Source organism: Pogona vitticeps, chromosome 2 (assembly GCF_051106095.1).
Source record: "Pogona vitticeps strain Pit_001003342236 chromosome 2, PviZW2.1, whole genome shotgun sequence".
Classification (NCBI taxonomy): domain Eukaryota; kingdom Metazoa; phylum Chordata; class Lepidosauria; order Squamata; family Agamidae; genus Pogona; species Pogona vitticeps.
In genome coordinates, this window is record NC_135784.1 from 206,439,855 (window position 1) to 206,511,943 (window position 72,089).

Consider the following 72,089-nt stretch of genomic DNA (forward strand, 5'->3'; position numbering starts at 1 on the left):
CTCCAGTATCTTTGCCAAGAACGACCCTGATCAGAAACAAAAGGCTAAAAGATATGACGCTGGAAGATGGGCCCTTCAGGTCGAAAGGCATCCAACATGCTACTGAGGAAGAGCGGAGGATAAGTAGAAGTAGCTCCAGAGCTAATGAAGTGGTTGGGCCAAAGCTGAAAGGACGCTCAGCGGTGGACGCGCCTGGAAGTGAAAGGAAAGTCCAATGCTGCAAAGAAAAATACTGCATAGGAACCTGGAATGTAAGATCTATGAACCTTGGTAAGCTGGATGTGGTCAAGCAGGAGATGGCAAGAATAAACATCAACATCCTGGGCATCAGTGAACTAAAATGGACAAGAATGGGTGAATTCAACTCAGATGATACAGTATCTACTATTGTGGGCAAGAATCCCGAAGAAGGAATGGAGTAGCCCTCATAGTCAACAAAAGAGTTGGAAAAGCTGTAATGGGATATAATCTCAAAAATGATAGAATGATGTCAATGTGAATCCAAGGCAGACATTTCAACATCACAATAATCCAAGTTTATGCACCAACCACCATCGCTGAGGAGGCTGAAATTGACCAATTCTATGAAGATTTACAACACCTTCTAGAACTGACACCAAAGAAAGATGTTCTTCTCATTATAGGGGACTGGAATGCTAAAGTAGGGAGTCAAGAAATAAAAGGAATAACAGGGACGTTTGGCCTTGGAGTTCAGAACGAAGCAGGGCAAAGGCTAATAGAGTTTTGTCAAGAGAACAAGCTGGTCATCAAAAACACTCTCTTCCAACAACACAAGAGGCGACTCTATACATGGAAATCACCAGATGGGCAATATCGAAATTAGATTGATTATATTCTCTGCAGCCAAAGATGGAGAAGCTCTATACAGTCAGCAAAAACAAGACCTGGAGCTGACTGCGGCTCTGATCATCAGCTTCTCATAGCAAAATTCAAGCTTAAACTGAAGACAGTAGGAAAAACCACTGGGCTACTCGGGTATAATCTAAACCAAATCCCTTATGAATACACAGTGGAAGTGAAGAACAGATTTAAGGAACTCGATTTGGTGGACAGAGTGCCTGAAGAACTTTGGATAGAGGCTTGTAACATTGTACAGGAGGCAGCAACAAAAACCATCCCAAAGAAAAGGAAATGCAAGAAAGCAAAGTGGCTGTCCAACGAGGCCTTAGAAATAGCAGAGAGGAGAAGGGAAACAAAATGCAAGGGAGATAGGGAAAGTTACAGAAAATTGAATGCAGACTAAGGAGAGACAAGAGGGCCTTCTTAAATGAACAATGCAAAGAAATAGAGGAAAATAACAGAAAAGGAAAAACCAGAGATCTGTTCAGGAAAATTGGAGACATTAGAGGAACATTTTGTGCAAAGATGGACATGATAAAGGACAAAAATGGGAGGGACCTAACAGAAGCAGAAGACATCAAGAAGAGGTGGGAAGAATACACAGAGGAATTATATCAAAAAGATTTGGATATCCAGGACAACTCAGACAATGTAGTTGCTGACCTTGAGCCAGACATCCTGGAGAGTGAAGTCAAGTGGGCCTTAGAAAGCCTGGCTAACAACAAGGCCAGTGGAGGTGATGGCATTCCAGTTGAACTATTTAAAATCTTAAAAGATGATGCTGTTAATGAGCTACATTTAATACGCCAACAAGTTTGGAAAACTCAACAGTGGCCAGAGGACTGGAAAAGATCAGTCTACATCCCAATCCTAAAGAAGGGCAGTGCCAAAGAATGCTCCAACTACCGTACAATTGCACTCATTTCACACGCTAGCAAGGTTATGCTCAAAATCCTCCAAGGTAGGCTTCAGCAGTATGTGGACCGAGAACTCCCACAAGTACAAGCTGGATTCCGAAGGGGCAGAGGAACTAGAGACCAAATTGCTAACATGTGCTGGATTATGGAGAAAGCCAGAGAGTTCCAGAAAAATATCTACTTCTGCTTCATTGACTATGCAAAAGCCTTTGACTGTGTGGACCACAGCAAACTATGGCAAGTCCTTAAAGAAATGGGAGTGCCTGACCACCTTATCTATCTACTGAGAAACCTGTATGTGGGACAGGAAGCAACAGTTAGAACTGGATATGGAACAACTGATTGGTTCAAAATTGGGAAAGGAGTACGACAAGGCTGTATATTGTCTCCCTGCTTATTTAACTTATATGCAGAATACATCATGCGAAAGGCTGGACTGGGTGAATCCGAAGCCGGAATTAAGATTGCCGGAAGAAATATCAACAACCTCCGATATGCAGATGATACCACTCTGATGGCAGAAATGAGGAGGCGTTAAAGAACTTTGTAATGAGTGTGAAAGAGGAGAGCGCAAAAAATGGTCTGAAGCTCAACATAAAAAACCTAAGATCATGGCCACTGGTCCCATCACCTCCTGGGAAATAGAAGGGGAAGATATGGAGGCAATGACAGATTTCACTTTCTTGGGCTCTATGATCACTGCAGATGGAGACAGCAGCACCAAAATTAAAAGACGCCTGCTTCTTGGGAGGAAAGCAATGACAAACCTTGACAGCATCTTAAAAAGCAGAGACATCACCTTGCCAACAAAAGTCCGAATAGTCAAAGCTATGGTTTTTCCTGTAGTGATGTATGGAAGTGAGAGCTGGACCATAAAGAAAGCTGACCGCTGAAGAATTGATGCCTTTGAATTGTGGTGCTGGAGGAGGCTCTTGAGAGTCCCCTCGACTGCAAGGAGAAGAAACCTATCAATTCTAAAGGAAATCAAACCTGGGTGCTCACTGGAAGGACAGATCCTGAAGCTGAGGCTCCAGTACTTTGGCCATCTCATGAGAAGAGAAGACTCCTTGGAAAAGACCTTGATGTTGGGAAAGTGTGAAGGCAAGAGGAGAAGGGGATGACAGAGGATGAGATGATTGGACAGTGTCATCGAAGCAACCAAGATGAATTTGACACAACTCTGGGAGGCAGTGAAAGATAAGGAGGGCCTGGCGTGCTCTGGTCCATGGGGTCACGAAGAGTCAGACACGACTAAATGACTAGACAACGACGTACCCAGAAAACCCTGGAAAGGGTCACCATAAATTGGATTTGCCTTGACAGCACACAGTGATTAAGATGGATGTTGGCCATGGCAAGCCAGTGATAAAGCAGTGCTCAAACAAGGTCAGCCCCCTAAATGCAGTGGCTGAGGTGGAATTTGCACAGAAGGGCAGCACTGGAAGTAGAATATACTGTAATGTTGAGGATTTCCTTCACACTGTAGTGCCAGAATGTTCTTCATCCACATTGTGGTGGCAAGTGGTGAAACTGTTAAGGCTCCTCTCTGCATCTTATTTAAAAATGCTCACTCCTCCCCAAGTTTAAATTTGAGAAACATTCTGTCAAATTAAACAACAATGTTACTATGAGGGGTCCAGCTGTAGCTGAGAGTGGGTTACAGAAGCCATGCAAAGTAAACTGCTGCTATTATCATTTTGCTGTGAGAAAAGGGATGCGAATGACCATCCTGGACTGTAGCTGCATGCTATAATTCAGTCTCCAGATGTATTTTGTTTAAAAGGGAAATACTTTGCGTGCATATATGACTGTGAGCACATGTATCTATATCTATATGCAGATATAACTGACTCTAGGAAAAGTACAATTTATTAAAGGTTGAAGAGGACTTGTGATGCATGTATATGGGTATATAAGCATAGGAGAGGCTGCAAGTATTAGTTTCTCATTCCTCCTGGAGACCTCTCTTGGGTCTCTCCCTGTCTGTCACAATCTCTCTTTGATGCATGCCTTGGAGCCGAGACAGCATGCCATGCTTGGAAGTTAAGGTTTTTGTAGCAATAAAGAACCCTTTTGTGAAGGTACCTGAGTCTCTTGCCTGTTGCCTAGAGAGCACACCCTAGGGCTATACTGCAAGTTGAGCAGCTTAACTTCACCTACTCACAAATCAACTATGCACCAAGAGTTGCTACAAGGTGAAGGGACCTAAGCAAAGAACTGGCAGGTTTTTTAAACCATGTGTAGAATTATATTGTTTTATAGTCTACCCACTGAGAAACAATACTGGGTAGAACAGCTTGGACAGTGGCCAAGGATAAACACACTAACACAGAATCCTCCATTTGCAGAAGCAGTGTCAGTATGCAAGTGGAGATTTCCTTGAAAACAGCTATTTTATATGTGTACAGGGGGTTGCTGAAGATCACCTTACCAAGCAGTGAAAAACTCAAACCATTTGTTTGATATCCACTGCATGAATGGTCCCAACGAACAGCATCCTGGCCAAGACATAATCTATTAGAAATTACATTTTATTATAAGACAGTCACTCATTCAATGGTGCTTCTGGAATAGCTTTTGTTGACCTCTTGGACAGACACGACAGTGTTCATCATCAGGTACCTGTACTATTAATGTAAAAATTCTATAATTTAATCAAGGATTATAAACAACTAAAGTAACAGCAACCTTCTGCAAAATTTCAGGTTTTTAATTCATTTTCAGGGAGAGCACAGCAAATGGAAGACTCAAAATAATGGTCTAATTCAGGACAGCATACTGGCTTCTATTTTTTTTTTTTTTTTTACAGTTGCAAATATTGTATGCCAGCTGGAATATTACCTGTAGGCTAAGAACCTTCTATTTTAGAAACTACAATTTTTCACAACAGATGGTGTGCAGTTTGCTTAATAAAGTGTTAGGCATTTTTCATTGGTCTGGACTCTATAGCCATTATAACACATAGGCCAGTAGCCTACTAGTAATCTCAACCAGAGCAGATCTGTTGATTCAACGGAATTCAAATTAGTCTTGGCTTCCATTCAGCAATTGATTCAACGGGTCTGCTCTTTGTTGGGACTAGCAATATATCTGCCATGATGTAGAAATGTTGATGTTAATGGTTCACATTCATTATTAGACTCCTAAATATAAGCACACCCCTTCTCCAATCTTAATTATATCCATTACACAATTTTGATCCTTGAATTTACTCAGAAACACACATAAATACAGTAGCTTTCTTACATCACAGAGATTTCCTGCAGGGAAGTTCAGAAAGAATATGCCTAACTGAACACAGCCATACTAGCATGCACAATATACTGTGTGGTCTCTTTTACAGAATATGCAGTTGCTAGCAATTTCTAAATTGAGTGAGGATTTGAACCTGGGTCTCCTGAGCCTTAAACCACCACTCTATTCTACCAGAATGGTTCTCTCCGATTCACACATTTGAATAACAGAAAAAAAAAATCTGAACCTCTCAAATTTTGTCCATAAAATCAATTAGCCCAATTAGGACATCCTTTGTCCTGTTTGTATTTATAGAGGTTTACAACTGACCTTGTTCCTAGGAGATCCCTGTAACTCCTCTGCAATCATAATTGGTGACAACCATTATCACTGTATTTACACTTCTAAAATGGGAACAGGCAGTCTTACACTTCTTCCACGTAGCCCAGGGTGGCATACATTGATTTAACCCACTTCATCATTGCAACAGGCAGATGAGGCAGAGGAAACGGTGACTTAGCCAAGACAAATGAGGTTAATGACAGGGCAGTAATCTGAACAAAATTCCTCCTGGTCCATCACTCTAGCAACTATAATACAAGTTCAATTTTTTACACTGGCTTCTAAATTAAAGCTTAAAACAGATTGTCAATTATGTTATTTATAAACATCTGAGGAATACAGAATTCCTGTGACAGATCAATAATTTTGGGATTATTGACTAAGCAACTGCAATTTTGCTGGATTTGCTTAGTTATAAAGAGAATGACAACTAATATAAAAAAGCACAATGCAGATAAGACAAAGAACATCAGTTAATTCACAACTAACTGAATTTTTTATTTAAAAAATTAAGAAAATAGAAATAATTCTGAAATTTGTTCGTGGTTGGAGCTGCCACTGATCCTGCCATCCAGCACATACAGTGGTGCCTCGACTTAAGAACATCCCGACACATGACCATTTCGAGTTGCGACCAGCTCCAACTGCAAAATTTTGCTTTGACTTGCGGTGGGAGCTTCCAGTTGCAAACAAAAGAGGCAGGGGAAAAAGGCGGGGAATTCAAGTTAGAGGGCTAGCCATTGGTCGTCAAAGAGCTCCTTTGTAGCTCTTTTGCACCAACAGTTAGTGTGCACGCATTTGCAGAGAGGCTTCGGTGCTGCTTTCTACTTCTGGGTGAGTACATTTACAGGGTTTTGCAGGGTGGGTTTGGGGGTGGGGGTTATGTTTCTGTGCTGTGATTTTGTTTTTAGGTTTTTTGTTGTTGTTGTTTGGTGTGTGTTTTTCCTCAGCCCCATCGTGTTCCAATGGAGCTGGCTGGAAGGGGTGTGTTTGATTTTCCCCCCAGCCCCATTGCGTTCTGATGGAGCTGGCTGTGTGTGTGTGTGTGTGGGTGTTTTTAATATTTTTCCCTAGCCCATGGCATTTCAATGGGGCTTGGAGTTTTTTATTTTTTGGTGATTCTTTTTTTGTGTGTGTGTCTGGAATGGATTAATCACATTTCAGTGCATTCCTATGGGAAATGGTGCTTCGACTTATGACCATTTCAAGTTACGGATTATGGTTGTAAGTCAAGGCACCACTGTATATAAGTAAGGTACACTGAATTTTTGATTCAAATAAATAAACCACTTCCCTCAAATATATTGATCCCACAACAAATACCTTAAATATTGACCAGAAGGTACTAGCAGCCTTTAAAATAGGTACAGTGGTGCCTCGCATAGTGAGGTTAATCCGTTCCGGATTAACCTTCGCTATGCTGAAGCTAATGCATTCCAAATAGGCCAAATACTCACCGTTCAGCGAAGCTTCAGGATGGCCGGCAGCCATTTTCGCGCCCTCGCCTCGCTTAACGAGGGCGCGAAAACGCTGCGCGCGGCCATTTTAGGCCATTTCCCGGCTTCCGGTGGCCATTTTGGCCGCCGAACAGCTGATCGTCGGGGTTCGTTTTGCGAAGATCGGTAAGCGAAACACTTACCGGTCTTCGCAAAGCGAATTTTTCCCCATTTAAAAAACGTTGAGCGATCGCATTAGCGATCTGAAAAAACGGATCGCTATGCGATTTCATCGTTATACGGTGCGCTCGTTAAGCGAGGCACCACTGTATTATGTAGTGTCTATGCAGATTTCCTGCCACAAGATTAGCTGCTGCATATGGTGCTAGCTGCAGTGTATGTCATCTTGAAGGGCAGCTCCAAATAAAGCACATTACAAAAATATAGATGTCCTAAACGAGGCTGACTTTTAGCTACCCTAAGAAATGGAAAAATCTCAGTCATTCTTGTACATATTTTTTTCTGAAATGTACATTGGTTCTGCTTTGACTTCTTTTCCAAGTGAAGCTGCCAGGTTATCAATTTGACATGAAGATGCTTTGTCTAATACAGTATACTGTGAAAACACAGACAAGATAATAAAGTGTATTTAGAAATAATTCAGAAAGAAATTTGTTCGTGGTTGCAGCTGTCAATGATCCTGCCATCCAGTGCATAAGGTACACTGAATGCAAAGGCTAAAATCCAGTTGGAGAAAAAGTGTGCACAAAACAACAGTTGCACAGTGATTTCTCTCCTCCTTTGGACTGTCCTCAATGCAACCAGGTTCATGACCAATTTCGCAACCAGTGCAAGCTCAGCCACTTAAAGGAGAGCCTTCTTGGGGAGGGGCACTCATGTGTTTCATCTCCACACGATCACATAAGTAAACAGAATTCTGGCAAACCATCTTTTCTAACCAAGCAGTTTCAGGCTGCACCCGTCTGCAAGTAAGATTTAGACACGTTAGTAATTGCTGCAACAACCTTTTCTTAAGTCTCAGGAGATAGGTATAGGCATCCTTCAGTCTCGAGAGACTATGGTAACATGCTCTGAATCGAGGAGTGTCCTCTCCAGAGCATGAAGCCCGGGTAAGGTAATATGGAGGATAGGCTGTTACCCAAGCAGCAGATCCCCCCTCTCCACATTGCTGAAATGGTCCAATGGAAAGAAGAGCCAATACAACTGGTTCCAGCAACGTCGCAGGAGTTGGCAGAACGACACATGCTGCCTTCAGGACTCCAGCTCCGGATTTTGCCTCGAGGTTAACTCCTGAAGCCTTTTCAATGAGTGGATATAGCCACAAGGCAGTGGAGGTTTGAAATCGGCCTGCTCTTTAATAGTGCAAAAATATGATCTGATCCTTAAAACTTTCCTAACTCCCAGGCTTATGCAAATCTAATTGGCTTTCCTAGTTACCATATTAAGGCCAGAAATACAATTTGAGAATTGTATCTGGGACACGCTCTTTTAAAGCAGGAAGTCCCACCCCTAGGCCCCACCCCCAGGCCATGTGGTCAGGAGACAAAAAGAAAGCCCAGGAAAAAAACCTCAGCAAGGCATCCATGCAAACAGACCTGGCCTTCGCCCTCAGCCCAGCTTCCTAGGGAAAAAACAGGAGATACTCACATTTATTTAGAGTAAATCCAATTTAGTTCTCAGAGTCATATGTGCAATCCTACACATGCCTATTTAGAAGCAAATACAACTAAGTTCACTTGGAGTTACTACTAAATAAGTGTGCTTAGGACTACTTAAGGCAAAGGCTGTAAGCCTATATAGTCATGGCTGGACACGGAGTGTGCACACTCCACCTTTACAAGGGTCCCACACACCAGGGATGTACTTAGGCATGTCAGTGCCCTTCCCTGAGATAGGGAGCCACTCCAACAGTGCAAAATGTTTCTAGCTTGAATAGCTACATAACTTTGGGAAATGTTCGGTGAATCAACTAAGGCTATTCTAATTCATGTGAAACTAGCATAGGACTAACAAGCACATTCTTTGTGGCTTTTTTAAAAAACTGAAAAGGATGGTACAACATTACATCATTTTATATTTCTCTATCTATGAGTTTTACATTTCTTTAAATAAGCAGTAATTTGAACACAGTTCAGATCACACCTATATTAAAATAATATATTTAAGAACATTTAAGGGACATGGTGGTGCTGCGGGTTAAACCGCAGAAGCCTCTGTGCTGCAAGGTCGGAAGACCAGCAGTTGTAAGATCGAATCCATGCGATGGAGTGAGCTCCTGTTGCTTGTCCCAGCTCCTGCCAACCTAGCAGTTCGAAAGCATGCAAATGTGAGTAAATAGGTACCACCACAGTGGGAAGGTAATAGCGCTCTTTGTCTAGTCGTGCTGGCCACGTGACCACAGAAACTGTCTTCGGATAAACGCTGGCTCTACGGCTTGGGAACGGGGATGAGCACCACTCCCTAGTCAGACACGACTGGACTAAATGTCAAGGGAACCCTTTACCTTTTACCCTATTTAAGAACAATCTCTTTCCTGTTGTTTTTCAAGAATAATTTTCTTCTGTTTTATTAAAGCAAAAGCAAAGCATGCTGCTTATATACCGCCCCATAGTGCTTCAAGCACTCTCTGGGCGGTTTACAAGTTAATTATGCAGGCTACACATCCCCCCCCCCCACCAGCAAGCTGGGTACTCATTTTACCGACCTCGGAAGGATAGAAGGCTGAGTCAACCTTGAGCCAGCTACCTGGGATTGAACCCCAGATCGTGAGCACAGTTTTGGCTGCAGTATAGCAGCTTAACCACTGTGCCACAGAAGATGTTGTGGAGATGTAAATCAGGATGCACTACAGCATTAACTACAATGTTAAATAATAGCTGTACAACTCCACTTTCACCTAGTCATCAAATAGCAATGCAAAATGGCTAAAATATAACTAAAATTAATATACAAAATATATACACATACACATGTTCTTCATAATTCTTTTTTCTTACAAACAGAAAGGGCTCTCATTTCCCTTACTGCAAGCGGCAGTGCGGAAATACTTATGTTTCCCTGAAAATAAGACAGGGTCTTCTATTAATTTTTGCTCCAAAAATCCATTAGGGCTTATTTTCAGGGGATGTTTTATTTTTTTCATGTACAACAATCCACATTTCTTCAAATAGTTATGTCATCTTCTTCTGGTTGTTGCACAATGGTGGAGGACGGATTTTCACTTAACTGGGGCTTATTTTGGGGGTAGGGCTTATATTATGAGCATCCTGTAAAATCATAGTAGTAAGTGTTCTGTGTCTGGGCATCCAGTGACGGGGCTGGGGCTTCTCTTAAGATTTTCAAGTGGCACATCATGGCTATCCTTGACTCTAGGCAATAAGTTCTATTGACTGGATTTGCCCTTGATGTCATAATACTGGCAATTATGTTACATACAAGATTTTATTATGATTCGGACTAGATGATGATGATGATGATGCCACATTTCTCCCAACAAGGGACCCAAAGCGGCTCACAACATTAAAATTCACACAGTTACAAACACAATAAGTTAAATATTAAAAGACAAATCAAATAATACGTATATGATTTAAAATTAAATTAAAAGATTAAAACACAGAAAATATTAAAATTATTTGCTAAAATGGAGTTCAGGGATTTAGTTGTAATTGTTAAAAGCCTATTTATATATACACTATGCTGTTAGACATATTCTGTGGTACTTGAGACAATGTACTAAAAAGCATTTTTGCAAATAAGAAAACATGATTACAAATACCCTGTTAAATGGGTGTCTGGAGGGTCTCCAATTACAGTGGTGCCTCGCTTAACGAGCGCACCGTATAACGATGAAATCGCATAGCGATCCGTTTTTTCGGATCGCTAATGCGATCGCTCAACGTTTTTTAAATGGGGAAAAATTCGCTTTGCGAAGACCGGTAAGCGTTTCGCTTACTGATCTTCGCGAAACGAACCCCGACGATCAGCTGTTCGGCGGCCAAAATGGCCGCCGGAATCCGGGAAATGGCCTAAAATGGCCGCGCGCAGCGTTTTCGCGCCCTCGTTAAGCGAGGCGAGGGCGCGAAAATGGCTGCCGGCCATCCTGAAGCTTCGCTGAACGGTGAGTATTTGGCCTATTTGGAACGCATTAAACGATGTTTAATGCGTTCCAATGGAAATCGCTGCCCCGTTCAGCGATGCTTCAGCATAGCGAAGGTTAATCCGGAACGGATTAACCTCGCTATGCGAGGCACCACTGTATTATTTTATACATTCTTATGATGGCTCTCTTTTTGAATTAATCACCTGGAAAATTTGTTTTCTGATCATGAAGAGTGGAAACTGAGATAATGGTAAAGATTAAAGACTTAAGGTAATACTGTAATCATGTGCCATCAAGTCAGTCTTGACTTAAGAGTAACCCTTTCCTGGGTTTTCTAACTAGAGAATATTCTAAAGTGGTTTATCCTTCTCTTCTTTTGGGGCCATCCTGGGATTGCCCAAGGACACACCGACTAGCTTTACTCAACCTAAACCACTGAGCTATCCAACTAGGTATTGTGTTAAAAGAGCCGATTAATCTGAACAGGTCTTTCTTCCGAGTAGATGTGTGTACTGTACAGGACTCTACCAGACATTTATTTACTCACTGAATTTATTTTTCGTCTTTTACCCCGCCTATCTAGATACAACGAATCTACTCTGGGCGGCTACATTCGTTTCAAACTGGGCCAGATCCATCGCAATTGAATAAACTGCCTTGGATTACTCTGCAGGGAGAAAGGCGAGGAAGAAATACAACAGAAGCCAATGCACTTTGCAATTTATTGTCGTTTTAGTCTGTTTGATTTTAATAATTTGCAAGTCCCCTTGGGTTCCTGAATCGGGAGAAGAGACATATACATATAGATTTTTTTTTTAAAAGGCACACACTGTAGCTACGAGGTATGTGAACTGAGGGGCATGCCCTCTCCACGGAGAGACCGTCCTCGAAGACGAGGGTGAGAAACGCTGGGGGCTAAACCTGAAGAAAGCAAAATCCAAGGAAACACTGTCCAACGGGGCGAATTTCTCTCTCAGTGCCCAGGTACGTAGGTTTCCGCTTTATTTTTGTTTCACTTCCTCTCCTCAAAGTCAACTTCCTTCCTCAAATATATATATATATTTTGAAGAGAGTTGAACGACAAGCCAAGAAAACCAACCGTCTTGTGGACCCTTGAAGCCTCCACCCGCTTCACTTGGAGCCCCGCCCGTATGATGATTTGTCAAGCCCCGAAAGCGCGTGCGAGACAGAATTCGTTAGCGCTTGAAGTGTCACGAGGCGGCGGGGGGCTGGCTTGCCTCCTCCAGACCCTTTCCTCGTCCTCCCATCTCCTCTGTTGTCCCTTTTTTTCCCCGCCTCCAGCGAGTCTCCTCTCCAGCCGAAACAAAGTTGGCACATGCGTAGTTCTTCTACCAGTTTTTCAAAATAACAGCTCCGCCCCGCCTCCTTTCCCGCTCGCGCACGTGACGCGCTTGAAACCTTTCCTTTCCTTTTACTTGGAAGCTGGGGAAAGGACGGACGGTCGGTCCCGAGGAACCGTCGTCATTTGCGTCATCATCATGGCGGCCGCCACTGCTTTTGGGCCCTGAGCCCAGCGCGAGGCTCCTGTTCACGCCTCTTTTCCTCACTCGCGCGCGAACCCGCGAGCGTACGTTAGCTTCCCTTTAGCCCCGCCTCCAGCTCCTCCCTCGCCCCTCCCCCACTTTTCTCCCACCAGAGCCCTGTGAGCCAGCCTAGGCCGCGGCAGTGAGTTGGGGGGAAGCCCGAGCGAAGCTACCGCTGTTGCCCGTCGCCCTCCCGGAGGCAGCCTGCGGCGTAGGCTTGGCCGGGGCCTTAAAGCCGAGCAGCCACCATGCAGGTCACGCTGAAGACGCTGCAGCAGCAGACCTTCAAGATAGACATCGACCCGGAGGAGACGGTGCGGCCTGAGGAAGAAGGCGGCGGGGGGGGGGGAGAGGCCCGGGAGTAGGGAGAATGGTTTGGGCTTCAGCCTGGAATTGGCCGTGAAGGGGGGGGGGGGGACGGACGACGGAGGGTGAGGAAGGGAAAAGGCTGGCGAGGCCCAGGTTTGAGAGGCCTGTTCCAGCAGTTCAGGTCTTAAGTTTTGGTGGGAAAAAAAAGTTGAGAGGCTTATTTCGGGAAGAGGAGAAGCTGAGGGAACCGGAGCGTGGGGGGGGGGGGAGAGAGAAGGAATGGTGGGGCTGGGGGTTGGGGACTGGGAAGGAAGAGTGAAAGGCAGTGTGGAAGCTGTGGGGGGAACTTGTGGGGAGAAAGGCAAAAGGCGGGGATGCCAAGGCCGCTTTCTGGGTGAGAGTCCGAGCGGGAAATAAAGCGGAGAGGCTTCCTTCCGGGGCGCCAGGCCTTGTCGGCAGAAGGCTTCCCGTCCTGGGGGCGAGGCGAGGATGTGCCCCTCTCGCCTTCTCCTCCGCCTCGACTCCCACCCCACCCCCTCTTGCTTCGTTTTAAAAGGATTAAAGGGAGGTATCTTTCGTCTGTTCCTCCAAGGGATTTGTGAAGGGAGAGGGAAGTTGGCCCGGAGGAGAGTTCGGGGTGGGTGGGTGGCCTTTCTGCAGTGGCCTCGAATGGGGCTTTGCCATGACGGTGCATTATTTCGCCTTGCCTGAGGAAGGGGTGTATTCTCGCCGTCTCCGTGGACGCGCACGAAGGCTCGCTCCCGGGGCACAGAGCGAGGAAAGGAGGCCGGGCGGGCCGGGTCCGTCCCAAGGCCGGACTCTGCTTCTGCCTTGAAAGGTTAGGGGGGTGGCTTGTCGAGCGGGTCGTGCTTCTCTGGTTCTGATTGGAAACTTCAGGCATTTTAAATATGATTGAGAACGATACAGTATTCTGTTCTTTTTTTTTCTTTATTGTGTTATCCTGAATTGGAGTGCGAGCATTGGGAGGAAACAAAGAATATAGTACTTTACCCAAGCTGCTCCAAAAGCCTTTCCGAAGCTAAATCTTCTTTGCTTGTTAAAAAGAGAACATTTTCCCCATCATATCACGCCCGAGAGAACATATGGTCTTTTTTCCCCTTTCCATATGGCACGAAGTGTTTTAGGTTTTTTTCGAAGTTGGGACATTGCCCCTTTGTTGTTAGTAGTGATCTTACTTAGATTTGACAGGCTTAATTCAAAAGGTTTCTTTTAAAAATGAAGAGGTGTGTGTGTGTGTGTGTGTGTGTTTTAACTTTTAGTGTACTGACTGCTGAGATTTGCAGTAGAGCATGATATCGCTCAGTTTCTCTGTTCGCAGCAGGCTAGATATGAGAGGCTGGTGACCTCTCTGGACATAGCAAGGGGATAAAAGCTAACTCACTGGTATTTATCTCAGAAATCAGCTTCTCAGCTTCACTTCCCACTTCTTTACAGTAATTGTCCCTGACTGGGAAGTGATTTTTTGTGGAGGCAGCAGATGCTTCCAACTTAGAAGGAGATTCTTCTCAATTTGGAAAAAACTTACAGTCAGAAGTAGTTTTCCTTGCATATCAAGAACATATTATCTCTGTTGTTTTTAGTTCAGCCAGTTGTGTCTGCAATTCTAGAGATGTCAGCAACAAATTCTGCAAGTCATTCCCTCAGAATTGCAAAATGCTCACAGCTTGTTGGAAATGAATAATTATGGGGATTTTTTTATTTCTGTAGAATTTCAGCCTTTTCCTTAGATTTTTTAGCCCATTCCTAGACACATTTACTTAGAATTAACCACATCTTTGTTTAGTGGAACTTTTGTCCTAGAAAACATCTGTAGGATTACAGACTTGACATTCAGTTTCAACTGGGATGTTTTATTTCAAAGTGATGTGGAAATGGTTCTTTGTATCCTTCTGTAATTGATGTGCTTTAGATGTTTTGGACCGTAACTCCCATCAGCTCTAGCTAGTATCACCTTTGTTCTGTTATAGTGGGAATTGTAGTCCAAGATATGTGAAGGGCATTGAGGTGCAGGGAGGCTGCTCTATGTAATTCTAAGCTCTTTCACCTGTTTGTCAATATAACAACTGGTAGCTCCTTTTTTGTGCTACTTACCTTGAGCTGCACTTGAAAAGATGATAATTTGATGCCTCTCTTTTGTAACTTAAGGTGTGACTGGTTGGTAAGGATGATTCTGTTCAAATTTATCTTGATTCTCCCGTAAGGATTATGTGCGGCTTCAAATATATTGCCTCTTCTTTATTTGCTATATAATTACGTACATTTCTGTTTCATTACTTAGACATGCATTCATTGCTAGAGAAGGAGATAAGCTAGGTGAAGAATGTTGTATCATTCTGTGTAAAGCCTTTCCTTATTGGCAGCCTTGTCTATTGCAGTCCACTCTTAGTTTTGCACCTTAGTAAGGGCAGTAATAAGACTTCCCCCACCCCCAACACTTCTGTTTTTAACTTGGGAGATAGAAAACCCATCAGCATGGCCTTCGTGGAATGATGCGGGAGTATAGTGTTAATATTTAGAATGTAAACTGTTTTGACTGTCATGTCTTTTAATCGTAATATGGCAATAGTGAGGACCTGAGCTGGTATAGGACTGGGACCTCCAGGGGCTAGAAGTTCAGATCTTGATTTTGCCTCCTAAAACAAGGGCTAGACCAGATCGTCTGGAGAGTGTAGTTGATGGATTACATGCCATACAACAGGACTGAACCTTTAACACTTGAAATATTTTGGACAACTCCTACAGTCCTTTAACACTGGCAGTATAGGCTGGGAATTTTATGAGTTGTAGTCCAAAAATCTGGAGCGGTGACAGTTTACCACCCTTGCCCTGTAATCTGTCCAAACAAATGCAGGGTCTCAGAGCTTCTCCATGAAGAGGGACTGGAAACCACTTCAGAATATTCTATATCTAGGTAACTCTGGACAGCTCACTATAAGTCAGGATTGACTTGGTAGGTTGTTACTGTTGTTTTTATTAATTGTGACTCTCCAGATGTTGGTCAGAAAATTACATCAGCTATATCTAGTAAACCTACTGATGAGGCGTAGGTTTACTAGATAACGTCTGAAGTGGGCTAACATCTAAAAGGATCATGAGTTGTCCACATCAGCTGAATAATAGGAATAATGGATTCCATCTGGAGATTTAGAGCTTGTTATAATAATTGGCTGGTTTTGATTAGAATATCTCAGCTTGATAACCTGTGGGTATGCACAGCCTATAAGCTTTTCCTTTCATAGTGGGAACAAATCAATCAGGACATTTTCCATGGATAATCTGAGAAGCTATGATTTGAAGAAACCAGGATGTGAAATCATCTTGAAGCAGAGGTCCTCTGTCCTTGCCTTTTCTGAATCTTATCAACCTTTGATTCTCAATTTGAAAGAAATGGGAACCTTTTTGCTTTTTTTTACTCACTTATGTGAAGTAAGAAGCAAAGGGCTGAATGTTCCCACAAAATACTTTTTCATCTTTTGCCTTACTGTGATTGTCTAAATGTTGCCAGTGGATGGGTTTTGAGTTGTTACTATTTACAGTTTCTTTCTGATTAGTATAAAGAAGAGTTAGATGTATTAACTAACATATGTACGCCGTTGGATTGGCTGACTGCAAACACTTCTTGGAAGGGCTGATACCAGGGTAAATAAAAATCAATGATTTTTCAAAAATCAAATTGATTTAAATCACAATTCATTTTTAAATTAAATTTAAAATCCCAAATCCAATTTTTAAAATTTAAATTGTGATTTAAATCCACCCTGGCCCATGCACATGAAATTTACTTTTAACATCATAAAGGATGGGATTGGTATAGATTGGATACAGTGATATGCAGAATGAAGGTAGGCAGTTCTGCTGCTGATTTCACACTTTGTAATTTGTACTGGAAGGCTGGGAAACCCTGTACAGCAGATTTCGGTCAATATGGAGAGCTTTGGCTTCTGGGGGTGGGAAGTCTTGCTGCTGTTTTGCTAGTGCAGTGTTGGATTTAAGGCTGTAATAAGATGCTAGTCTGCTAGTGGGAGTTGTAGTCCAACAACATCTGGGTCCCAGTGCTACATTAGGCAGTTACCCAACCATGCTTTATGTTGGCAAGGAGTGTAATCTAAATCCACAAAGTATATGTGCCTGAAGTGAGCAGCTCCTGTTTTGTATTTCTGACTGTACACATTGAAGAAGACGAAGATCTTTTTCTTTGAAGACAGTATGGACAAATTTCCAGAACCAAGGATGGAAGACAATACCAATAAATGTATGTGTATTAATATTCTAACATCTAAAATTAGCATGGTGTTTTCCATATGTGTTAGTATGCTGTTTTAGGATTTTGGGAATTGTAGTTCAACATATTTGGGGAGTGCCAGGTCAAGAAAATATGATGTAAGTATTTATGGTTTATAAATTTAAAATAAATAACTTATTAGCCGAAATCTGTTGCTTAGAACAGCAAATTGCGTTAAAGTACGCCAGTTCATTCACTGGGTATTTGGTGAGTCAGCTCATCCATGTGTTCCATCGATTAAAATAATCTTACTCTAGTTGCAACTTCAGCATAGTAAGGTACAACAAAAGTAGGCACTTTTGAATCAGTAGTATTTACAGAGGAGTTAACAAGCCAGATCCCCACTGCTTTAATGGGCCTGATCTGATATGATTTACTTTGCTAAGCAGAATGGATTTCAGCTGTTGGGCACATTTAAACTGACTTTATTTGATTAACAATTCCCTATTATACATAGAAAAGCATTGGTTGACTCACTGTATTATATAGCTGATCCTCAACTATATAGGTCTGAGTAAATTTTGACATTAATACTATACACAGAACAGAGATTAGTTCAGCCTTTTTAGAAACATGGTTAACTTATCAAACCTTGTTTTTCTTAAAAAAAGAGCTTGACTTGAATTACTGATTTTTTTTATTATTTTTTTTTTGCTGCAATGTCTCCTGTTTGAAGCCACTTAAAGCCCCAAATAACTGTTCCTGGGATACAGATGGACTGAAACCATTGTACAGCATGACATATTCTGTTTCCAGGATTTTTACTGTATTGATGCTTATATCATTAATGCTAGAATTCTAAACTTGGAATATGGGATTTGTTTTGCCTATAGAAATATTTAGATGTAAATCCATTTGTTCCCACTAAAGTAAACCTGTTGAATCAGTGAATGTTATATAGGCATTGACTTAACATTCATCAGTTGAAGCCTAAATCCTAGGCTTCTGTCCTATAGTGTCCAAATATCTTTGTTTGTAGTTCACACACCCTATCATATTAAGCTGGGGGAATCTTTGAGGATGGAAGAATCTAGCCCAAGTAGTGTGCTATTTGATTACTTAGGTGTCAGTTAAATGTAAAAGAATGGTGGGGTAAATAGTTTTGACAACTTTTTTGGCAGGTTGCTTTGAGGAGCTTGGTTTTATCCCACACGCCTTCTTAAAGTGGTCATCTGCTAGGACTAGGTTACTGTTGAAAAGTTGTAGTCCAGAAAGTGGAGACTATACTATGTGGTACGAGTAGGAATCATTGTTGTTACCTCTCATCCATTTACTAATCTGTTACTGACCAGGATGGTAGGGGTGGAGGAAATCTTTGTGTGGACTTGGGATGGGGAAAGGGCACCAGGACTATTAAAGAATGAGAAGACATTGAGTACTCTAAAGTGATAAGATAGTTCTGCCTAAGCTTGGTTGTCCTTGTATTGTTTGCTTCTCAGGACTTGTGGTAGTTTCTTAGTACCCTGTTTTCTCAAAAATAAGACCTAACCTGAAAATAAGCCCTAGTATGATTTTTCACGATGCTCGTAATATAAGCCCTACCCCCAAAATAAGCCCAAGTTAAGTGAAACCCCACCCTGCACCATTGTGCAGCAACCAGAAGAAGTTGGCATGACTGTATTTGAAGAAATGTAGATTGTTGTACATAAAAAAAGAAAAAACATCCCCTGAAAATAAGCCCTAATGCTTTTTGGGAGCAAAAATTAATATAAGACCTTGCCTTATTTTGGGGGGAAAGCTGTATTTAATTGGAGTTGCAAGAATGCCAGATACGGCATTGAAGCTGAACAGTAATGTAAAGCTACAAAAAAAAAAAAAAGATGGAGTTATAGCGAATATTGGAGTGTTTTTCTGCTGTCAACTGAGGCAGTCTTCAACCCTTTATATTTAGAACAGAGGTGGGCAACTTGTGGTCTCCCCTGTGTTCTAGCATAGCACTTCCTTTCTTTGATAATTGGTTGTCCTGGCTAGACCAGATGTCAGCAGAATATTTGATGTCTTGAAATGTTGAAGCAGGTAGAGTAGCCTTTTCCCTTGGCTTCACTCCCAGGTAGCATTCCCTCTAAACTGCATGGCATTGGCCAGTATACCTGTAGCCAGTGTTGTGTCCCCACGTATAAGGTGATTTTTCCAACAGCAGAAACACTGCCCTGCGTGTGCAAAGTTCCAGCCGCTACCAGAACCAAATGGATGGCAACACTGGCTGCTCTTAGAGGTAACACTGCCCCCAAGGGAAAGGATTTGGAGTAAAATAACATATATACAATACTTGCTTTCAAATTTCTTTGTCTAAAGTGTAAAACAGTACTGCATGGCATATGTATGAAATAAAAAATATAAATGAATCAGATTTAAACTAAAAGTTACGTATGTATCTTGTACTAAAGCAAGAACTAATAATCTACAATCTATATTAGCTATGCTTTTCTATTTAGGAAGTAGGAAAAAATGAAAACAAGCTACAAATGTTGTGATAAACTATTTTCAAGGAGAAATTGTCTTATTGCTACTGCTACTGTACACCAATTTCTAACAGATAATCAGAACTCTGGCATCAGTCAACAAGTAATTAAGGTCCCATGTATATTCTTTTGTGAACACAGAAACACCTGTTGTGCAATAATTAATGCTACAACACAGATTTCTCCCTAACCTCAATCAATTTGATAGATAAGAATTTGCCTTCAGAAAAAAATTAAATAAAAATGTTAAGAGAAATTATTGTGAGTGAGATCCAGTTTTCTTAAGCATATTGTGTGCTTACGAGGCAGGTAAGAGATATGGCTGTAAAGCAGGGGTCTCCAAACTTTTCACATGGAGGGCCACATAATATATATTTAATATTTTCGATGGCCAAAGGCACTCCCACCCACATGCCTGCCCACACACGCGGGCCGGATAAAAAGGCCAGGTGGGCTGGATGTGGCTTGTGGACTGTAGTTTGGAGACCTCTGCTGTAGAGGAAAATGCAATGTGTAAAAAAAAGAGAAAGAAAGAGACAGCACCTTACAATATTTGTTTAACTTAAATAAGAAAAAATAACTGCAGTGGAAATGCAATATGCTGATAACAACATATTATAAGAAAAGAAGAAAAGGGAAGAAAAACAAGCGTATCTTGTTTCTATAAAGAGTTTTCAGATATCTAAACATATATCCATGAATTGTACGCCATACATCTATACAGTGGTGCCTCACATTACGATGTTAATTCGTTCCAGCGAAATCGCTTTAGAACGAAAACGTCATAATGCAGAAATAAAAAGCCCATTGAAACGCATTGAAACTCTAATGCGTTCCAGTGGGCTGGAAACTCACCGTTCAGCGAAGATCCTCCATAGGGCGGCCATTTTCGGTGCCTGTGCAGCGAGGAATCCGTCCCAGAAAACAGCGGGAAGCCATTTTATTTACCCGGTACCCGTTTTGAAACCACCGATCAGCTGTCCAAAAATCGTCATCTTGTGAAGAATCGGTTCCCAAAGCAGAGAACCGATCATCGTAAAGCGAAAAACCCCTATTCAGACCATCGTTTTGCGATCTAAAAACGTAATGTGGTTTCGTCGTAATGCGGGGCAATCGTAAAGCGGGGCATGACTGTATGTTGATAAAATTATACAGTCTTCTGTTCTCTGGGTTACTGGTGATGGGCATCTGTCATTCTACTCCTTTAAAATAAGTCTTGGCAAAAGTAAGAGCAGAGAGAGTCCATGTGTGTTGGCTGGTGGTTAATCAGCAGGAAGTAAATATATACTTACATGTATATTAAGAATCAGCAGAGATCAAGGAATGGTCAATATAAAGTTAATCAACCCATCAATCAAAACTTTTATTCACATATACAAAACACCCAGACAAAACTACATTTAGTAAAGCTTTATTGCAACTTGCTGGTACAATATCAAAGTTTGTTTAGATTCAGTGTAATTTAGCTATTTATGCCACAAAGCACGCTCTCCACCCTATCCTATATACTTAATAATAATAATAATAATAATTAAAACTTATATTGTCATAATTAACCCAATAATTACATCAGAAGATCTTTAAACCTGGCTCAAGGAGAGAGTGCTGGTTCAAACTGCTATTTTGGCATGTTGACTATGTGTGCTATGAAATATTAACATGATTAATAAGTTCCCTCTAAAAGCAACTTTTGATTGAACATGCCATAGCATATGATTGAGAGATGCATCAAAGGAATAACACCAGCCAATATTGTGTCTAATTGTCAGCCTTGCTGGGTGGGGCTCCACTTGTGTGTGTGACTCTGCCCGCTCATCAATCGCAACTTGAATCAAAGGGGTTGTTGGTGCGTGGAGGAGGAGTGCTGCACAGAGAGGTACGTAGTACTGCTTGCTCGTGCACTCACACACCTTAGAGGGAATCTTTGCACTAGCACTTGGACAATTTGCTGAGACACTTCCTAACAAGGTTTTGTAGTATTCAGTATATTTTAAACATGGTCTTTCATTGCATAGGCCATAATTTGAGATCTGTAGATACCTCAGGTGTACTGGTTAATGTTATCTTCTGTTGGTTAGGCTGAATAACATAATCCATTTCTCTATTCCATTCATCCCTAAGACCTTGTATATCATATTTGTTAGTTGACAGTAAATAGTTGTAAAGAAATAATGTATTTTTTCCTGCGTTGCTTCAATAAGCATTTTCAAGAATGCAAGAGACTCTCTGGCACTCTTATTATTTATTTATTTATTTATTTATTTATTTATTTATTTATTTATTTATTTATATCCCGCCCATCTGGTCGGGTCAGGACCACTCTAGGCGGCCAGAGTGCTTCTGAATCATAATGCAGATACTGCATTTGTGAATACTGCCATTCAGCTAACATTGCCAAGTTGTACCTAATCCTCAAGCAGGAAAATGGCAAAAACTCATTGTCATGTCCAGTTCATTAGTCTAAGGTAAAAATTCCTCTCTGTCCACACCCACCCTGTTTGGAAGGCCTGAGGAAGGTTCTGAACCCTGCAAAATATAAGTACTGAGCCAACATTTCTCCAATGGCATTTTCTTGTCTTTAATGATAGTAGTAATAATTATGTGCTATCAATTCAATTCTGACATATGGCAACCCTTTCCAGAATTCTCCAGGTATAGAGAACTCAAGAGAGTTTTACCAGTCTCCTCTTTGGCTAGGCAGGGTAGGTGGATAAGAGTGGTGCTCTGGGACCACGTAGTTTGTTCAAGACAACATAGTCTGGCACTTCTACAAGACACAGTGAGGAATCAAACATCTGACCATTGGTGCTTCAACTCAGTGAATGATCCAGCTAGTTTTTCTTAGTTTTGTAAAAATAGAAAGTCACTTTATAGAACTATTTTCAAAAATTGTCTCTTTTTTAATAACTGTGTTCTCACCAGTAGTGCAATGCCACAGAATGTCATTAGGAATAGGGCATTGTGGTTGCTAACACAGTTTCCCTTATCGCAATGTGCAGTGGCTGGGGTGAAATACTTTGACATCAAAAGAATAGAATGTCCATCAACTGCTCTCTACTAATAGTAAATCCTGCCTTGAAATGATGGGAAAGTTTCTGGAAAAATTGTCCCTCTTCTCCCCCTGCCAATTTTTTAAAATCAGCTGATCGGCGGTTCCAAAATGGCCACGCGCAGCGCTTTCGTGCCCTGCCCTCGCTTACCAAAGGCGCAAAAATGGTGGCCGGATAGGGAAACCTACAGTTCAATGCATTCCAATGGGGGAAAAATTCACCAAAAATTAACGAAGACTCAGAACAAAGCCAAATTAACTTTGCAAAGGTTTTACAGGGTGCACTAACGATTCCAAGCATTTTAAACAGTTTTTGAACATTTTAAGACACACTTAAAATAGCGAAAACGGACATTGCTAAGCGAAACGGGGACCTAAAGTGTCATCGCTAAGCGAAGCAAGGTCCCGAACATTGCTATGCGAAATTTCCCCATAGGAAACATTGCTAAACGGAGCGCAAGATCGCTCCAAAAACCTCATCGCTAAGCGAATACATCGTTAAACGAGGCAATCGCTAAGCGAGGCACCACTGTACTTTTATTATTCTGGCTTGAAGATTTGTTTTCTACTAGGTGGAGAGGTCTTTTCTCCATGAAATTGTTCAGAATAGATTTTAAAGGACCTAATGCTGATTTTGATGCTCTTGTCAAAAAACATTCTGCATTGTATATTTCCACTTTCTAGGTTCCTTAAATTTGAAGCAGTGTAATGGAGATAGTTTAGCTTTATATAATCACAGTGAGCAGGTCCTGGATCTATAAGAGAAGTAAGACAACTACCACTGATAAGATTTGACCTTTAAGGATTATAGTTAAGGCTATAACGGGCTCCTGCTTCCAGTACTTGTAACTGGCTTTTCAAGTTTCAACACTGGCTTGGACTGTTTGTTACTAATTTTAGTGGTGTGACTCCCCCCCCTTTTTCCTTTTGATCTACAGCTGTTATTTCTGTTAATGTAGTATTAATGGTACATTGCCACATACTCTAATTATATATAGAAGAAAATAAAATTGCCATTTTACCTTAAACTTTAGCCTTAAACTTATGTGCCATGAAGATCTAAACTCTTCCACCCTAGCTTAGTAGTGACAAGAAAAACATGAGGAGGGTAAGCCCATGGTGTGCTTCAGAACTACAGAATGTTGCCTAGGAAATTTGTCTTCAGTTATCATATATCTGTGATGTTGTAAACACTTACTTGACAACATTTTTGGCTTTTCTTCTTTTTTTGGTCTGACACATTTCATATTTCAGTCAGCGTCCAGTAGTTAGGATAATTGTGTAAGAGTTTGATTTTGGACAGAATGCAGGGGTGACAAAATAGAAAGTTAAAAGAATACAGTTAGCAATTCTTAAGAGCAGTATTTTTATTGCTGGAAAAATAATTTGAGTGATCATAGAGAGAACAGTTCTTATAGCCTTGTATAAAATTTATAACAGAGTTCTCTGTGCATCATAGTTAATATTTCTGTAGTCGTATTTTTGTCTTGATGTACACTTGTTTTTGTACTTCTTCTCTATATCAGTAGTCATTTCAAATCAGGTGCTGTTTTCTACCATTAATATGTAATTTGCATGTTGTAAATTACCATATTTGCTGGTGTACAAGATGACTGGGCGTATAAGACACCCCCCCCCAACATTTCCACTCAAAATATAGAGTGGATGGCTCTGCTCTGGTGCCGGCTTCCCGGGGCTCTTCCCTGGAAGTTCATGGCTGGCAAGGAGGAGGGGAAGCGGCCAGGTGGGCGGTGGCAGCGGAGGAGGAAGAGGGGAAGTTGGCGGTGAGTGGGCAGCTGTCTCAGTAAAAATCATTGTCGTAAAATAATGAGCCGCCCTTTGCCTTAAATTACTGCAATCCTAGACATCTCAATTGGGAATTCTAGTCTGTGCACCATTGTTCTATTTTCCATAGTTATTGACATCTTAGGTAGGATTTTGGTATACAAAATAGAAGATGGTAATAGCAATCTGCTTCTAAATATTCATATTCCAAGAACATTTTGATGAGCCAATCCATTTAAAAAAACATTGTGGCTGTAATAAAGTGAGCAGTCAGTTTCATCCTTTGTTGATAGTTTCAGTTTCAGTTCTGTAATCTGTTTCTGTTTGCATTTAGTGTATATCCAGAATAGGAAGTAAGGGTGTTTTTTTAAAAAAAACACCTCTTGATTGTTATACATCATCAGCTCTGGCTTAAGTATCAGTTCTGTGAATAATATAAAAAACTACAGTGGGGTCTTGACTTACGAACGACCCTACTTGTGAACAATTCAACTTACGAACCCGCCCTATAGGGGAAATAAGGACTCGACATGCGAACTTCTCTCGAGTTACGAACAGGAAAAAAAGTGCCTCCTCCCTCCCCTTAGAGGCTTCTGGAGGGGACAAAAGGGTCAGAAACTTTAAAATAAATAAAAGAAAGTCATTTACCAGGCCTTGCTAGCCCCCAAACAGCAGGAAAAAGAGCAGGAAACAGCTAAAAGCTGACACCCAGAAGGGAGCCTGGCAGCCATTTTGTGCTTTTCCCCACTCCTGCACCCTCCTCTCCCCGCCTATCAGCTGATCGGCTGGCTCTGAAGAGGCTTGGGGAGGCTTGCTCAGCACCTAAAAAGCCTGCCTGTGTGTCTTTGTGCTGAAAAAATCAGTACAACATGCTTTAAAACATGATTTAAAATTGGCTTCGTTGAAAAAAAAGATTTTTAAAGTGCTTTGCAAACTGTTCCCTGCCTTCCTCCTCGTTTCCTGAACCTAAGGGGAAAAAAAAGAAAAAATATCCCCTAGTGGCAGAAGGCGGAATAGCAGCTTCCTATTAGTTTCTATGGACGGAAAACAGCAGATACAGATTAAATGGTTTTCAATGCATTCCTATGGGAAATGCAGATTTGACCTACAAACTTTTCGACCTAAGAACCACCTTCCAATACGGATTAAGTTCGTAAGTCGAGACCCCACTGTATTTACCACAGAGAACACAGGAAGCGTCTCAAAGTTTAACCATTCCTGGTCTCATCTCCCATTTTCAGGAAGGGATGCCATATTTTGTTCTGTTGTGTTTGTATAAGGAGAAAGCAGTGGAATTTAAGTTTTTTTCCTGTTTGTTATTTGAATTGGTCAGTACAACTTTATTTAATTGTGAGATAATTCTACCAAGTTTAATTCTACCAGAAAGCATCTGGAATGGCTTTGAATTGTAAATCTAATTCTGACCACACTCACAGTAGTTTGTATTGAGCGCTACAGTTTTAGTGTTAAAAGCCTTTGCTGTGGTAGTTGCAGTCATTTGACATCTCATTTTAATTTAGCTGATTTTTAAGGCCTGCTTAGAAAAACATTTACAAGTATGATTTCTGTTTCAGTCCTTTTTAAAGAGGTGATGTAGTACTTGACCTTAGAATATTAAAATAGATGAAACTAGGTAGAGATGGAGAGCTGAATTTGCTAGACTTTTTCTTTTTCAATTTCAGACTGCCTCAAGATTTTTTGTTGCTCATTGATTATAAGATGAGGCTGCTTGTCAGAGGATAGAAAGCAGTAAAACCCGTTTTGATAAGTGATTTACAAGTCTTCTCTTCCTTATCCTTAGGGTTGGAAACATTCTGTCTGCCAAGGCATCTAAAAAACAGTCTGGATTTGATTTAAATCATTTTGATTTGTTTTTAAATCTTTGATTTTTATCCACCCTGTTAAGAAAGGCTCTCCCCAACATATTTGGTATGTGGCCTAAACGGAACAAAGTTTTGGAAGATAGGTAGACTTCCACAGCAGCCAGGAGTTGTTATAATGGTCTGTTTGCCTCAGACCATTATACAGTAGGGCCATGGTATCTGTGGGGGATCAGTACCAAGCTCCCCCCCCCATTGTTGTCTTTTTCATCAAGTACAAATTCTTATGGGCAAATGTTGAATTACTTTTCTTTTTAAAAACCTGACAATCTGAGTCTTGAAACTCAATTTTTATCTTGATGGGGTCTATATAAAAGCTAAGCTGAAGTCTTCTCTCCTTTACTAACCTGCTGAAGACTGAAGGCAACCTCCATCTCCCCCACCCCATTTTGAATGAAACTCCACCCATCCCCACACAGTCCCTGTGCAGTGGGACAGAACCGTAGAGGGAATGTCGCTGAGGAAGGAGCTGGCTAGAAGTTAGGAAGGGGTGAGAGGTGGAAAATGTCTCCCAGGAGGCAGTTTGGCTTAAGGCTTTCACTCCTCCAGCCTTGCCAGCCAAGCCAGCTCTGAGTTTTACAACACTGCTCTGAAAGGAAGCTTCCTCATCTATAGAACCTAGTGTCTCATTCCCTGTAGTGGCCAGTTGCGATTTTCTGGATCCATTTCAGTCAGGTTTCAGGCCGGATTTTGGTACAGAGACTGCCTTGGTCGCCCTGTATGATGACCTTTGCCGGGAGAGAGACAGTGGGAGTGTGACCCTGTTGATACTCCTGGACCTCTCAGCGGCTTTCGACACCATCGACCATGGTGTCCTTCTGGATAGGCTGGCTGGGTTGGGAGTTGGGGGCACTGTTTTACGGTGGTTCCACTCCTTCCTGGCTGACCGTGTCCAGAGGGTGGTGCTGGGGGACAGTTGCTCTGCCCCATGGCATTCATGTCATGGGGTTCCTCAGGGCTCAATACTGTCCCCCATGCTGTTTAACACCTACATGAAACCACTGGGAGAGGTCATCAGGAGGTTTGGGCTGAGGAGTCAGCAATATGCTGATGACACTCAGCTCTACCTCTCGTTTTCCACCAATCCAGGTGAGGCGGTTTCTGTGCTGAACTCGTGTTTGGACCTGATAATGGACTGGATGAGGGTCAATAAATTGAAACTCAATCCAGACAAGGCGGAAGTGCTGTTAGTGGGTGCTTCGCCAGACAGGTTGGAGGGCCATCTCCCTGCCCTGAATGGGGTTACACTCCCCCTAAGGGACAGGGTCCGCAGCTTGGGGGTGCTCCTGGACCCCAGTCTAACACTGGAAGCCCAGGTGGACTCGGTGGCCAGGGGCGCCTTCCTCCAGCTGTGGAAACTATACCAGCTATGGCCCTACCTGGACGAGCGGAGTCTCATGACAGTTACACATGCACTGGTAACATCCCGTATAGATTACTGCAATGCGCTTTATGTGGGGTTGCCTTTGAAGACGGTCCGGCGACTGCAACTGGTCCAGAATTGAGCGGCGCGGCTGGTGAGTGGTGTGGCCGCCAGGGAACATATCAAGCCGATTCTGTATAAGTTACATTGGCTACCAGTTGCTGCCCGGGCCCAATTCAAAGTGCTTTTTTTGATATATAAAGCCCTAAACGGCTTGGGCCCTGGATACCTGAAGGACCGCCTCCTTCCATATGAGCCTACCCGGCAGTTAAGATCTAGCCAGGGGGCCCTTTTGAAAGAGCCGTCCCTCAAGGAGGTAAGAGGGATGGCTTGTAGACAAAGGGCCTTTTCGGCAGCTGCCCCAGACTATGGAATGCCCTCCCGACAGATTCGTCTGGCGCCGACACTGATGACATTTCGGCGCCAGGTCAAAACCTTCCTGTTCCAGAAGGCTTTTAACTGAAATAATATTAGCTGTGGGTCCGATGGCAATTTTATATATATTTTAATTGTATTTTAATTGTTGCATATCTTTGTTGTATTTTGGATGCTGTAAGCCGCCCAGAGACCTTTGGGTAGTGTGGGCGGCATATAAATTAAATAAATAAATAAAATAAAATAAATAAACTACATTTGATTATCCATAAATCTAGATATTTTCATTTAAAATGTTTAATATTTTCAGACTGGTTAACTGAATCAGAGGATATTGATCTAGTGGATATGGGAATCCTACTGTGTTATCGGTGATCGTAATCTGTGACTCTGGTTGTACAGTCTTAATGGTTTTTTGCATTAAACTTACTTTGTCTTTAAAACAGTTGTTTAGGTGTAGCTTAAGAATTTGTTTAGCATTCTCCCATGAGTATAGAAGGAATGCTTGCTTGGAGAATAAGGTTTGTGAAAGAGAACTGGCAAGGAATTTTCCTGTCCTTAGTTAGGTCTGCTTTACAGTCTCATTTGATCCCTGGAAAATTTCTTCAGTAAGTTGCTCATCCTCCTGAACAAGGTAGAATGGAGCATAAATGTTTGATTGGAAAAGTGAGAAATGCCCCCAAATCAGGCAAATGGAGCTTGGGTGAAGAGGTCTGCATTTCTAGGAAAGGCCAACCCAGTTCCAAGACTTGGCTCATGATGAGAAGGAATCATCATCATCACATGCTGTCAAATCAATTTTGACTTATGGTGACCCTTTCCAGGGTTTTCCAGGTAGAGAACACTCAAAAGTAGTTTACCATTCCCTTCTTCTGGGGGCATCCTCGGACTGTGCAGCTTGCCCAAGGCTACACAGGCTGGCAGTATCCACAGGAGGCACAGTGAGGAATCAAACTCCCAACCTCTGGCTCCATAGCCAGATACAGTGGGGTCTTGACTTGAGAACTTAATCCGTATTGGAAGGCGGTTCTCAAGTCAAAATGTTCTCAAGTCGAATCTGCATTTCCCATAGGAATGCATTGAAAACCATTTAATCCGTATCTGCTCTTTTCCGTTCATAGAAACTAATGGGAAGCTGCTATTCTGCCTTCGACCACTAGAGGGGGATATTTTGTTTCTTTTTTTCTTAGGTCAAGAAAGGTTAAGGGAAGGCAGGGAAAATACAGTCCAGGCAGTACCAGGCAGTCTGAAGACTCCCAATCCACTCTCTAAACACTGGGAGGAGTGAGGAAGCAGACAGGCACCCTTTTCACTGGCCAACAGTTAACTGAAAGTTCACTTTTTGCACTTTCCCTGTCTCCCACGTGGGTTTTTTTCAGTTCTTAACTCAAATCTAAGTACTTAAGTCAAGTCAATATTTTCCTAAGAGAGCGGTTCTTAAGTCAAAATGTTCTTAACTCAAGCCGTTCTTAAGTCAAGACCCCACTGTACCTAACTCATTGAACTACCCAGCCAGGTCAGTGATGAGGAATATACCCTATTTTTTGCACCATAAGACGCACTTTTTTCCCACAAAACAGGGGGGGTGGAAAGTCGGTGTGTCTTATGGAGCGAAGAAAACAGATTATATTTTCCTGTTTTCTTTTCCTAAAAAATTAGTGCGTCTTATGGAAAGGTGCGTCTTATGGAGCAAAAAATACGGTAAGTGTCTTAACTGAAGCCCGGGTGTTCTTGGACTGTATCTACCAGAAAGCACAGCTGGTGGTGAAAGCTTCTTGGAATTTCAGTCTTAAGAATGCCTGGGTTACCCAAGGTTGGGAACCACTGTCTTAGAACACTATAAGTTGATTCTTAGTGTAGTCAACAACAAGTAAACTTTGTTTGAAATCCAAAGGATGTTGTAACTTTTGAGTAGGCTCGTTGAATCAATGGAATTTGCAGAGGAGTTGACTCATCAGATTCCCCACTCATTCAGTGAGCTTACTCTGGTTTGAGTTCTACCTTTATTTATTGTTTGGGCCATCTGGATTTGAATTGAAAGAAAACTGTTCTTAGCAATCCAGTATGGTATTTCAAATGTAGTATTTCCACTGTGATTTCAGAAGTACACATGTAAAAGATATGAAGCATTGTTCTTAGCACAGGAACAAAAACCTTTATTTTTATAAAAAATGTTCCCATCAAAGTCTTATTGATCTTTATGTATTGAAAATGATATTTATATAATGGAATATGAAGTATCTGACTTTCCCTGACTAGAACTGTTTGTTGTAGGTGAAGGCACTGAAAGAGAAGATTGAATCAGAAAAAGGGAAAGATGCATTTCCAGTAGCTGGCCAAAAATTAATATATGCAGGTAATGATGTACATGTGAAAACTATTGTTTACATATCTTGTATTTATAAATACTTGTGGAAAGCTTTGTTGAACACTTGGTTTAGAAGAATTATACATGGGCTTGTCCCTGCTCTGTTCTACTGTTAGTGTTACAGACTTGTAGGTTTGTGACTAGACAACTTGCACACAATTTGTCTAGTATGAAAAACAGGAATGGTTTGTGTTGTGTACTAAGTATGTCATGCAATACAGAAAACACGCCCAAGTTTTCAGTTTTTATATGTAGGCCTTATGTTTGCAATGAAAAGGTTGAAAATGAAGGGCAAACCTGCAGGCTTTTGGTAGCCTTGTTATTCAGTTACTTCTCAAAATGGCACACATGGACCATCTTGAAGACTTGTTTTGCATTTAAACATATTGCATCATTTTAAAAAACAGTGAACAGTATAAATAAAATATTTGCATCCCATCATAAAACAAAAATGAAAACACTAATTGGACCAGTGTTGTAGATGTTGTGGCTATTCAACCTCACTAGTGTTTTCTGAATGTAAATACTATGATAGGGGAATTTATTTCTAACTATATAATGGTTGTGTGACATACTGGGAAGCACCTGTATAGAAACACATGTGCTAGCTATACAAAATTATTTACTGAAGTAAATTCTGTTTTAGCACCAGAGTATGTGTAGTGCAGACAGCTGACATGTGTAATAAAATTAGCCAGCAAGTGCCATTTTGAAATCATATCTGTTTTCACAAAACTGGCTAAAATGCATGCTAATAATGCATGGTTCAGCCGATGGTTATGTTGGTTTTGTGTAATAGATCAGTTCAGTTAGGCAAGTCAATTAGAAATTGGGCTGCAAACCACCAGTGCACATGTTAGTGAAATACAGTAGGAGATGGAATTTAAGAATGGACAATTAGAGAGAAATCAATAATTAGTTGTAGTGTAAAATTGGATATCATACAGCATGTACCTTTGTAGTGTGCTCCTGTCTTTGCATGGGGATCCTAGTTGCTCCAGTAGCCCAGCAAATAGGAGTTTGTGTATAAGTACTTTTCTGGTGGTTGCAGGTAACTCTCCCATGCAAGCTTTCATGTGACTGTGATATGTTTTTTCATTTGCTACATTTAAACACTGCCGATCTAGTGGCAAGCCCCTTCTCTGGGCAATTTGCAACAGTTAAAACACCCCACCCACCCACCATAAATGAAGACAAACAAATAATAATAAGAGAAACCCCCAGAGGTGACAGTAGCATTTAGTATTTTCAACTCTGGTATCCTAGATCACAGGACATAATTATGGCTCTTTGGCAGATTTGAACCTGTAGATTTCTGGATAGAGTAAAAATATAATTTGCCATGTGTTTGTAATAACATTAAATGCTAAGGGAAGCTAACATAATATAAAATGCTTGTCTAATTTCCCAGGTAAAATTCTTAATGATGATACTGCTCTTAAAGAATACAAAATCGATGAAAAGAACTTTGTGGTGGTTATGGTGACAAAAGTAAGTTACTGTTCACAATATTTACCCTGAGGTGTTCAAACTATAGTAATTTTTCCTTGCAGCTCTACCACAGCATATAAAATATTGAAACATACGCTGTAAGAAAATTTGGAGAAATTACTCTCAAAGCAGTGTATGCATGGAGCAACGATGATCCTCTTTCACATATATGAAGAAATAATCCCCTAAATTTGATTTGAATGTTTGACCTTGTAATTCTTGGAACCTTTCTATCTATAAATCTTTTGAAATGTGTCATTTAGAAATCATATATATTTTCATGGAATTGATTAAAAATGCATGCTGATGCATTATTTTGCCATTGCTGTAACATTCATAATTATCTGAAAGTCTATTAAGCATGATTTCACATGTACATATAGATGTCTTCCATTTTTCAGATGGAAGTGGTATGGGTGGACAGTTGATATAACTGTAAATAGCCTTTTTTGGGGGAGCAGATTCAATACATGTTATAACTGGTTGCCTTATAAAATAGTATTCTGGTTTTTAAATTGTGGCACAGCATGTTGAAAAACTGCCATAAGGTCAAAAATAACGTGACAGAAATACAGCAGTTACTGCTCATACAGGTTCAATGTGCATAGATCTTGCTGTTTAATCAGCAACAAACCTTAATCATTCACCATCTAAGAAAGAAAATATCAAATAATTTTATAGATTGCAATGAGATAAACACTGGACTAGACTGTATTAACTCTTATCTGCCTGAACATCTGCATAATCGTCAGTTCAGCAAGTTAGGTAAATAAAGTTTTAATGAATTGGCTTTCAAACATCCTAATGTGAAAAGCCAAAAAACTTGGGGGGGATTATTATTAGGTTGCTCTTTGTCTATATAGAACTGTAGGCAAGATTTTCCTTTGCATCTTTTACATTTAGATGTATTAATCTCCACAAGTTTGTCCAGGAATAACTGTACAGTATTAAAGATTCTGAATCATGTGTAGAGATGGTCACATACCTCAATTCAGAGATTTGTGCTGGTTCCCTTCCCCTACCTCCCCAGCAGGAACCAACACATGCTCCTCTCCTCCTGTTCTTCATTTGTTTGACCAGTCTCCAGCAGGAGCATGGGCTTCCCTTCCCTCCCTCCTTGGCTGATTGTCTACTCAGACGAGACAGGACAGGGAAACCCATGCTCCTGCTGCAGCCTGGTAGAACAACCAAAGAGGAGGCAGAGAAGAGTGTGTTCTGACTGGTGAATGGGTCATTGGCTGGAGAGATGGGGAAAGGGAATGCATAGCATCTGTGGTGCCATGCATGCAAACCTCCGAATTGATTTCATGCCCATATCCATCTTCTTCACATGCACCCATTTAATACATGATCCCGGTTAGATCTCTTGACCCTGGCTATCTCTATGTATGGGGTTGGGAGTTTGCTGTGAAATGCATCCTGCATGCATTCAGCAGCATGATGTAGTGCAGGTTTGAGAGTGGTGGACAAGTTGCCTTTCAGGGAAGCTTATTTGCCACCATTGATTCTTCACATTGAGAACTTGATAAACATGCAGGAAGACAGAGAGGTTGTATTATCAACAGTCCTACTTTGATGTGGCTTATATTACTTTATTCTAGAATTAACTGTATGCAAGGGTGCTTTAAACATGTTGGAAGGAAGACTGTCAAACCTGTAGTGATAACAAGTATGTTCATGATAGGGTGAAACTTTTTTAGATATATTGTAGAAGTCATCTTCATGTTATAGTCACTAACTTTAAGTAATCTATAGGCTCAACTTCCTACAGGGGGAAATGACATACATGGAATGGGTTGTCCCTTCTATTCTCCTTGATAGATATGAGCTGATAAAGTGACTTATTTGAGCTGCTGGTTCCCTCTAGTGGTGAGGACAATCCAGGGCTCCAATTCATTTCTTATCTCCCTTTTGACAAGAAACTTGTTCCTTGTTCCTTCACTCACTTCTCTCCTTTGCCTATTGAAAGAAAAAAAAAACTTCAGCTTTTGTTCTTCTTTCCTTTTATCAGTTCATTCCTTCTGCATGGCTCCTGTATCCTGTCTGCTAGTACATCATACCAGGAAGATAGCCTGGTTTTTTCAGTGGATTCACTGACCACATGAGGCATTTAGCAGTTGAATCCAAGGTGGAGTTTTGGTCTGCTGCCAAGGGAGAATGGGAGCAGTTTCAAGGGGGAATGGGAGAAGTGGAGAAAGTATGCTGCCTCTAGAGCAGCCATTGTCAACAGGAACCTTATGGCCCCCTTGGGGGGGGGGCAGGCAAATTTGAAGGGTGTCACTGACAGGAAACAGTTCTTCACATACCTCCTTATACACATACTGCCTATATTTCTTTCACATTGTATTTATCACCCTCCCCCCCAGAAAGGCTGAGGATCGCTGCTCTAGAGCCTGCTCTCTTTAGGTCAGGAGGTTTTATGATCTGCCAGATCTGGTCTCTTAATCGATTGCAAGTACTGCTGGTGGATAACCCATCATAGCTCTGGTCTATTCTGCTTGCACTACAGATGGATCATATGCTCTACAAAAGTAGGATGGCAGAAAGGTTGATTTGGCCCTTTAAAAGTTTATTGAATCTCTTTCCACTGCCATTAAATCTTCCACAGGAGCTGGTGTCATGGTGAAGGCGGCATTCTTTCAATCTCAGCCTCAAAGTGAGGCTGAGATAGATCTTGAACAAGGATCTGAGTGTTTCTCAGGGATCTGATGCCAGCCTACATGCCATCCAGTTTAGTGCTAGATTACAGATGGCTGCTGTTCCAGTCTATAGATACATAAAGCTCAAACACTTGCAGGTGGATGCCAGGGTAGAGGATAAGCTTTGCTCCCTTTGGGGTTTCGAAACTGTCTGATGAATCTTACAGAGTCAGTTATGAAAGATAAACAGAGGGCATTTCTGTGCCTTCAAAGGCCCAAGACAAAAAGTGTGTTCCTTTTGTAGCTCAATACATCAATTTAAACTAAGGGACTTTAGAGGAGTTAAAGCCCAGTAAGTGAGCATGGACAGTCTAGGTGACTTGCTCAGGGTTGCCTAAAATCTCCAGTCACAGAACAGTCAAAACAGAAGTTAGGCTGATGCCAGGCCTCTACTTTCCAGAACCTGGATATAGTCCACCATAGACAAATGGGTGTTGAGCACAGTCATGGAGAGATGCAAAATATAGTTCACAAGGTAATCTCCTCCTCCTCCTCACTTTGTTCCCTACTCAATTGTTCAGTAACAAGGATTACTCAAAGCAAGTTGTCTCAATAATGTTAGCATCCTGTAGGGAATCCACCAATAAGATCTGTGTATGTCCTTGAGAGCCTTCCATCACTGTTACACTAGAAGGAGGTGACAGGCATGGAGAACCTTGGTTTCTGATATTTTGGATTTTCTGCAGAAAAGCATGGAAAAGGCTATCACTACCAGTATTTTAAAGAGTCATGTAGTATTGTCACTAGGGTGCTCTGTTGGAAATTTTACCATTGAGCAAGGCCTTGCCCTTGTGCATACAGAAGGCATCAACAGGTTTCTTTGAAAAGTTTTTCTAAGCTTTTCTCTGCCTGATGTAGGTTCTCTTTCTGAGACCTCCATACCATCTTCAAAGCTCTTACCGGGGTACTTTCTGAAACTCTTAAAACACTTGTCCTGGAAGGTACTTTTCAGGACTGCAGTTACATCTGCTAAAAAGTTTTACAAACTTGGTGCTGTTTGAGCCAGATCAGAGTTCTGTGTACTTCAGAGTCAGTGGTCCACATCTGGATCTCTTGTTTGTACCGAAAGTCATTTCCACCTTTCATCAGGCTCAGGAGGTTATCTTCCCTTCCTTTTCTTCCAAGCCCCTGTAAGGGAGTTGTTATCGGTGCCTCTGGCAAGGTATCTGCCTTAGTCCTACACCTCCCCTGAAAGATTGGGTGGAGAAGCTGCTCTGAGGACTGAAGGAGACAAGGAGGAGGGAAGTGCAGGTGTCTACAGGGAGGAAGGTGATGAGTGGCAAGAGGTGGGTGCATAAGGAGGATTAAAGGAGAGCAAAGAGGAAGGCTGGAGTCCTTCAGGATCTGGGACACCCGACAAGGTGTAGGCAGAAAAGGAAGAGACGTAGGGGTCAGAATCAGAGGAGCTGACCCCATCCTGTGTGCTGTGGCAGAGCTGACCTGGGAGACAAAGAACAATCTTTGGCAGGTGTCCTCAAGCAGTTTCGCAGTGTTCAGAGGTAGATGCTGGGGACAAGGGATTTTATCCACTCCAGTTTCAGAGCCCGGTGTGCCGGTGTTGAGAGTCAGGCATCAGGGAAGAGGGTTGGCACATACTAGCTGTGGGTCTGATGGCAATTTTTCTTTTGTATGTATTTTAATTGTTCTAAATTGTATTGTATTTTAATTGTTGTAAGCCGCCCAGAGACCATTGGGTAGTGTGGGCGGCATATAAATTAATTAAATAAATAAATATGCCAGCACCAGAGCAGACTTCTGCCTGCAGCTCCCTAGCACTCAGGTTGGCCAGATGGACCTGAGGCACTCACCCATATGAAGCTGAAGTGCTGGCAGCACAAGCAACACCAAGAGAGAAGGAATAAAAAAATTGAGAGGACAGCTGTCGCTTAAAGCCATCTGCCTCTACCGACCATCATTAAAAGGCTCCAAACCCAGTCCCAGGCATTGTCCTTTGTCTCCCAGATCAGGTGATCTCAGTGATGGGAAAGGAGGCCAGTACTGGACAGCTGCCAAGGGACAACTGCTAAGAACTGAGTTCCCTGGAATCCAGGAGGACAGTGACTGGGAGCCAATTGAATTATTGGCAGAAGACCACACCCCTGGCCACTGGTTCAGCTGGAGGTGGCAGCACTCGCAGTCCCACATACCTTTAGAAAAAGAGTGGCCATGGATGTCCAGAGAGCCATAAAGATTTCCCTGAATTTTGCCTGAAGGTGCTTTAGGTTTTTTGATTCTCTGTTGATTCCAAGCGGTATATCTGTGCACTCAAAGTATGGCCTCTTCAGCAGCCTGTGGTACTCGGGCTCCTGTCTTGGATGTTTGTAGGACCACCACCATTTGTGAGGCATTATGGGCTGGACTATGTTTTGTCTGCAGAGGCATTATTGAGGCACAGAATCCTCCAGCAGGTGGTTCCCCATTGGGGAGTAGCTTAGGCAATAGACATGGATCTTGGCCAGTGGTGCTTGAGACCCACTCAGGGATTGTAAATCCCATTGCAAAGGTTACATTGGTACTTACCATGAGACAGGTGTTTGATACTTGGTGGGTGTGGGTGGAGACATCCTTTCCTATCCTTGACAGTACTAGATGCTGTTGGGGTTCTTTGGATTGAGTTGGGCCATAGGGAGAAGTAGTGGCTGTCCTTCTACCACAACATTCTCTATTTATTCTGTGTTCTTCTCATTCAATATCAAGTCGAGGCTTGGAGACAAGTTCTGAAGCCCTGGATTGTCCTCACTGCTAGAGGGGGGCAGCAGCTAAAAATGGCTGGTTGTCATTTCCTGCCTATCAGGGTGAGTGGAAGGAGCAACCCCTTGCAAGGATTTCTTTCTTTGTATAAAAGAATTGTTTCATGGTGAGTACTAATGTTACTTTTTCCATGGTAGTGAAGACCTTTCATTTAAATTTGCTACAACCCTACTCAAGAATGGTACTACCCAACAGAAGTAATTCAGAGGAATTTAAAGCAGCATATGTGTGCTGGATGTCTTCCCTATGAGCCCTGAGTTGTGTGAAAAGAGGTGATTGTTACTATTAACTAGGGCAGTTATAATACTATAACTTTAAAAGTAAAAGACTGTTTGAATATTTCAGTTACTTAGACCTCTTCCTCTTTGTAGCCCAAAACAGCAGCTGCTCCATCTCCATCCCCAACTACAACTCAGCAGTCAAATGATACTACCACTACTGTTAGTTCTTCTACAGTAACTGCTGCAGCTCCAAAACCAGCACCCGTTCCAGCACCTGTTCCAGTTTCAACACCTGCACCAGCTGCTCCCACACCAGCTGTAGTGGCTAGTGAACCTGCACCTGTAAGTGCCACTGTAGAAGAGAAATCTGCAGATAAGCCAGAAGAGACACCAGTTGCCACCAGCCCATCCTCTACAGACAGGTATGAGCAGATAGTTGGGGACTAAAGTCTTCCTGCTTCTGATGACTAAATTTACCTTTTGGTTTTGTCAGAGGACCCAGACTTTCAGTATGCAAAAACAGAAATTACGTTACTTCCCTGTTGCATATAAAGACTCTCTGTATAATTTTGTTAAAACAAAAAGATAATGTAAAAATGCCCAGCGTGGGCACCAAGGTTGCCTCTAAGACGCGTGAACTTCCCCGCCCTCTGCACAGCAGCCCCTTTGATTCTAGTTGTGATGAACTCGCTGTGTGTGCTGGGGGAGAAGTTGTGCGAAAGAGAGGTGGAGCCCCATCCAGCAGGGCTGAAAATTTGGGCACATTCTAGTGTTCAATTCGTATAATGTGATGTTGTAGTTACAGAGTCTATTGGTTCTTTTTGAGCGTTAATTATTGGCAACTTGCAACTCTTCAAAGTGTTGAGCATGTTCTGAAATAATTTAACACACTGCTGTCACTTTTCTAGTACCAACCAATAGTCATTTTTGCCATCTATTTCTCAGCCAGTCACCTTTTATTAAATAGTTTACTAGAATGCAATTTAAGCCAGTAAATGTATATATTTGTGAGTTATTTTTTGTTTAAACGCTCTCAGAATCCTTCAGCCAACATGGCTACTGGCTGTACTAGCTGGGAGATTCAGAGAGTTGTAATCCAGACAAAACAAATGATTAAAAAACCTTTTAAACTCTAATCAGAAGTCAGTAGACAAATAAATGCATTATTTGTATCCTAAATGTGTAATTTGTGTCAATGAGTCTTATTCTTAAAACAGTGATTGAATTCTTGTTGTAAGCAACTGAACCAGAGCTGAGGATTTTTGATAGTTTAATATGTATCTCCCATGGATTCCCTGGATGTTTGGACTGTCCTCTTTATATTTTTAGTACATTGTTTAGCAGTTGTTTTATGAGGAATTTTTTAATAGTAATGCCATTTGTAACTCTAAAATAACACAAAAATCTGTAAGATGGGTACATCTGCTGACTGTTTTTGTTTTGTAACAGCACAACAGGTGATACATCACGATCAAATCTCTTTGAAGATGCTACAAGTGCACTTGGTATGTATTTTCTGATATCAGCTTAAATAGGTTTTATTGTGAAAGTCAAGAAGATGCATGTTTCTGTTTGTCTTTTGACACTAGTGTCATCATTCAATAAGCATAACTCTTTAAAATATTGCTTTTAACAAGTGTTCTCTTTACTATGGCAACAGTTTAAGGTAACTGTCAAAGCTTCTAGCAAGCTTTGCTTATACATTTTCTTGGTTTCTCCAGTCTGCCTTTGAATTGCGATTGGAGGATAGTGTTAAAGAATCTTTCATACTTCATGAGCAGTTTATATTATTTGGAGTAAATTGCTCATAGAGGGCAGAATAGTCTCCTTGAATTTCAGATCAGTTCATGTCATGCCCTACCTATTGAACTCTATTGAATCTCAGCAGTCAAAACCTCCGTTCTTCAAGACTAGTTGTCTTGCAGGAGTTTATGAAAGTCTTGTTGGCTTTCCTTCCTCAAACTTTAATATATGCCATTTCTCTGAATGTTATTATCAGAGAAAAAGTTTACTATTTTTTTAGAACACGGATCACTTATAAAAATTAGAGGAAGAAATACAAGTAATTGTGCAGATGATACCAAATTAGTAGCAGAAAATAACAGTGATTTCAGACAAATTCTAAGCAAGCTTAAAGAAAGTGCAAAAGCAGAATTACAGTTGAACATTTAAGAAGAGAAAATAATGACTACCATATAAACATAGTTGTTGACAATGGAGAAATTGAAATAGTTAAAAAAAAATTATATCTCAGCTGAATCATTAGTCCAAATGGAGACTCTAGCCAAGAAGTCAGAACAGCGAGATTTGGAAAGGCAGCTATGAAACAACTAGAAAAGATACTCAAGTGTAAGGATGTTCTGCTAAAGGCTAGGACCATCCATACTGAGACATTGTTTCACATGATTGTGAAACTAGGGCAGTGAAGAAAGCAGACCAGGGGGGGAAAATCACCTCATTCAAAATGTAATGTTGGAGGAGAGCAACTTTTACTCACTAAAATAACTAAACTGGGACTATTGTGTTTTGGGTATACTGTAGTAAGATTTCCTGGAAATTATAGAAAAGTGAAAATCAGAACACGTCTTGAGTTATACAATAAAGGAAGCCATGGCTTTTAATTTGCAGGAACTGAGCAAAGCTGTTACTGCAAGGACTTTTTCGAAGTCAATAATTCCTGAGGTCTTCATACATCAGAAGCAGCTTAATGGCACGTAATATGTGCCACTTCATTTACTGCAGGCTTCATTGTTGAGTAATACTGAAACTTTCCGTACTGATGGGTTTAGTACAGTGGTGCCTCGCTTGACGATGTTAATTCGTTCCAGAGAAATCGCTGTAGAGCAAAAACATTGTCAAACGAAAATTTAAAAACCATTGGAACGCATTAAAACCCAGTTAATGCGTTCCAATTGGCTGAATACCTGCTCGTCCAGCGAAGATCCTCCATACGGCAGCCATTTTTTGTGCCTGTAAAGCGAGGAATCCATCCTAGGAAACAGCAGGGGGGGCATTTTCTTCAGCCGAAGGTCATTTTGAAACCCGACGATCAGCTGTTTGCTGATCGTTGTAAAGCGAAAATCGGTTCCTGAAGCAGGGAACCAATAATCGCTAAGCGAAATTCCCCCATTTAAAATATTGTTTTGCAATCGCAAAAACCTCATTGTAAAGCGATTTCTTCATTAAGCGAGGCAATCGTTAAGCGGGGCACGACTGTATTTAGAATAAACAGCTGTGACATCTCAGCAACCTGTTTATTTACTACACTAGAAGCACAGTAATTTTATTGTTAATGGCCAAAATCCTATTTGTGTTCCAATAAGGTTTTGGATATCATGTTGCCACTAATTGACAAGGTGCTAGATGTGTCTTGCTTGTGTGTGTGGTCATATGCTTGATTACTCAGGTGAGATGTCCCTTGGCACCTTGTCAATTAGCTGCAGCGAGTTATGCATACCTAATACGAACACCAATAAGATTTTGATGTATGTTGTCTTTTTAATGTATTATACACTGCATAAAACATTAGTTATTGGTCAGCAGAAAAGTGAACTGAATAAATCATTTGCTTCCTTTATGTCCAGAGTTGAAATTCAGCTCTGGTACCTCTTTCATTCATTTAGATAATGGTTTTTTGGCTTGTGCCAGGCAGGCAATTGCCTTCAGAATAACACTTAATACAACGTGTACTCTCTGAAAACAAAAATATTGCAAGGAATTACCTGCCATTGCTGCTTGTTACACAGTAATTATAGTTTTGTATGTCAGGGTCACTTTCTAGGTTTAATTGATGTTCTTATTCAGCATCAAATGCAAATAATCCTGGGTCGCTACTGAATTTACCTACCAAATAGAGTTCAGTGTTTTGTCCTTGATAAGTCATTTTCTTAACAATGCTGGCTTGGACCAGGGGGGCATCTAGTTCAGCATCCTACTTTGAACAGTTCCACCCAGAGGCTGCTGGCAAATGCAGAAGCAGGCTTAAAGGGAAAAAAAATCTCCTTGCTGTTGTTTGGCACTTAGCCAATGGTAGTTAGTGTCATATTCCCTCTGAATCTGGAGATTTCATGTATCGATTGTAGTCAAGGTCTTCCATAGTTTCTGTCAAGTAGCTCCACTGCTGGTCATGCTGCAGATTATTCGAGCAGGTGGGTACATTAGTTATGATTATCATCTTACTTCCTAAAATTATATTAATGACTTACAAATTCACCATAGTTATCAATTTAGAATTTAGCTGTGTAGAGATCAAAATAGCTAGAGCAGCCTGTGAACAATTTCTTGCTTAGGTTCTATGATAAGGAAAAGGATTTAATGGTTGTTGTGGGTATTTCGGGCTCTTTGGCCATGTTCTGAAGGTTGTTCTTCCTAACGTTTCGCCAGTTTCTGTGGCCGGCATCTTCAGAGGACAGGAGTCAAAACTCTGTGCTCTGGTTCTGTTTGTTTGGGAGTTGAGTATTTATAGCTGTGAGATAAGCTTTGTCCTTTTCATTAGATGGGTGATTATGGTGATCAGTGTGTTTTTGTTGTGGATGCATTGTTGTGATAAGGGGGAGAGATGATCTGTCACTGTGATTGATGGGTGTTGTTAGCTGGTATTTTGTGTGTAGTGATCACCGGTCCTTGTGGCTGGTGTTCATTGACCTTTTTTTCAGTGCTGGGAACCAAGCTTTGTTAAGTTTTAAACTTTCTTCTTTTTTGTTGAAGCTCTCCTAGTGTTTGTGGATTTCAGTGGCTTCCCTCTGCAGTCTGATGTAATGATTGCTAGTGTTGTCCAGTATTTCAGTATTTTGAAATAGAATTTCATGTCCAGCTTGTTTTAGGGCATGTTCAGCTACTGCCAATTTTTCTGGTTGTTCTAGTCTGCAGTGTCTCTCATGTTCTTTGATTCTGGTGAGGATGCTTTGTTTTGTGGTTCCAATATATATCTGGTCACAACTGCAAGGTATCCGATATACTCCTGCAGTGGTGAGGGGGTCCCTTCTGTCCTTTGCTGACCATATCATTTGTTGTATTTTTGTGGTGGGCTTGAATACTGTTTGTAGTTTGTGTTTTTTCAAAAGTTTCGCCATGCGGTCCGTGATTCCTTTGATGTGTGGCAGAAATACTTTATTTGTGAGTGGCTGTTTTTCTTCTTCAGTTTGGTGTTTTTGTCTTGGTTTGATGGCTCTTGTGATTTCATTTTTGGAGTAGCCATTTGCCTGTAGGGCCCAATTGAGATGGTTGAGTTCGGTGCTGAGAAATTGAGCTTCATAGTTCTGATTTGCACGGTCTACCAGTGTTTTGATTATGCCTCTTTTTTGCTGTGGGTGATGGTTGGAGTTTTTGTGTAGGTACCGGTCTGTGTGGGTGGGTTTTCTGTAGACCTTGTGTCCGAATAGAGGTCAGTTTTGCGTACGACCATGACATCTAAGAATGGGAGTTAGCCCTCTATTTCTTTTTCCATGGTGAATTGTATATTTGGGTAGATGCTGTTGAGATGGTTTAAAAATTCTTCCAATTTTTCTTCACCATGGCTCCAAATTGCGAAGGTGTCATCCCCATATCGGAACCAGACTGTGGGTGCGAAGGGTGCCGAAGCCAGGGCCTGTTTTTCGAAATGACCCATGTAGAGGTTTGCTATAACCGGGCTGAGGAGGCTCCCCATGGCCACTCCATCTGTCTGTTCATAGAATTCATTATCCCACTGAAAATAGCTGGTTGTTAGGCAGTGTTGGGAAAGGGACTTGATGTCTTCTGCAAAGATCTGCTGGATGAGTGTCAGAGTGTCCTTTATCAGTACCTTGGTGAACAGAGATACTACGTCAAAGCTGATCAGTCTGTCCCCAGGGTTGAGTTTTAGGGTGCTGATCTTGCTTATGAAATGTCCTGAGTCTTTGATGTAGGATGAGGTTTGTGCAATGTGGGTCTGTAGGAGGGTGGCTAGGTATTTGGCTAATTCATATGTTGGGGAGCCGATGGCACTTACAGTGGGCTTGATTGGGATTGAGTTTTTGTGGATTTTGGAGAGTCCGTATAGTCTTGGTGGGAAAGCTTCTATCTTGCAGATTCGTTGAAGGACATTGGGGTGCAGGGAGAAACTCCTGATCAGCATGTTTGTTTGTTTTGTGATTTTGTTGGTTGGGTCCCGTTTCAGTTTTCTGTAGGTGGTGGGGTCTAGAAGTTCCCTGATTTTGTCCTTGTATTCTTTTGATTCCATGATTACTGTGGTGTTGCCTTTGTCTGCTGGCAGGATGATGATGTCCGGGTCTGAGTTCAGGGACTTGATAGCATTTCTCTCCTTTCTTGTTATGTTGCTTTTTGCTTTTCATAGGATCCTAGTCACTTCACCTTATTTCTTCTGCTTTTTCTTCTGGAAGATGATATACACATTGGCAATGATGTCTTCCATAGGAATTTTACTGGGTGTGACTGCAAAATTTCCTCCTTTGGCTAAGACTGAGGATTCTTCAGGGGAGAGTTTGCGTTCTAATAGGTTGATGATGATGCGCAACGATGATTTAAACCCCTCTAAATTTATTTGTTCTGGAAGGAGAATAACATTGAAGTCTCCAATAGATTTTACAAATATATTAAAAAGATGTATTAAACTAAATCATCGGATTAGAATTCAGACATTACTGTGTGTAGAACAAAGAGGTTTGTTCTACAGCTGCTCAACACTCAATCTTGGCCTTATTTTTTCACGTTATTAACAAGCAGATTATAGTCAATAGGTTGAATTGTTAACTTTTACAAATTTCTGTAATCCCCAAGAAATGTTCCTCGGTTGTGTGACATCAAATTGCAATATTTAAAGTTGCATATTATTATCTATATATCTCCACCTTGATATGGTCAGAGGTCCAAGTACTTGCTTCTGTAGGCACTGATGAGATCCAGACATGCTTAATGTAAAGACCATGCCCTATAGATGTAATGTGAGTATGGTTCACTGGATGGACATTCCCTCATTTATGTCTGAATCTCTGAATGATCTTCAGAGCTCTGGTACTAGAATGGGGGGGGGGCTCAGTGTGGCTTAACTGTTTCATAGTCTAGTTTTTCTTCTGATTGTATAAATCATTTCCCTTTAGCTAACACCTTCCCCTAAAGTTCAGTATACTGTCTGGTCATTTTATGATCTTCCTTCACTAGTCCTGTCAGGTAGCCTTTCTGATTTTTGATGTACTTTAGCATGGTTCCCTAAATTTTATTTATGAACTGAAAGAAGTTGTACAGTTCTTTATTCCATTTTGTCCAGTTGCTTACTTTTGAATAAGCCTTTTTGTATTCTAATGTCTTTGATGCTTAACTTCAGTTCATTCATTGAAGACTTGTTTTTTGCACTGTCTTTTCAATAGTATACATACCTTATAACTTCATTTCTCTAAGCTTTCTGCTATTTCATGTAACTGTTGACATTCCTAACTGTTATTATTTAATTTAATAGTAAATTTCAGTCTTTGGGGAGATTGCAGAGAAAGATTTGCTCTTTTGATGATTCCCTGTCCCTCCATTGCCCAAGTCCCATTGGCAAGCTCTAGATAGAGCAAAAGATTGCTCTCTTCCTCCATCAGTACTTTGCTAGATTTTCATTTACACTGTTGAGAAAAAAAACAAAAACAATCTCAGTTCAGTCTCTCTCTCTCTCTCTCTCTCTCTGTATCAGAAAAGGTAATCGGAACCTTTTAATTTGTTTTTCTTTTATGACTGTATGTTTCGTTTTGAAGGATTCCCTGTTCCCATTTTTCAAGAAGATGGTGCAGAAATATTAATAATTAAAAACACACATATTGAGGTACCTGAAATAGAAATGGATTTTGCTATGCCACTAGTATTCAGGCTACTATAATGACTGTTCTGTTAAATATCAATCTTTTTCCTGACACCACCTTTTCTAGCTCCAGTTAACTTTTCCTCCTCAATATTTACTTTCTTGGTTTTTGCAGTGACTGGTCAGTCCTATGAAAATATGGTGACTGAGATCATGTCAATGGGATATGAAAGAGAACAAGTAATTGCTGCACTGAGAGCTAGCTTCAACAATCCTGATAGGGCAGTGGAGTATCTTCTAATGGTGAGCATGTTTTCTTAGTTCTGTGATTTGTGTTCATATCTGTAACTACTGAATAGTCCTGTGTTAAGACAGAGGCCTTGAGAGCAGGAGAGGCAAGACTTGGGGATGATACAAATGAAAGCCCTGGTTCAGTAATTCTTTCTTTATTTAAAATTGTTTTGAAGTTTTCTTTAAGGGCAAAATTCTATCAAGGTGGCTTAGAAGTTAAAAATAATATTAAAAATATAAGTACAGTGAAATTCATTTAAAACTGTAATTACATATAAGAGCAGCTTAACCCTAGAAGATTGGCAAAAACTGATGGATCTTCACAACTTTCTTGACAACCTCCAAAGATGAGACCTGGCAGACCTTTAATGGAGACCTTCTAGAAATATGTGGACTGCCAATTAAAAGGCCATCCCCATGTACTGTCTATTCTAGCCACACTTGGTGATGAACAAGTGAAAAGGTGCTAAACTTATGACCTGAGAAGGCAGACAAATTGATAGGCAGCTGCCAGGATCCTGTTCATACATCAGTGACTGTTTTTTCAAAGTCTAGCTAAACTAATGTTATTATACTCATTTTAGGGTATCCCTGGAGATAGGGAAAGTCAAGGTATGACCGATCCTCCTCAAGCAGCCGGTACTGGTGCTTCTCCATCTTCAGCAGTAGCAGCTGCAGCCGCCGCGACTACCACTACAACCACCACCACAACTAGTTCTACAGGAGGTACGATAACTACGTTTCAAAAGACCTTGCTGCAAATCTGTAGAACCATCCCACTAGGGTAATGTATCTTTACCTCACACTTGCCTTCACCCTTCAGTTTAGCTCATCTCCCTTAAATCCTGGATCTACAAGCAAATTTTTAGCAATAAGGAAGACACAATTCTAGATATCACACTCCTATTTTACACAAACCTGTTTTGGAATAGGTTTCATGACACATATTTTCTGGGCAGACGGCTTAATAAGTCCTATATTCCATTATTGTTAATTGAGGTAAAGATCAGACAAGAAAGCCAACATCTGTCTGACATGTTGAAACATCTGCATAGGAATGCAGATTCTTTAATTTGTAGAGGCTCAGCTTCCTTGTGGCCTCTGAATGCACACAAATGGGTTACGCTGCACCTGCGCAGGACTTCTCGGGATCTTCTAGAGCTTAAAAACGTGTTTAGTAGGACATTCCCCATGGCGCGCATGCTCCCCCCACCTGTAATACCTCAGTTCCTTCTTGCCACCACTGAGATCAGACTCTTTTGTGACGTCTAGAGCTGTTTTGAATTGTTTCCTATCTTACGTTTTTTTATTCTGGTTTGGTTTTCTGACTACCGTTTGTGATTTCTGGAGTACTCCTCCTCCCAAGCAGGACCTTGTCTTTGACGACATAAACCAAGATAAGTCCCCCCCCCCCCCCCCGCGCTGAGTTTGGCTTTCATTCCAGCTATGTTGGACCTCGTAAAAGAAACATGGAATCAACCATCTTTGTCTCTTCAGATCTCTAGGCATGTTGAGAATCATTACAGAATGCATGGCGGTGACACTACTTTCCTCACTAAACATCCCACACCTAATTCTATCATAGTACAGTCTAATCAATCACGGGCTGGAAACCGTTCAGAAGTCACAGCCACCAACAGAGAAAGTTGAAAGCTGGATGTCCTGGGCCGTTCGCTCTACTCTCTGGCCTCATTTGTCATAAGAGTTTCAAATTATCAGCCGGCTATGGGGGCTTGTCAGAGGCAGTTGTGGAGCAAGGTTTTGCCAGTCCTCCAGGCTGCTCCTGAGGAGACTAGGGCCAGTGTTCTCAATGCTCACCTGGAGGCAACGACATTGGCTAAACAGCGTTTAACATCCTGTCACATGGCTGAGGCTGCATCCAAGGTCATGACATCGGCTATTGCACTCAGGACGCATGCTTGGCTGCATTCAGTGGGAATCACGGACGATGCAAGGTCCCGTATTGAAGACCTTTCATTTGATGGTGTTGGACTGTTTAATGAGAAGATGGATGAGGTGATGGACAATTTACATAAGATCCAGAAGATAGCTCTTATTCTGTCCAGCAGCCATGATACCAACGCTACCAGTGGCACAGACCTTTCAATACCCAGCAATCTTATCAGCAATCTTCCCATCCGGCCTATCGCTCTTACAGACCTCCTGCTCAAGAGAGGTCCAATCCTCCTCCAGCTTCTTCTGCTACCACTACTTTCAGATCACAGGTTCCTGTCCAACATCACCAAACCTTCCGTCATCCTTCAAAGAAAAATAAACGGTATCTTTGACTATCCTATTCCGAACCATCTGCACAACCTTTCCCATCATCCCTGGCTAGCCCCTTTCTTCGACAAGTGGTCTATTGTCACCAAAGACACCTGGGTGCTCGCCATCATATATTATGGTTACCTCTTCGAGTGTACAGATTTTCTTCCTATCGGCCACCTCAAACCCACAGCTTACTCACCTGCTCTAGAGTCTAGAGGACGACTTTGCCCTCCAGACTCTGGCAGATCTAAGCCTACAGGTCAACTTTGCAAAGGCCCATCTCCAACTGTCTCAGGCCATGGACTATATTGGTGCTCACTTAGATTCCATCAGAGCCCCAGGGTCTTCCTTCCGGCTGAAAGAATTGACAAACTAAGACGAGCTATTCATCCATTTCGCCTGTATGCCAAGGTTGCTGCTCACCGCACACAGCATCTCTTAGGTCTCATGGTTTTGACCACATCTGTTTTTCCTCATGCTCGGTTAAAGATGCACTCTCTACAAGCGTGGTACCTGTCCAAGTTCAATCCTCTGTTGGACAACTCTGCCAAATGCCTACGTGTGACTCCAGAGCTCGCAAGTCAACTGATGTGGTGGATGCTTGTGCCCCACCTTCTAATTGGCCGACCTTTCAGGCCCTTCCAACTGATGGTCCAAATCACGATGGACACCAGCTCAACAGGCTAGGGCGTGCAATGTGGCACTCACAAGATTGACACTCTATGGTCCAGCATGGAGAAGTCGTAACATATCAACCATCTAGAGAAGCTGGAGGTTATCAAGGCTTTCCACGTGTTATATCCTCTCATGGTTGTGGAGTATGGGTGGCCACGGACAACATGACCACCATGTATTACATCAACAAGCAGTGGGGGGTACTCACTCTTTGTCTCTTCTTTATTTAGCGATCCACCTTTGGGAATGGTGCTACGATCACCATAGTTTTCCAATCGCTATTCATGTGTCTACAGAGGACAACGATGTGGCCGATTGTCTGAGCCATCTTCCCACTCAGACTCACGAGTGGGTTCATGACGACTCTGTATTCTCCCATATCTGTGATCGGTGGGGAGCGCCAGCCATCAACATATTTGTCACCCAAGCCAATTCGAAATGCAGCAGGTATTGCGCTCGGGCAGGGAGAGGCCCTGACTCTTTGGGCGATGCCTTTGTGGTGAGCTGGAACAATGTCCTCCTTTATCTTTTCCCTCCCATTCTGCTCATTCAGGGAACGATAATCAGGATCCGTCAGTTGTGAGCCAATGCCATCTTGATAGCCCCACGGTGGCCTCGTCAGCCATGGTTCACCACCCTCAAAACCATCGCCTCCGAGTTTCTGAGACTAGCTCTCCAACCATTCCTCCAAACTCAGGACGAAGGCAAGGTCTGTCATCCCAACCTGGAGTCGCTTCACCTGACGGTGTGGAGGATTCTCCCAGTGTAAAAGTAGTATTGGACAGAGCTAGAAAACCTTCTAGAAAATTGCTATACTCTTATAAATGGTCTGTCTTCACCAAATTTACTGCTTCCAGAGGTCTTCTGGCTGTTTCAGTTTCATTAGATACTCTTCTTACTTTCATCCGTTATCTATTTGATCGAGGTCTGGCCCACTCAACGTTAAAAGTGTATATTCCCACTATTGTTTCTTACCAGCCTGTGGGTTCAGAAGCTTCCTGCTTATTTTCACCTCCGATTTTTAATAGGTTCCTTAGGGGTTTGCGTAACATTTGCCCACCTGACTGGCCTCCACTTCCTCAGTGGTCTCACCAGGTCATTTTACGGGCTCTTGCTCGCCTACCTCTCGAGCCCATGGCTTCTACTCATCTTAAACTTCTCTTGATTAAAACTTTTGTTTCTCATGGCTATTACTTCTGCACAGAGAGCAAATGAGTTGACTGCCCTTTAGGCTGATGCCCCTTATGTACAGTTTCACCCACACAAGGTTGTCTTATATCCTGATGTGTCTTTTCTCCCTAAAGTGATTTTGAGTTTCCACATTAATCAATCACTAATTCTTCTGACATTGTTCCCTAATCCTTCTTCTGATGTTGAGCGCATGCTCCATTCCTTAGATGTTTGTCGTGCCTTGGCTTTTTACATTTCCAGAACTCAGGACTTACGTACTTCTCCTAAACTATTTGTCTGCTTCCATGGCCTGCAAAAAGGCACTCTGGCCCCTCCACAGATGGTTTCCAGGTGGATCGTTTCTGCTATCACCTTGGCCTATGAACTGGCTGGCAAGGTACCACCAAAGGCATTGAAAGCACACTCTATGAGAGCTATGGCTACTTCGACTGCCTGCTCATATGGTACTGAGGTTCCTGACATTTGTCGAGTGGCCACATGGTTTACACCATCAACCTTTGTGACACACTACCGTCTGGATGTCAGAGCCAAAAAGGAAGCAAGTTTTGGAAGAGCTGTGCTGAGATCAGTGTTGGTGTGATGGCCCTCCTTTAGGTAAGTGAGCTTGCTAGTCACCCATTTGTGTGCATTCACAGAGGCCACAAAAAAGAAACAGGTTACTGACCTGTAACCATAGTTCTTGAGTGGTCCTCTGTGAATCCACACATCCCTCCTATCTTCCTCACTGTCTGTCACTTTGGTTCTTGAGCTTTGTTGCTATTAGAGCCTTGACAGCAGCGGACATTTCAGAACTGAGGTATTACGGGCAGGCGGAGCATGCGCACCACGGGAGAACGTCCCACTAATCACATGTTTTTAAGCTCTAGAAGATTCCGAGGAGTCCTGCGCAGGGGCAGTCTAACCCATTTGTGTGGATTCACAGAGGACCACTCGAAGAACTATGGTTACAGGTAAGTAACCTCTCTTTCCTTCATATATTGAAAATTCAAAATCTTGAAAATAAGGTGCTCTTCCAAGAAATATATGTCTCATCCCAACTCACACACAAATTGCTACTCCAGTGAGTAGTTGTGTGTTGTTTTTATCTTGGGATGTGATTCTACAGCTCAGATTATTTCCACACCACTTTATAAAACATAGCTAACCAAATTTTTAACATAAGGTGAAGGTATTGGATGACTCAGTTATAAAAGAGATGAGGAACTGGGCCAGGTGATATCAGGAGACAGGGACCCACCCAACCACCCCCATTTCCAGATGTCCTAAGGTTCCACCTCACAGTTCCCATTTCCAGTCTCTCCATGCACACAGAAGAGGTATACAAAATAGGACTTGGTCAGTGCTTGGAGGTGCACCTCCAAACACTTGCAGAATCCCTGCATGATATGAATGAAATTCTGCTCTGATCACTGATTGGAAAAACAACACTTAGAAAAATACTGTTGATTCACTGAGTGCTCTGTAGTTGAAACTGTGAGAAGCAACATGTGAGAACAAGTATTAATTTTGGGAAATAAATAGATTATGTTGTTAAGTTAGCTTTGTAGGTTTGTGCAAAGTTTGTAAAAGGTTAATACAGTACAGCTGGATTATAGTTGTGGTTTGTATTTTGTGAGGCTAAAGCCTGTCTTTTGATCTAAATTCTGTTTATTGACTAATTAAAGTGCCTTGCAGATTAGGTGATAAACACAACATTTTTATAAGCAAGTAAAACTTTGCTCTTGCTAACGTACTTCACACCAGATATTGAGGAATTACTTTCCTTTCTGAGATGATTTGTCATTTCTAGTGGAAAGGTCTAACAACTAAGCAAAAGACATTCCAACTAAAAGTAGGATTTAAGGCACAGCAGGCATCTAACTCTCAAAACCCTTTTCAGCTACTGTATTTTTCATTTACAAATATTTAATATTCAGTAATCATATATCTTGAAACCTTCTCTTTCAGGACATCCTCTTGAATTTTTAAGAAACCAGCCTCAGTTCCAGCAGATGAGACAAATTATTCAGCAAAATCCATCTCTTCTGCCTGCATTACTACAACAGATAGGCCGGGAAAACCCTCAATTATTGCAGGTGACTTTTAAAACATCCTGAGTTGTCTTCTGGAGTGGTAGGCCCCTTTTATAAAGTGTAGTGGAATCCATACTGTGGGCAGTTAGGCAGTAAATTAGGCAAGCCTTGTTAACTTCAGTTATAAAAATATGTATCATGTTGTGAGCTGTGTTGCATCCAGAATTAGGAAAAAGATGGAGTGTAAATGAAACAGATAGCTAAATGAACAAATAGTAAAGCACCACTAGCTATCACAGAGTGCTATCCTCTGAAGATGCCGGCCAAATGGCGAAACATTAGGAAGCACAACCTTCAAAACACGGCCCGAAAAACCCACAACCACTAGCTACCACACTTATTTTTTTCCTATCTGCATTCCAGATATTACATTCACAGTACCATAGTAATTTTTAAGGCTATCAGCAGGAGTGAATGTGCTTTATTTCAGTGTATTGTTTGCTTTTGTCCTCCCATGCACCACAGCAAATAAGCCAACATCAAGAACATTTTATTCAGATGTTAAATGAGCCTGTTCAGGAGTCGGGTCAAGGGGGAGGTGGCAGTGGAGGTGGCGGTGGCGGAGGTGGAGTAGCTGAAGCTGGAAGTCGTCACATGAACTACATTCAAGTAACGCCTCAGGAAAAAGAAGCTATAGAAAGGGTGAGCTCATCGTTTTTGTTCTTCCTTTTGCATGTAGAGAATAGCTTCCCATTCTATTATTCCTTCTTTTTTTTGAAATTCAGAGGTGAATGGATTTTTCAGTATCTACAATAAGAAGATTATCAAGCAGGAGAAGGGAAGTTTTGGAAGGCTTGGGAAAACCCATCTTCCATTGAGTCATATCATTGATTCATTAAAACAAGTATTATCAATTCTAATTGGCTGTGGCTCTCCTGGGCTTGGAACAGGAGATCCCTGATGATCCCAGTGGTCTTCTGTCCCAAGTACTAACCAGGACCATCCCTGCATAGCTTTCATTATTAGACTTGATTGAGTGTAACCATGGTGGCTTGGTAATTGGGGGTTGGGGGGTTGGAAATGGAATGGAATGTGGTGGGCGAGGGCATGACTGACTTTTTGGAAACTTGAACATACTATTGCGTTTTTGTACAGGTGACACTTGCAGTTAATTCAGGCTGTGCCATCATGCTGTTTAAGGTGCATTTTGCTTTGTTCTCACAAAGTAGAGTTACAAGACTAATAATAGCAAGCATTCTTGCAGTATTCAGAGCTCTTCTAATACTCTTCAGTAAGCTGTAAGATAATTCAGTAGTTATAGTTGTATCCCTTACACTAAAGTTACAGATTGAAACAGATGCTCACCCCTGTTAAGCCAGCAGGTTAAAACTGCAAGATTTTATGCTTTCATCTTCAGTTATATATGCTAGCAGTGTTAAAGCCCTTACATTCTCTTTAGCACGATTCATATATTCATTATTTATCTTCATACTGGCCAAGGTTTTGTCTAGACACCTGCATGATTATTAAGCTTTGCCTTATTCATGGAAGTAAACGTGAAGTGAAACTATCTTTGAAGTGGCAAAACAATATTTTTCATCAACCATATTTTTTCACTGTAATGGCAATGCATCATGTTTTTCCTACAACATGGAAATGCTTGTTAACCATTTTCTTATGTATAACATAGTAAGCTACCTCACAGTTTCATTATGTATTAAAGAAACCTTAAAACACAATGCCTCAAATCTTTGTTAAAACTTCATCTTCTATTCTTTGTTTCTAAACTTTCAGATAGTTCCAATTAGTATTTCAGAACAGCAGTTTTGCAGAGGATTAAAAATTGACAGCCTGCTTCCTATATGTCATCATTTATTATTGAGTCATTTTAATTTCTGCTGTGTATCAGGATTCTGTTCTGAGAATACTATCTGTTTTAGTGGGATGGTATTTCAGAAAAGATAGTGATGCTGTTAACCTCTTGCAACATAAAACAATGTTAGGGACTAGGAATTTATTGGAAGAATTTGTGCTTTCAGTTTAAATTTTTAATTATCTTTTCCTTCCTGCAGTTAAAGGCACTAGGATTCCCTGAAGGACTTGTGATACAAGCATATTTTGCATGTGAGAAGAATGAAAACTTGGCAGCCAACTTTCTCCTACAGCAGAACTTTGATGAAGATTGAAAGGGAGAGACTTTTTAAAATCTCACACATCACACCAGTGCATTACACTAGCTATTCACTGGATTGTCTGGGATACTTGGGCTCATATCCATGATATTTGGTGTAAGGTTGGGGGGAGGGGAGGGAGAGGAAAATATAGAAAGGATACAAGGAAAGACAAGCACATCTGCCCATAATAGGCAGATGTAGCAGATCAAAGTGTAAAATACTATACAACCAAAAATCAGCTTCTTCTCTTTTTTTGGGCAGGTATTTAGTTCCTTTCTTCTATAAACTAAGTTCATCCCCCCCCCCCGACACCTTCAGATTTCCACTCTTTTATGTACTAGTTCCCAAAATTAGTGTGGTGCCCTGCTTTTGTTTGTTTTTAATTAACATTGGTCTTGAAGATAGCGAAGGCTACCTAGAATTGAGAGTCTGTATTTCATGGTAACACTGGATAATGGCTTTGTGACTTTAAGAAAAGTATATTTGAGTAACTGTAAAAATATGCCAAAAATGTAGGTGCTGGGTTTTTTGCTGCTTCAGATGTCTCTAACTGCAAGAGACCCATTATTTCACATAAAGAAAGCGCTGGATTAAAAATTCAAATTAATATCACTCATTTTTTTATCATTGATTTTGAGAGCTCTTTTCCTGTCCCTGCTCCTTCCTTTCATAACAAATGGAGAGACTATGTACATACAAACAAAAATAGTTTACTTTTAAGCAAATACAAGATTACCTAATTACTGCTTACTTCAATGTTGGGTTACAATAAAGATTTTTTTTAAATAAAAAAATCAAAATGATTGCATGTTTTGGGTTTGATGTATCCCTCTTTGTGAATTGAGCACTTTTTTATTGCCACTGAAGAAAATGTAAACTCTCCATGCTAGTGAAAGTATTTATGAAAAAAATCAGATTCCATCCTAACTATATTTTGTTTAAAGTGAAACTGACCTGATGAATACAGCTGCAAATATTTCAAAACTAGGTGTCTTAAATGCTTGTAATCTTATAGTTTCAATCTCTGGGACTAAAGGCTATTGTCATTTGTATTGCTTTACAAGGACTGTAATATTCCAGTAATTTGCCTTCTCTTCTGTTTAAAAAGCATTGTGAAAATATTTTGGTCTTGAAGAGATGTTCAAAAACCAGAAAATAGATGAACAATCAAGTTATTGGTTCCCTAAAGATTATGCACATCCCCTTTTACTTCCTATTAAAAGTAACATCTAATTGTAAGGCTTTGAGTTTGTTTCTTTCTCAGAAAAATGTGTTGTTTTGCTTGGGATTATCTTTGCATGGTAGCTCTGAATAACTGTCTTCTCCATCACTTGAAGGGAGTAATTTGTCTCTTCAGTAAAAAAAAAAAAAAAGTCCATAGGCCAGAGCTGCTCCTTTGAAGAGATACCTGTTTTCCCCGGTTGACAAGATCAGCCATGTGGATTGAACAGAAGGCATTGCAGTAGAAATCTAAAGCACATATGGCTGGAGGCAAGCTTTAATGTAAAACCAGCATAGTGCAATCTTACTACATGTCTGTTGTCAGTTTTAAAATAGGTTGAAATTATGTAGAATCAAGTGGTAGACTGTGGATGCTATAACTCTGGACTGTGCCACCCCAAACTCTTAAATGAAAGCTTGCATTTAAACACATCACTGCCCCCCCCCCATATTTGGCATTAATTTGAAAAGTAGCTGCATCTGAAGCAACAGTGTTTTATTTATATATTTATTGCTTTTAAATGCTGCTTTTCTGCGAAAGCAGCCCAGGGTGTACTGTTTTGAAGAACTGATGTAAATGTTTAAAATGCATTGATATTACATATAAAGCAATTCCTCCAAGAGAATAAGAATCTTAAGTTTTTATGTTAGCCCTCAAGAGAAGTGTCCCATTTTTTTTGTAGGGCAAGTCCATAATGGGCAAGTTTCACAACATGTTCCAAATATACTGTAGGTGACTTCCTCTGTGGAAGGAAATGAACATTTGTAGCCAGCTATACAGATGAATGAATACTCCTTTTCTGTTGGTTTGATTCACTGGCATGAGTATCTTGTAATTACAATAGATGCTTCCCTGTACACACACAATTGTGTAAAAAGGGGCTTCTGTATTGGAGGACCTGCATGCCACTAGCCATTTCTGTGAGTGCAACAAAAGTTCATTTAGCAAGCATCATTGGTAGCCCAATGTAGACCATTCTTCATACTTGTTATTTTTCAAGCAGTTGTGTGGAGTATTTATTCACTTGATCTGTGTTATGTGGTGTTCACCTAAAAAAAAATCATAGAATCCCCATTTTGTTTATTTAAAACATTTTTACCTTGCCTTTCTCCTTAAACAGATCCAAGAACTTCTGTATTAAATATACAAAACAGGAATGCATATTTCAGACACAACTAATTTAGAATGTATTACCAGACTTCTGTTTCATCTATTAGTTCCATCAGATCCCACATGTTTCATTATCTCTAAATTCTCTAAGATGCTATGCACTTTAGTTCTCTCCTATTCATCTGTGGCATTCTTGGTCAGAAGAACTAATCTGTTGGTGTAAACTAGCTCTATAGTAGTTCACTTTTTACTTCCCCTTGATGGAATGGTACTAAAGCTCTTTTCAGGCATTAAGAAAGTGGATTGTTTAGTTTTGTATGGAAGGGAGAATGCTAGTTCTGACCCCCTCTGTTGTCACTTTCCTTATGAAAAGGTGACATATCTGAAGAAGAAAGCCCTTTAATCATGAACACTGTATGTGATCAAAAACATAGGAAAATCGAGATTCTTGATTGCATGGAGAGCTTCCATGGATAGAAGGGGTTTTACTCTTTCGGACATATCACTGTTATATAACATAATACAACAAGGTGGCAAGATTAGTACTGCCCTCACCTCACATTTGTATAGTACACTATTGCAACATCTGATTAAGGCTCTAGCCTTTGAAGGTACCTATTGCATCACTGTCAGATATTTTCTGTTCTAAAGCCTTACAGTTCAGCACCTTAACCCATCCTGTGGGCATGTCCCTACCTGCCATGTCCTGGCATTGCTGCCGAGTGATTCCTGTTGAGACAGGGTGCAGAAAAATGGATCAGCTGTTCAGCTGGGAAATGAACCACGTTGAACTGCCGAACCAGCAGTTCGTGACCATCTCTACTTACAGCTAAATCCGGTATTAGTCCTCACTAAAGTAGATCCAGGTGGAACGTGGTGCCGCTGCTGGCTGAACCACAGAAGCCTGTGCTGCAGGGTCAGAAGACCAGCAGTCGTAAGATCGAATTCACGCGATGGAGTGAGCTCCCGTCACTTGTCTCAGCTCCTGCCAACCTAGCGGTTTGAAAGCATGTAAAATGAGAGTAGATAAATAGGGACCACCTCGGTGGGTAGGTAACAGAGTTCCGTGTCTAAGTCGCACTGGCCATGTGACCACGGAAGATTGTCTTCGGACAAAAACGCTGGCTCTATGGCTTGGAAATGGGGATGAGCACCGCCCCCTAGAGTCGAACACGACTGGACAAAAATTGTCAAAGGGAACCTTTACCTTAAAGTAGATCCATTGGAATGCATGTGGCTTGTTATTCTAATGTAAATTCCATTGCTTTGAATGGGTCTATTGTAATTAAGGCTAACACTGTTTAGTCTTTTAAGTGGCACCACCCAGAGTTAATTATATCAGTTTAGTAACTCAGTTTCTTGTCTATAACCCAGGTTTGTGAAGACAAGCCCTTTTTCATGGGGAAAGCATGCAAGCCTTCTGACATACTTGTTCCTGTTTCCTGAGTCATGTAGAGCTTTCCTTCATATTGTGTCTGCACAGTATGACCACCAACCCCCCCATTTATGGAGGAGTGGTTCTAAGTTGCCCTGCCCCCCCCCCCCCGTTAATGCTGAAAAATGTGGAATAGCATGGCATCAGGCTCCATCTAGTTGCCAATTCTGGTAATGATATGAGTTCTTTACTGAACTCCAATATTCTCCGGATGCCTCCAGGGTTAGTTCTGGTATCTATTTCAAGATTTTTGTTTTAATATTTTTAGACCATGGATACTGATCCTGCGGATAAAGGGGCCCTACTGTGTAACTAACTGGAAACTGAAGTGAAAGCATGCAGTAATATAAATGTTCTCTGGCTGAACCTCTAACTTATAGGTGGGTGATCTCATCAAAGTCAAGGGCATTTTTCAGATTTGTTGGCAGCTTGTATATCATATTTCCAAAGGGGTGGCGAGAAAAGGGACATAGTCAACATTTCTCTCTCTCTCTCTCTCTCTCTCTCTCTCTTAGCAGTTATGTGTGGAAAAAGACGCTACAGTGGATTTTTATTAATCGAAAGGTTTTTACTAAAACATGCCCCCTAGTGGCCCAAAAACTTTTTTAATTACATTTAAGAGGTTTAGAGATGGGGGGCTCCTGATGTTTATTAGACCACACCTGGGCCACCCCTGTTGCAAAAGAAATGGCTGCTACAGAGACAGCAAGGGATAAGCAGTAGTATATTGAAGACCCATTTCATATACTACACAGTGACACACTTGCTGCAGTCTGTATATAACAGAAAGGTATTGTGGCACTTTGAATATTAACACGTTTTTGGCTGTCCCGTTATTACAGTAACTTTTGTATACAGTGATGCCTCGCAAGACAAATGCCTCATGCAACGAAAAACTCGCAAGATGAAAGCATTTTGCTTTTTTTTTTTGCGACTCGCAAGACACATTTTTCTATGGCCATGCTTCGCAAGATGATTTCCCCCCCTTTTTTTTGTTTTAAATCGCACAACCGTTAGTACCACGCTTCACAAAATGAAATTTTTGCAATAAAACACAACTCGCAGAAAAACTTAATTTCATCTTGCAAGGCATCACTGTATGTTCAATAAGGCTTCCAATAGAATATTTCAAAGTGGAGTGGGTGTGGTCAGGATTAGAGATGGGGGTATTTGTATACGAACATGAATATCTCCCCACAGGTGGCGATAACAAGGGTCTGTCCACTCACGATTCCGCTGCTGACGTGAGTTCAACGGAGTCTTCCTATCACTCTTGCTCGCAATGGATTAGCCACTCTATGACCTGGCAGAGAGGCTCGTCATCCCGTCATATGCCAGGACTGGCAAATCCATTGTAGACAATGGAGCAATAGGAAGCCTCTGTTGAGCTCGCGGGAGTGGAATCATGAATGGATATTCTGGCCCCATGGGGCTGGACCCTCGTGGGGGGAGATTCGCATACAAATACCCGCATTTCTAGTCAAGATTGTTTTCAGCTGAGCCAACTTCCAAGAATTTTGTTCTGTTACTGTTCCATTTCTACCTTTCAGCAGTAAGAACATATTGTGGCTACTATGCCGTCTCCATTAGTCTATTTAATGACTTCTTCCCTTGACTTCCTGAGCCCTTTATCCTTCTAATTTATGTGCCCTCAAATTACCTCTGACTTGTGACTCTATGCGTAAGAGACCTCCTCCAAAGTGTCCTGTCATTAACAGCCTTGTTCAGTTCTTGCAAACCCAAGATCACCACTCTGAGTAAAAATATCTCATATTTGGTCTTTCTCTTCCCATGCTGCCTTCAGCTTTTCCTGGCATTATTGTCTTTTCCAGCAAGTCTTATGATATGCCCAAAGTCTGATAGTCTCCGTTTCATCATTTTTACCTCTGAAGAGAGGTCAACATGACTTGTTCTAGACCCTATTTTTGTTTCGTTTTGTGGTCTTATGATATTCACAAAGTTCCATAAATAGTAATAATAGGGTGCTTTATTTTGGCCTTGGTCTCCACTGACAAATCTGTACACTTTTTAGTTCCTTCCTACCAGTTTTCCTGAAAATAAGACCTAACCTGAAAATAAACCCTAGTATGATGCTTGTGATATAAACTCTACCCCCAAAAATAAGCCTTAGTTAAGGGAAACCCCACCCTCAAACATTGTGCAGCAACCAGAAGAAGATGACATGACTGTATCTGAAGAAATGTAGATTGTTGTACATGAAAATAATCCCTAATGGGTTCTTTTTTTGGGGGGGGGAGCAAAAATTAATATAAGACCCTGTCTTATTTTCGGGGAAACACAGTAGCTGCCCTTCCAAGTCTCAGTCTTGCAAGCTTTTTCCAGAACATACAGCTACAGTGGTGCATCAGTTTATGGCCATAATCCATTTCAGGAGATGGACGTAACTCGAAATTGTTGTACGTCGAAGCACCATTTCCCATAGGAATGCATTGAAATGCAATTAGTCCATTCCGGCAGAAGAAAAAAACTCACAAAAAAACACCTCACTGCAAGACTCATTGGAAACGTGATTAATCCCTTCCAGCTTAAGGGGAGGGGCAGAAAAGCAATCAAGCGTGCAAGGCCCATTGGAAATGCACAGAGAACAAGGGGCAGGTAGGGAATGCGAAGAAAAAAAGGAAAAAGCAACCAAACCCCCCCCAGACCCATCAGAAATGGGGGGGAGCCAAAAATAAACCAACCCCCCAAGACCCATTGGAAATGAGGGGAAAAACCCCAAAAACAAACCCCCCAAGACCCATCACATCACAGAAACATAACCCCCAGCTCAAAACCACACTGCAAAAACACCCAGAACAGTTTTTTAAAAGCAGAAAACTCTCTCTCTCTCTCTCTCTCTCTCTCTCTCTCTCTCTCTCTCTCTCACAGAAGCAGGAGGCAGCAGTCCCAAGGGGACATTCATAAATAGAGGCACCACTGTATATTGAAGAGGTTCACTCAATTCGGAGTACATTTGCCCAATGGATTGTCCACCATGGGCAAACAACCAACCCTGGGACCCTATAGCTCATCCATGGCTGCATAGGCTGCCTCTTTTCCTGCAAGGCACACTCAGGAATCAAATTCCTGATTTCCAGGCGCTTTGACTCACTATCCAGCGATTATAACTTAATAAAATGAAAGAATGGCTCCAGGGGTATGTAGGTAGCGGGGGGGGGGGGGACTTTAGCTTGATAAATACAATATTCTTGATAACTAAACAGGACAGGAGCAATATACCTATTGCTGGGGACCAATGAGAGGCAACTACTGCCGTCTTTCATAATCTCAATCTTTTATAACCTAAGCAACTCCTTGAGAACTACAAGTCATGGTTTGTAGGCCTACAGCAGTGTTCCCCAAATTGTTGCCTTCTCAACATCCATCAGCCTAAGCTGGAGCAGCTAATGGTTAGATTTGTTTTGTTGGACTAATTTCCCCTACTCTTGCTTCATGTCAGAATGGCTCACAGGGCAGCTGATAAAATATAATAAATCCCTGCCCTTGTGTTTTCCATGTACCATTTGATATGCTGGCCGAGGCTCCTGGGATTTACAATACAACATGTGTGGAGGAAACTGGTTGGGATATCAACCAAACATTCTGGGCTCCCCCGTCTTTCATTCCCAACTTAGTTTACAAAGCAGCTACTCCAGAAGCACATCTCCAAAATTCCTAAACACTAGCGATAAAACATCTCCCTCTCAGACCAACACAAAAAAGTATGGATCATTTCTCCAGTTTCACATCCTTCATCACCTCCTGACAAACCCTATTATTCTGCAACCGGAGTACATGTGCCAATGGGCTAAACCAAGCAATCAACCCCCGCACTCTCCCTTCATATTCTTCCCTGTCAAACCTGCCCACGTCTCTGTTAGAGGGATACAAAATGTTAAAATGCAAACATGAAAATCTCTCCAGACCTTAACTTGGCTGTGGACTTTGGTGCCTGAAGTTCTTCAATCAAAGGTATTGCCCTATTTGTATTTTGGGTACCAGGGTCAAGCGAATTGTTATTTTTCCAAGAGGTTTTTTTTAATGGTTAGTTTTAAATGAATGAGGTTTTGCAAAAATTAGCATGCAGAGGACAGAAATTTGGAGTAGTGCTTAGGTGAGAACACTGTTCCAAAAGTATAAAACCCTCCTTCAGAATGAAGGGGGGAGGGTGGCTGGTCTAAGCCTCTTCCTTTGAAAATGGACCCTTTATCCCCACTGCAGCTCCATTTCCAGTCTTAATGGTTATTTAATACCAAAGTATTTGCCTCTGCATGAGCAGACATATGGCAAAACAATGCCCTACTAAACATACCATGGCTGGCTTTCATCTGCCTGAGCTGCCTTCAGCTTCATCCTGGGTTTTGTGCTTGCTATCAAAGGTTTTGAAAAGGCAGGATTCTGTGGAGCCTAACAACCCACCCCCAAGGCATAGTCAATTTGGGTGGAAAATTAAAGGAAAAAACAGAGAGAAAGTTAATATATCTGTGAAGATTCTCAGTCATCAAGAGAGAAAGCTAATGTTAACCTTCAAAGGAGGGCAGTAATCCTGCCCTTTGTTCTCAGTTTCGGATGCAGTCAAAAGAAAAGGAGCTTGTTTTCAGCTTTTAAGAGTACACATTGCCCATTTCCAAGAGGAAAATGCTGTGTTTTTTTCCAGTCTGAGAGAGAAAACGAGTTTATTAGCCATATGTTTGTTAGGGAGTGAAGATGGCAATCCCCTGATCTGTTAATTATTGGGGAGTCCTTGGTTTGAAGGGTTATCTGTGCACTTCAGAAGTGAAGAACCCCAAGAAGGGAGTTCAGGCCTGGAAGTGGCCCATTGGAACTTCGCTAGGAAGTCACAGTAGCTATTAAAAGGAAAGTAAATTGACATTTGCCTTTCACAAAGGGATTTCCTCAGACCTGTGCGGTGAGATTTTGATATGAAAATGTATTAAATATTAGTGTTGTATTTCAATGTAAAATAGCTGATTTTACCTGAGTCACGGTACTGATTGTATTCAGGTGTGGGTATCAAGGATTAAGACTTAATGTTGTACAGCTGTGGTACATGATGAAACTTGGTGTAACAGAAAATGAAGTAATGTATTTTCTGATTGGTCACAGAACTGTACATAAGTCATGTGTAAAAGGAATGTCTCCAGATCCCTTTTTCCTATGCTGTGTGTTGCTTCATGTCATGTTATGCTGCCAGAGGAATGCCTGCTCTCTATGTATATATGTAAATAGACTAAGTTGTTGGTTTTACTCTCTCAGTGTCATAAGTATCCCTGCTAACCAATATCTCTTTACTCTGCTGATGTTATGAGCATACATGTTATAATCAAAATTCTGAACAGGGTTGTGTGCCCAGAGGAGTTTTTTTTTTTTCAAGCAGAGAAGTGCTGAATGTCTGGGAGGAAGAAACATGTAAAAGCCAAGGCTGAGGTTAGAATGCAGCTGAGGTCTGAGGGTGGTGAAGTAACTGAGAGTGGAAGTATTTCAGAGGACGAGGAGCAGACTCTAACAGCAAGTTCCATGATGTAGCAGGCAAGTGGAATACAGTGGTGCCTTGACTTACGAACTTAATTGATTCCGGAACTCTGGTCGTAACTCAAAATGGTTGTAAGTCGAAGCACCATTTCCTATAGGATTACATTGAAATGCAATTAATCCGTTTCAGCCAAAGGAAAAGCAAAGCAGAAAGCAAACAAACCTTGCAAGATCAATCAAAAATGGGGAAAAAATAACCCAAAAAGCAAACAACCCCCCCAAGACCCATTGGAACAGGGGTGGGGAAGCCCAAAAAACAAGCATACCCTGCAGGACCCATCACAGCATAGAAACATAATCCCACCAACCAGCCAAAAACCACGCTGCAAAACCCACCCAGAACAGTTTTTAAAAGTAGAAAGCAGCACCTTACCTTCCTAGGTAGTCCAAAGCCTCCTCCGATTGCACACTCTCTAACCACTGGAGCGAAAGTGCTACGAAGAAGCCACCTCTTTGCCTCCAATAGTTAGCAATTTGAATTCTCTGCCTTTTTTCCCTGCCTTATTTTGGTTGTAATTCGAAGCTCTGGTTGCAAGTCGAAGCAAAATCTTGCGGCCGGAGCTGGTCATAACTTGAAATGGTCATATGTTGGGACATTCGTAAGTCAAGGCACCACTGTAATGTGTACAGAACTAAATGACACTAATTACATGTCCTGGTCTTTTAAGATGGAGATGTACTTGAGAAGAGAGTCACTGTGGCAGTATGTAGAAAATCCTCCTGATGATGATGAGGGACTTGCAGGCAATGATAAAGTGTGAGCCATGATAATATTGTGCTTGGAAGATTCGCAACTGACTTACATAAGGAATCTGAAAACAAGCCAGGAGTGTTGGCAAGCACTCAGGAATGTCTATGTATGAGATACAGCCGGGTCCAAAATGGCTGTGGTACATAAACTATATCACAAGCATTTAATGCCTGGAGAAAATGTGTCTAACCATGTTAAAGAGATGTTAGATTTATTTCTCCAGCTGCAGGAGTGAGGGATGGAGTTTGACCAGTCGCACCAGTGTTTCGTGATTCTGAGCAGCCTAGATCAGTGGTTCTTAACCTTTGTTACTCAGGTGTTTTTGGACTGCAACTCCCAGAAACCCCAGCCAGCAGAGCTGATGGTGAAGGCTTCTGGGAGTTGCAGTTCAAAAGCATCCGAGTAACAAAGGTTAAGAACCACTGACCTAGATGACAGCTAAAATAATCTGGTGATAAGCTTGGAAAACATGCCAGAGAAAGATATGACAGTACAATATCTGTCTGGGAGACTTGTGGAGGAGGACAAGAGGTGATGTGATAAGGCGGCGGAGAAGGTCGTTTATCAGCGTAAACTGAGAGGGTCCGTGGATAATGACTTCACAGCCAGCCAAGAAAAAGTGTTCAATGTTAAATGTTATAATTGTGGAAGTACTGGACATATTTCTAAAAACTCCCATACATGACAGAGTGGAGAAAAGAAAAAAGATTTTTAATGAGTAAACTCAGAAGCATGAAGGTTATGTGGCTATCGTTAAAACTTGTGAAAACAAGCAAAGTAATTGATGGCTTTTAGATAGTGGAGCTTCTCAGCATGTGTGCCAGAGAAAAGAGTTGTTCACAAACTTAACCCCTTCAGCTCAAAAGATAGTGAAGCTAGCAGATGGAAAGTCAGTATCTGTAATTGGAACAGGTTCTGTTTACTTAAACTGTTTAAAGCAAACTCTAAAAAAATGTCTTGTGTGTGCCAAGCTTAGAGAATAATTTATTAGGTGCATAAAGTCTAGATAAAGACAGCTACAGTATAATTTTTGAGAAAGGCAAATGCAAAGTAATGAAAAATGGCGCACAGGTAGCAAATATTTATCTAAAAGATCATCTCTATGTGATGAATCAGAGCCAAATGAATGAAGCCATAAATGTGGTTAACAACTCAGAATCACATGAAAAGTGCATACACAGCCTACATAGAAAGTTACAGTAGGTCATATAAGCTTTGGAGTTTTACACAAAACTAAAGAAGTTGTATCTGATCTAAATATTAAAAACTGTGAGAAATATTTAGATTATAACATATGTAAATTAAGTCAAAGGCTTTTCCTGTGAGCAAGAAAAGCAAAAGAGTCAGTGACAAGATTTTTCAGTTGGTTTATCTTAATGTTGTGGGGCCACTGCAGCCCACAAAAGGTGGTAACAGGTTTTCTTTGACTATAACAGATGACTACTCGCGTTATAGCTATGTCTATGTAAAGAAACCTAAGAGTGAAACTTTCCAAAGATTCAAAGATTTTGTTGCCATGGTAGAATGAAGATTTAGTACTCCCGTAGTGTCTGTTCAGACAGATCAAGGGGGAGAGTTTTTACCACATAGTTTTGTAGATTGGCTTAAGAAAAAAGGCATTCATCACAAGTGTACAAGATAAGAAATTTGCTAAAAGAAAGTGGAATGGGAAATTGTAATTCTGTAAAAACACCCATGCTAACAAACTTTCATAAAGAACATGAAAATGAGGAATTCTTGGACAAAGAATTGTATCAGTCTAGACTAGGATCTTTGCTGTATTTGTCATGCTGGATGGACTAGACCTGATATTGCAGCAACAGTAAACATTTAAAGCCGAAGCGCTGCAAAACCCTTGCAAAAGCACTGGGATGGTGTCAAAAGAGTGCTGAGATATTTAAAGGGAACCATAGTTTGCAAGTTGAAGTTAAATGCATCTAACAATCTGAAATTAGAGTTCTATGCAGATTCAGATTGGGGTTTATGTGAAACTGATAGAAAGTCAATTTCTGGAATGGCTGTCAGTCTAGGTGAAGCTTTAATATGCTGGAAGTCTAGAGAGCAAGTTTTAGTTGCCACAAGCACAGCAGAAGCTGAGTATGCTTCATTAAGTGATCTATGTGAAGTCACATGGTTTATGCAGGTACTGAAAGATGTAACTATGCAAATTGATTTACCTGTCACAGTGCATAGTGACAGCACCACTTGCATTCAATTGGCAATTGAGAGTCAAATGAAGAGTAGAAGCAAGACATTTGTATAAAGTATTGCAATATAAAGACTGCTGTGGATCAGAAGCTGATAGATTTACAATATTGTCCAAGTGAAAATAATATTGCAGACATTTTCACGAAGCCATTGCAATAAGCTTGGTCTATACAACAGTTACAGCTGAAGATCTACAGACCTTACAGCACAGAGGCATCTGCGGTTTAACCTGCAGCACCACCACTATGTTGTATAGTTAAATGTAAAATGGTTGATTTTACCTGAGTCACTGTACTAATTGTATTCAGATGTGGGTATCAAGGATTAAGACTTAATGTTGTACAGCTGTGTACATGATGACACTTTGTATAACAAAACGAAGTAACGTATTTTCTGATTGGTCACAGGACTGTACATAGGTCATGTATAAAATGAACGTCTTTCTCTGCTGTAAGTCAGATCCTTTTTCCTATGCTGTGTGTTGCTTCATGTCATGTCATGCTGCGAGAGGAAAGTCTGTTCTCTATGTATATATGTAAATAGGCTAAGTTGTTGGTTTTACTCTCTCAGTGTCATAGTGTCATAAGTATCTCTGCTAACCAATATCTCCTTACTCTGTTGATGTTATGAGAATAGACATTATAATCAAAATTCTCAAGACTATGTGCCGCAGCTCATCAGATTGGCAAATTAGGTCTGTTTACCTTCTAGAGACGAATTGAAGAATAAAACTGAATGCAAAATAGGAAAGTGAGTAAAATCTCCAGCTGTGACAAAATGATGCCCTTCACCACTTGGGGGAGCAGTTCTTCTGAAAATGGTGTGGTACCCAGCATAGTTTAGGGTAGGCAAAGTGCAGCCCACAGACCACTGGATGCCACCAACACATCACTATTAACTACCACCACCACCACCACTATCATCATTTTTAAAAAGGACATCTTACCCTCTGAGGCCTGTTTCAGACACCAGGGGGAGGAGCTTTTTTCAAAATCTGAATTAACCCTTTGGTCACTTCTGCTTTAAAAAGCGAAAGAAAGCCTGCCACAGGGCTAACCAGAAATCTGGGTTTGGAAAAAAAGGCCCCATGAGCCGAAATCAGGAATTCAATCTGCCCAATCTAGTTTGTGTCTGAACGGGCTCAGCAGTCACCTGATTAAACATTTTCCTGTTAAGAGATGCATTGCATTTCTTTTAAAACAACCGTACCCCCCCCCCCCAATTTGAATTTACATATCCTCATCATCAGCTTAGAACTGCAGAGCTGAAATGGACTCCATGGATCGTTGAGTCCAGCTCCTGTCAAGGAGGCAAAAATCTTGCAAATAAATAAATATATGGGTTTCATGTAATTTGGTGTGCCCCCTTCTACCTTCTTCTTCTTTTTTAATCCTACAGATCCTGAGATACAGTGGTGCCTCGCTAGACAGTTACCTCACATGACAGATTTTTCGCTAGACATTGACTTTTTGCGATCGCTATAGTGATTCGCAAAACAGTGATTCCTATGGGGGAATTTCACTGGACAATATTTGGTCCCTGCTTCGCAAACTGATTTTCGCTAGCCGATAATTTTGACAGCTGCCTCCGTGCTTGCAAAACAGGTGTTTTCGGGACATAAGCTTCGCAAAACAGCGATTTAAACAGCTGATCAGCGATTTGCAAAGCGGCTTTCCTATGGTCAATCTTCGCTAGACAATGATGATTCTTCCCCATTGGAACACATTAAATAGGTTTCAATGCATTCCAATGGGGAAATGCTTTTAGCTAAACGAGGATTTCACTAAACAGCGATTTCAGTGGAACGGATTATCATCGTCTAGTGAGACACCACTGTATTTTTGTGCTCTGGAGGCCTTTCCTATATTTCAACTAGAGATCTCAGATTCAACCTGATCCACAGAATGCTCCTGTGTAGCGATCGATGGCCTTTGTTTGTTGTGTGACTCCTCCCTGTGGCTGTGTATTTTCAGCTCAAGGGTGATGGGGGGGAAAGGGAATGACTGCTATTCAGGTGGGACCATTGGGGGCCTGCCAACACCTCTCATACTCCATCCAGTGAGAAATCCCTTTGAGAGAGGAGCAGGCTTGACCTTTGGCAGGCTGCCATGTGGCTGGTTTGAAACTTTTTTTTATAAGATTTTTTTATTTCTAAAGAATGAAAAGACAATCGAACATTTTACAAATATTAAATACAAAACTATTTCCCACTTTTCTCCAAATCACATATATATACCTTTACCCATCACCTTTTAAAAAAAAAATTGACCAACAATCTAAGTCTCTTTTCAAACCACATGTCTCCATTTTATCGGCATATTTTAATAATGGCTTCCAGTTTTCTGTGAATTTACTATGGCTTATTTTGCCTCTATGTACTCTAACTTTATTCGTCATTTTTTCCATCAACAATGTATGCCATATTTTACTTGTGAATGCTTGCAGTGAGAGATCTTGGGCTTTTTTCCCAATTTTTAGCTATTTCAGATCTTGCGGTGCCTATGAGATTTGCAATTAATTCTTTATATTGTAGTTTCTGGTTTGAAACAAGGAAAATGGGCAAACAAGTGGCTTTAGGGAGCCTTCCTCTTCCTCTCCCCACTCCCTCAACACTCTGAAATCCCTCCACTTATAATCCCCATGGAAGCCTTTGTTCATCTGATGCCCTCTTGCTGTGTGCTGGGGTACAATTTCCATCATCCCCACACAGGGATGGGCACCCAGCTGGTGAAGCCTGGCCTGTGGGAGTACAAAATGATGTCTGTGTTTTGACCCCATATTCCTCATTTCTACTCTTTGTTCTATCATACCTCTTTCTCATCTATTATATATAGACATTTAGGTTTCTTTTTTCCTTCACAAATAAAAAAAATAAAAAAAATAATAAGAGTGTGAGACCTCTCAGTTTTGATCTTAATTCCCCTCTTTGTAATTAGCAGAAGCACTGACACACTGATTTATCTGGAATGTCTTTTTTGCTCCAAGATGATGGCTGTAGCAATAGCCCAATTCCTTTGGGGGGCACCATAGCACAGCTTTTCAACCCTTGGAGAACTCCCATTTGCTTGAAAAAGCTATAAAGATATCTGGACTTTCCCTCTGAAAGTAGTTTATTATGAATGGAAGTTCTTAGTGGTATTCCTTCATCCTTTCCTTCCCACCTCTTCAGGTCCTGTTTAATGAAAGATCAAGAGAGGTAAGAGTTGGTAATGAGAAGAATTTGCAATTACTCTCAAGGGAACTTCCTAACTGTTAGAGCAGTACAGCAATGGATCCAAATGGGGTGTGTGAGTTCTCCAATGCTGGAGGTATTCAAGAGAATTTAAGACAACCACCTGGCAGATATCCCTTGATCTATGTTCCTGCACAGAGCAAGGGGTTGGACTTGATGGCCTTATAGGTCCCTTCCAACTTCACTATTCTATGATAGACATTAGAGAATTGTCCTGTACTGCCTGCACAAATGTCTATTTGTACAGTCAAGACCATTTCCTCCTAGCTTTTGGGTTGACCAAATGAGCAATCAGGTGATATCTTCATGGGGCCAGTCTTGGCTCAGGGGCTTCCAGTCTCTGACCCCATGGTTAATCCAGGTTTTCTTGTCAGCTCTGCTACAGAGGTCCAAAACACACAGTGCTTCTTTGCACAGTTAACCTCTGTCCTTCCTTTGTCCGTTATTAGCCTGTGTTCTGGACTGAGCATGTTGTTGTAGCTGCTGTTGATGGTGATAAAACATATATGCCTGTTGCAAAAGTTGGAAAAGTTACTTTGTTGTACTGGAAGCTTCTGTGAGCTGTAGTCCCAAAAAACTAAAATTTCCAAGCTTGGGGAGGCAATACTCTGTGGACCAATGGTGTGACTCAATGGCTGAAGTCCTGGTTTTGGTGTAGAAAGTCATACTAGTGTACACCCATTTGAATCAATGGAACTTATGGGGGGGTGGCTCATCAGATCCCCTCTGATTCAATGGGGGATTCTACTCTAGTTGTGACTTGCTATTTATTTATTTATTTATTTATTTATTTATTTATTTATTTAATTTATTTATTTATACCACGTCTATCTATTCTGGATGTCTAATAATAATAGATAAAATAAAAACAATATAATAAAATTAAAAAACAACAGTAATAATATAGTTCAAGGTGGGAAAAATTCTACACTGAGGAACAGGATTTGAGTGGTATTATACATTCATACTGTGCTTTGAGATTGCCTTCTAAACAATCTCACTGTTATTTTTAAAAAATGCTGCCTTTACCTCTCTTTGTCCCCTTCTCGATGTACTTTTTATTTATGTATATTTAACTTTCCCCTTTTTTATCCTTCTTTTTCCAGTTCACTTCTGGAAAAAGACGTGTTTGGGCGTGTTGGTTTCATGAATTTTCTGAGGGGAGCTTTCCCATCCTTAATTAAATGCATTTGGAAGGCAGATTGCGCAGGTGATCATTTAAACTTCTCTGACAATTATGTAATCTTTAGTCCTTCGTACTGAAATATGATTGGGTTTGTCTCGGTCTCGCTGCTTCCCATCGAAAGTGCAGCTTGGTTTTAGCCTAGGCCGTGGCTTGAGGTCAGACTCCTACGCCAACAGCTTTTTGCTGTTACGTTCATTCAACAAGTTGGCTTAAGAGCTTTTTCCCTTACGGCTCCCTTTCTTGGGTGAGTGAAGAATGCCACTCATTTGTAGAATATATCTGGTGTTACTGAGTACAGTATCTAGAGCTTGGGGAAGTTACTTTTTTGGACTACAGCCTCAAGCCTCCCTTAGGTAGCATAACTGAAACTTTAAAAAGGTACTCTTTAGGTCCATCTGGCTTTAAGAATTCTGGGAGCTGTAGTCCAAAAATGTAACTACAATGTAACTCATGCTGCTATTTTAATTGGTGATCATTCTCCGAGGTCTTCAGAACAGTCTTTTCCATTGCTGTGATCCTTTTCCCTTAAAACGTACTGAACCAGGGCAATGGCTAACTGTTCCTTGAACAGCATGTGGTCTAGCTATGTAGGTGGATTTAGTATCTTTCAGTCTTCAAAGAATAATCTTTAATTCAGATACCAAAAGGTTTATAATTTTGTTATGATCATCGACATCACAGTATATTTGAGATATTTTGGTATATTAATTATTATTTCTTTATTTTAAATATTTATGTGCCACTTTTATCCTGAAGGATCCAAGCAGCTTACGGCATTCAAAAGAAAGACGGTTAAAAGCCAAATAATAAATTATTAAAATGTTTTTTTTTTAATTAAACAAATATCATATTAAAATCCCAGGTGGTGGGACTGAGAGAAAGGCCTCCCCTGATGATCTTAATGCCCAGGCAGGGTCATAGAGGGAGATGCGGTCTTTTAGATAACTTGGACCCAAGCCGTGCAGTGATGTCCAACCTTGGCCCTCCAGATGTTCTTGGACTTCAACTCCCAGAAATCCTGGCCAGCAGAGGTGGTGGTGAAGGCTTCTGGGAGTTGTAGTCTAAGAATATCTGGAGGGCCAAGGTTGGACACCACAGGCTTTATGTAAGTTAAGACCAGCACTTTGAATTCTGCCCAGAAACAGTTTGGCAGCCAGTGGAGCTGCTGAAACCATGGGGTTGTGTGATTCCTGTCACCAGTCCCAGTCAGTAATCTGGCTGCTGCATTTTGGACCTGCTGTAGTTTCGAAACATTTTCCAAAGGCAGCCCCCCATTGAGCGCATTACAGTATAGCAACCAAGACGTTACTAAGGCATGTATACTATATAATATATTAGTGGAATGCCGTGCCATTCTGATTTGATGTTGCTTTTCTTTTATACTGCATTCATATGAAATGAGGCTCTCCTCTGAGGCTCCCAATGGTCTCCGGTGGAGGTTCTTGATCCTTTTTGCAGCTGCTTGGCTTCACT

The 72,089-nt window shown here is 41.2% G+C and overlaps 1 protein-coding gene across 5 annotated transcripts; it reads left to right on the forward strand.

Annotated features, from left to right (window-relative positions):
- Nucleotides 1-12,562: 12,562 nt before the first annotated feature.
- On the forward strand, nucleotides 12,563-55,179 carry RAD23B (RAD23 nucleotide excision repair protein B). 5 transcript variants are annotated; one of them, XM_078384855.1, is made up of 11 exons: nucleotides 12,637-12,771; nucleotides 16,964-17,039; nucleotides 30,318-30,399; nucleotides 31,823-31,902; nucleotides 37,724-37,995; nucleotides 39,023-39,078; nucleotides 45,505-45,632; nucleotides 46,205-46,346; nucleotides 51,702-51,829; nucleotides 52,292-52,468; nucleotides 53,839-55,179. In XM_078384855.1, exons 4-11 carry the CDS (start codon nucleotides 31,891-31,893, stop codon nucleotides 53,950-53,952), a joined length of 1,029 nt encoding a protein of 342 aa, XP_078240981.1. In that variant the 5' UTR covers nucleotides 12,637-12,771; nucleotides 16,964-17,039; nucleotides 30,318-30,399; nucleotides 31,823-31,890; the 3' UTR covers nucleotides 53,953-55,179. The 5 variants fall into 5 exon arrangements, with proteins under 5 accessions (XP_020660695.2, XP_072848094.1, XP_078240981.1 ...); XM_078384853.1 differs by having other exon boundaries at nucleotides 51,702-51,828; nucleotides 52,273-52,468; XM_020805036.3 differs by lacking the exon at nucleotides 16,964-17,039 and having other exon boundaries at nucleotides 12,563-12,771.
- Nucleotides 55,180-72,089: the final 16,910 nt, after the last annotated feature.

Excerpts from the sequence above, each read along its gene's own strand:
- RAD23B (XM_072991993.2), top strand. The coding sequence starts at position 12,706 with ATGCAGGTCACGCTGAAGACGCTGCAGCAGCAGACCTTCAAGATAGAC. Across the intron at positions 31,903-37,723 it reads TGGTGGTTATGGTGACAAAA|CCCAAAACAGCAGCTGCTCC; the intron begins GTAAGTTACTGT and ends TCCTCTTTGTAG. Across the intron at positions 45,633-46,204 it reads CAGTGGAGTATCTTCTAATG|GGTATCCCTGGAGATAGGGA; the intron begins GTGAGCATGTTT and ends TACTCATTTTAG.